General features: G+C 46.7%; 3 protein-coding genes and 1 long non-coding RNA gene across 4 annotated transcripts; 1 reads left to right on the top strand and 3 right to left on the bottom strand.

Annotated features, from left to right (window-relative positions):
* Nucleotides 1-17831: 17831 nt before the first annotated feature.
* Nucleotides 17832-23740, bottom strand: LOC308662984 (uncharacterized protein; the record flags this gene model as incomplete). The annotated part of the gene is made up of 4 exons (XM_081319127.1): nt 17832-21025; nt 21396-21522; nt 22432-22542; nt 23345-23740. 4 exons carry the CDS (start codon nt 23738-23740, stop codon nt 19101-19103), a joined length of 2559 nt encoding a protein of 852 aa, XP_081175253.1. The 3' UTR covers nt 17832-19100.
* A 281-nt stretch (nt 23741-24021) lies between these two features.
* On the top strand, nt 24022-42880 carry LOC308662628. Its single transcript, XR_014025249.1, has 2 exons — nt 24022-24130; nt 42750-42880. It is a non-coding gene; the product is annotated as an uncharacterized lncRNA (long non-coding RNA).
* On the bottom strand, nt 26441-42343 carry LOC308661332 (uncharacterized protein; the record flags this gene model as incomplete). The annotated part of the gene is made up of 6 exons (XM_081316255.1): nt 26441-31617; nt 32985-33111; nt 37567-37704; nt 37791-38032; nt 41256-41397; nt 41948-42343. 6 exons carry the CDS (start codon nt 42341-42343, stop codon nt 29945-29947), a joined length of 2718 nt encoding a protein of 905 aa, XP_081172381.1. The 3' UTR covers nt 26441-29944.
* Nucleotides 42881-46199: 3319 nt separating the features above from the next.
* Nucleotides 46200-53309, bottom strand: LOC308662985 (uncharacterized protein; the record flags this gene model as incomplete). Its single annotated transcript, XM_081319128.1, has 4 exons — nt 46200-50595; nt 51000-51126; nt 52222-52329; nt 52914-53309. 4 exons carry the CDS (start codon nt 53307-53309, stop codon nt 47627-47629), a joined length of 3600 nt encoding a protein of 1199 aa, XP_081175254.1. The 3' UTR covers nt 46200-47626.
* Between the last annotated feature and the right edge of the window lie 2964 nt (nt 53310-56273).

The raw sequence follows: 56273 nt of genomic DNA on the forward strand, positions 1-56273 counted from the left end.
ATTTCTGTGTACATGTTTCAGGGCGCCCAGTTGGTTTGCGGTGGGCCAGGGCTGGGGCAGCGCGGGCCGGTTCCTTGCCATTTCTGGAACAGCGCCTGAGGGCCAAACCTGGGCCCTCCCCGGGCCGGATCCGGCCCGCGGGCCTCGTGTTTGACATGTCTGCGTTAGGGGCCAGAAGAGCCGCTGCTGCGTGTTGTGGCTGGGAGACACTTCGCCAGTGGGGAAGGAACCCTGCAAGGTCTGGAACAGCGCCTGGGGGGCCAAATCTGGGCCCTCCCCGGGCCGGATCCGGCCCGCGGGCCTTGTGTTTGACATGTCTGCGTTAGGGGCCAGAAGAGCCGCTGCTGCGTGTTGTGGCTGGGAGACACTTCGCCAGTGGGGAAGGAACCCTGCCAGGTCATAATTCCGCGGGTTGAGACGCGGCGAAGGAGGAGGGAAGGAGACACCCCTGGGGACGCAGGGCTGCCCTCTCCTGCCTCTCTCGCCCGGTGGAGAAAAGGGGGCAGCGGGAACCTCTGGGTGCCCAAGCCACGTCGGAGGGTCTCCAACCTGTGTGTGTGTGTGTGTGCGTGCGTGTGTGTGTGCGTGTGTGTGTGTGTGGCGGCGGGGGGGGGGAGAAATCAGTTTGGATCTTTTATTGATGTATCGTACTTTTATTCGGTATTAGTTTTTTATGGATCAATTATGAACACCCGGGGTCCTACTGCGACTTACGGGCGGGATATCTAACTTCAGAGCCGTCCTCTCCGGCTGCGGTGGCCCGGGGGAGGGCAGCGCTGGGCTCTAGGTACTCAAGATAGTTGGGGGAGATCCAACCTGCCGCGGGGGGTGGGAGTGGGACTTTAGTCACGGACGGCGAGAGGAACCTTCGGAAGGAGAAGCGGGAACGAAGAGAAGATGAGGGTGGAGCGATCGCTGAGCCGGTAACTCAAGTTCCCCGAGAAGCTTTCAGAACTGGAGAAAATGCAAAATCGCTGGAGACCAAACTGGTGGGACCGAGGCGATCCGTGCGGGGGGGGGCGGGGGGGGAAACGCCGGCGGCAGCGAAGAGATCCGATCACGCGACTAGGGGGAGGAGCTCTGGAAGGCGTGGTTAGCCTTGGTATAAAAGGCAGAGCAGTTTCGATTCCTTTCAAACGGTCCCGTGACAGCCAGTCGGACAAGCAACGCGAAGAGCTGCAGGGATTTATTTTTGCACCGTGGAGCTGCCCAGCTGTTCGCCGGTTCTTCTTCCAGGCTTTCACTTGGGCGAGGCAGCCGTAATGCAGCGCGGTGAGTCCCTGGGCGGGGGGCGGCTGCTGTCTGCCGCGCTCAAACGGGCAGCAGGAGGGCAGGGCGAGGGGGCTCTTGGAGCTCCTCGGAGCGGCCCCTGAGCGGATCCTTCTTTCAGGGCTGCCGTCCACTTTTCTACCGCTTTCACCTTTGATGTTTCAATTCTACCCCGCCGGGGGTCCCCCTGTGACGGAGGAAAACGCCGACATGGAGAGGAAAACTTGCAGCCATCTGCTCCCTTGGATTATAACTATGGTGTTTTGGAAACATAACCGTAGGAGTTTATTGGATTATAAAAGCTGGCCATTTGGCTACCCTGTGGATTACAAACTCCAGAAACAGGGGAGAGGAGGAACAATTCTGCTGGTTTTCAAGGCAAGGATCGCACTAAATCCAAGCAATTCCGGGCTTGATCCCCCCCTTGTCCCAAACCTCCCTTAACCCGTAAGATAAGAGACTGCCTCCTCTTCAATTCAAAAATAAAAATAAAAATAAAAATAAATTGCCCCCATCGCCGGAGGCAGCGAGGGCGAGAGGAGGAAAAGGCCGGAGGGAGCGAGGCGATCCGGTCCCTCGACGAGGGGAGGAGGATGAGGAGCTCTGGAAGGCGTGGTTAGCCTTGCTGTGAAAGGCCGAACAGTTTCGATTCCTTTCTAAAGGCCTTGCAGCAGCCAGTCTGAGTAAAGTGGCAGGAGGGGAGAAATACTTGCAGGATTCTGCATTGCAACCGTCCTTTAAGAGATAGAGCTAATAGTAATTCTCAAATTTGTTGTCTGGACTACTTTGAAGGGCTGACAAATGCTTCTTCCAATCAGGATTCCCGGACCAGAAATGAAAAGCACACACTGTGCCTGAATCCAAGATGGCTTCTGTACCCACCAAACACACACAAACAGACAGGCACACGTACTTGTCCACATACCATTTGGTAAACAGGACGCGTACTAAAGTAATTGTGAAACAAATGTATCCTTGTCCTAAGGACAGACGCTGACCAAAGTAGCCAGTGTTGGAGCATTCACCACTTCTGGAGGCAGGTTGTTCCACTGGTTAGTTGTTCTGCGGTGGCCCGGGGGAGGGCAGCGCGGGGCTCTAGGTACTCAAGATAGTTGGGGGGGATCCAACCTGCCGCGGGGGGTGGGAGTGGGACTTTAGTCACGGACGGTGAGAGGAACCTTCGGAAGGGGAAGCGGGAACGAAGAGAAGATGAGGGTGGAGCGATCGGGGAGCCGGTAACTCGATGGAATCAGCTGCCGGTGGGACCGAGGCGATCCGTGCGGGGGGGGGGGCCGGGGGGGCGAAAGCCGGCGACAGCGAAGAGATCCGATCACACGACCAGGGGGAGGAGCTCTGGAAGGCGTGGTTAGCCTTTGTGTAAAAGGCAGAACAGTTTCGATTCCTTTCAAACGGTCCCGTGACAGCCAGTCGGACAAGCAACGCGAAGACCGGCAGGGATTTAGTTTTGCACCGTGGAGCTCCCCCTCCCCCCAAACCTCCACTCCCTCCCCCTCCCCCCACTTCCTAGAGCTGAATACAGGGTATTAACCGGTAATCGGTAATTAGCCGGTAACTCAAGTTCCCCGAGAGGTTTTCAGCACTGGAGAAAATGCAAAATCCCTCGAGACCAAACTCGATGGAATCAGCTGCCGGTGGGAGCGAGGCGATCCGTGCGGTCCCGTGACAGCCAGTAGGGCAAGCAACGCCAAGAGCGAGAGGGCTTTATTTTTACACCGTGGAGGTCCCCCTCCCCCCCAAACGATCCTCCCTCCCCCTCCCCCCACTTCCCAGAGCTGAATACAGGGTATTAACCGGTTACCGGTAATCGGTCATTAGCCGGTAACTCAAGTTCCCCGAGAGGTTTTCAGCACTGGAGAAAATGCAAAATCGCTGGAGACCAAACTCGATGGAATCAACTGCCGGTGGGAGCGAAGCGATCCGTGCGGTCCCGTGACAGCCAGTGGGGCAAGCAACGCCAAGAGCGGCAGGGCTTTATTTTTGCACCGTGGAGCTCCCCCTCCCCCAAAGCCTCCCCTCCCCCCCACTTCCCAGACCTGAATACAGGGTATTAACCGGTAACCGGTAATTACCGGTAATTACCGGTAATCGGTAATTAGCCGGTAACTCAAGTTCCCCGAGAGGTTTTCAGCACTGGAGAATATGCAAAATCGCTGGAGTCCAAACTCGATGGAATCAGCTGTCGGTGGGAGCGAGGCGATCCGTGCGGTCCCGTGAAAGCCAGTCGAGCAAGCAACGCCAAGAGCGAGAGGGCTTTATTTTTACACCGTGGAGGTCCCCCTCCCCCGAAACGATCCTCCCTCCCCCTCCCCCCCCACTTACCAGAGCTGAATACAGGGTATTAAACGGTTACCGGTAATCGGTCATTAGCCGGTAACTCAAGTTCCCCGAGAGGTTTTCAGGACTGGAGAAAATGCAAAATCGCTCGAGACCAAACTCGAAGCAATCAGCTGCCGGTCGGATCAAGTCGATCCGTGCGGGGGGGGGGAAACACAGGCGGCAGCGAAGACATCCGATCACGCAACTAGGGGGAGGAGCCCTGGAAGGCGTGGTTAGCCTTGGTATAAAAGGCAGAACAGTTTCGATTCCTTTCAAACGGTCCCGTGACAGCCAGTCGGACAAGCAACGCGAAGAGCTGCAGGGATTTATTTTTGCACCGTGGAGCTGCCGAGCTGTTCGCCGGTTCCGGCCAATGGCGCAGGAGCCCCACCGCGTCTTGTGAGCCGACGCCTGAGAACGCCTACAACTTTCCGAAGCTCAGAGCACTTTCGAGCTCTTTGGCACCGGGCAGCCTGGAATCGTTGCAGCCGGCAGCTGCGAGGCGGTTCTCCGGTTCTTCTTCCAGGCTTTCACTCGGGCGAGGCAGCCGTGATGCAGCGCGGTGAGTCCCTGGGCGAGGGGCGGCTGCTGTCTGCCGCGCTCAGACGGGGAGCAGGAGGGCAGGGTGAGGGGGCTCTTGGAGCTCCTCGGAGCGGCCCCTGAGCGGATCCTTCTTTCAGGGCTGCCGTCCACTTTTCTACCGCTTTCACCTTTGATGTTTCAATTCTACTCCGCCGCGGGTCCCCCTGGAACTGAGGAAAACGCCGACGTGGAGAGTAAAACTTGCAGCCATCTGCTCCCTTGGATTATAACTATGGTGTTTTGGAAACATAACCGTAGGAGTTTATTGGATTATAAAAGCTGGCCATTTGGCTACCCTGTGGATTACAATATAAGATATAGAGACAAAGATGAGACATTTTCTATCTAAGACCTTGAAACCTTTCTGAGAAAACATTGCCTTTCCTTTATTTGGCCTCACAAGACAGACTATATTGATAAATCAATGGTTCCTGGAGCCATCTGCTCCCTTGGATTAAAACGGCGGGGGAGGGGGAGAAGCCGGTGGCAGGGAGGCGGTCCGTGCGGGGGGGGGGGCGTGGGAGGGGGGAGGGGAGGAAAACGCCGACATTGGCGGGGAAGCGGGGGGGGGGGGAAGGCAACAGGTACTATAGGTTTCGCCTTCTGCACTTGGAGCAGCCCTGCCAGGCAGTGGAGAAGGGATACCTCTAGGGACTCAACTCACCCTTCTCTGCCCTGTCAAGTCCCGGCTGGCAGAAGGAAGAACAGGCGGAGAAGCCGAGCAATGGTGTTTGGGGCGCCAAACTCCAGAAACAGTATGTATTCTGTGTGCTTATTAGGGCTTTGGGGGGGGGGGGGCAAGCGGCATTATTACAAACTCAGCTTATTGCCCCCAACAATCTGGGTCCTTATTTTACATACCTCGGAAGGATGGAAGGCTGAGTCAACCTTGAGCCTGGTGGGATGGGAACCTGCACTAATTGCAGGCAACTGGTGTTACTTAAGGAGGCATTAGCCCACTGCTCCACCAAGGCTCCTTGCATGTTCAATATGTAAAATGTCTGTGTTTTTCTGAAAAAGGTTCTAGTCCCTTCACCTTTTGTAGAAAACCCTGGGAGTTTGTGAGAATGTTGGGGCCTCTGGCAGGAGCTTTTTACGAAGCCTGTCTAGCAGAGGGAGGAAGGAGAGAGATTGGATTGGGGCAATCTGGTTTCAAGCCCCCCAGGGCTCCTGGGCAAATTGGGGGCATTCGGTCTCCCTCTGGTTTCTTTCAAAAGGTTGCTAGTGATAACCTCCCGGGACAGGTGCCCGGACAACCTGGAGAAAGGGCAAAGGATCTTAATGCCTTAAGCCAGTGATGGCGAACCTTTTAGAGACCAAGTGCCCAAACTGCAATCCCAAACCCACTTATGTATCATTGGGTGCCGGGCAGGAGTGGCCCATTGGGGGGGGTGTGGCCCATTGGGTGGTCCTGGCCAGTTGTGTGTGTGTGTGTGGCTGCGGTGGTAATGGCAGACTAGGTGGGACTAAAAACTTCAATTCCAACTATGGGAGATCTTTTTTCTGCAAGAAGTTGAAATAGATTGATTAATTTTTTTGCACACAGTGGTGGAGGCCTAGTGAAAGGATTTTATAAAACCCAGCTGAAGACCTAGGACTGGGGTGAAGGCGTTTGTGCCCACAGAGAGGGCTCTGCACGCCACAGGTTTGCTACCATGGCCTTAAGCAATAAATAAAGCCACAAATACAGGGAGGGCAGAGGCTGACCTTAGACTAGAGAAAGGCCCAGTTGCATCCTCAGATACAATCCTCTCCGGACTTCGTTTTGATCTGCAAGAGGAGAATTGATCTGAGATGAAAATAAAGGTAAAGGTAAAGGTTCCCCCCCCCCCCGCACACATACTTGCTAGTTGTTTCCACCTCTAGGGGTCGGTGCGTTTCAAAGCCAAAGAGCCAGCACTTGTCTGAAGACGTCTCCGTGGTCATGTGGCCGGCATGACTAGCATTTTTACATGCTTTCGAAATGCTACTTTGGCAGAAGCTGGGACGAGTAACAGGCGCTCACTCTGTTACGTGGCACTCGGGATTCGATCCGCCAAACTGCTGACCTTCTGATCAACAAGCTCAGCGTCGTAACCCACTGAGCCACTGCATCCCTTGTGTGTGTGTGTGGGGGGGGAAGAAATCAAATTGCATCTTTTTATTGATGTATCGTACTTTTATTTGGTATTAGGTTTTTATGGATCAATTATGAACAACCGGGGTCCCACTGCAACTTATGGGCGGGATACCTAACTTCAGAGCCGTCCTCTCTGGCTGTGGTGGCCCGGGGGAGGGCAGCGTGGGGCTCTAGGTACTCAAGATAGTTGGGTATCCAACCTGCCGCGGGGGGTGGGGGGTGGGAGTTGGACTTTAGTCACGAACGGCGAGAGGAAGCTTCGGAAGGGGATGCAGGAACGAAGAGAAGATGAGGGTGGAGCGATTGGGGAGCCGGTAACTCAAGTTCCCCAAGAGGCTCGAGACCAAACTCGATGGAACTATCTCATCCCATTGTCAGTCCAGTTTTCCCTGTTCTTCCTCTCCATCCTTCCCCCCACCCAAAAACCCCCCAACAATCCCGACTGATACTTTTCCAGCTCCTCATCTTTCATTCTGGATGGTTGGGAGGCAGGGCTGCTGAAAAGAAGGGGGCTTCTAATCAAGGAAGGGGTTCCTTCCCCTCCTCCTAATTATGCTGGAGGGTTTGGAGTAGAGGTCTGCCTGGAATAAAATTCCAGCTCAAACCAAAGATCTTTGCGCATTCCATGCATAAATAAGCTTCCTGTGGAGTCTGGATCTTTGGAGGATGAAGAAATTGATTGTTTTGAAGAAAGTTCAATCTATGGTTTCACTTGTTTTTTTCTATTTTATGAGAAATAAGCATCGTACACTCAGAGAAGCTAGACATTTTCAGGCATTTCCATTTTCCTCCTGTGTGGATCCCTCCTGTCAAAATTATTGTAGTCATTAAAGATTGTTTTCGCATTCCAAACATTTATATGTTGTCTCCACAATATGGATCTTTTTATGATTCTCTTCCCTGTGTGGACCCCTTCATGAGAAATAAGATATACTTCCTTTCCACATTCCATTTAGTTATGTGTTCTCTCCCCAGTGTGAATCCTTTTATGAGAATTAAGGTTTCCCCTCCGAAAAAGCTCTTTCCATCTTCCAGGCATTTATACGGTCTCTTCCCAGTGTGGCTCCTTTCGTGAGAATTAAGACTATCTTTTTGAGTAAAGCTTTTTCAGGCATTTATGTGGTTTCTCCTCAGTGTGTAATGTTTTATGTGCATTAAGATGTCCTTTCTCAGTAAAGCTCTTTCCAAACTCAACATGTATTGGTTTCTCCCCAGTGTGTATCCTTTGGTGCTGAGTAAGGCATGTTTTGCTAAAATAAAAAAACCTCTTTCTACATTCCAGGCATTTGTATGGTCTCTTCCCTGTGTGGATCCTTTGATGAAAAATAAAGTTTCGATTGTCAACAAAGCTCTTTCCACACTAAACATCGGAAGGCGTCCGATACACCTTTTCCAACTAACACGTTTCCTTAAAAAAAAAGGTGCTTCGTGAGTGCCTCTTCCTTCGTCAGATGCATTACAGCAGCTAGAATAATGCAAGATTTAAATTGGGGAGGAGGATTGGAGGGGAAGGTTGGTTGGATTGGGGGCTGCAAAGGAGGGAAAGCCAAAGCCTTGCTTTCTTTCTTGCCTTCGAAGTTCGTAGGAGTGGCTGGATCTGAAGCAGGTGCCTCTTTTCTCTCCCCTTCCTGGACACCAGGCTTCCCCTCCGTGCATAAAATTTTCCGCCTCTCTTACTGCTGTTCCCACTTAAAATATCATCCTGGTGGGGTTCATTACTGGATTACAAAAATGAGGGTAGATAACTGAGGGTCTCGGTTTAAGGGAGCTGACCCTGATCCCTATTTTTTTCATGTCTCTATTTAGGTCTTTTAAGAGTCAACATTGATTTGGTGGCACATAATTTAAATAGTGGATCATCAAGATAAAAAAACAGGAACAAGCAAAACAAAAAAAAACCCCTCAAATGCCAAATAATAACTAGATTTCTCAGAGTAGCATGTTTTATACTGAAACTGTGAGGTGTTCTCACAATGAATCGTTAAAGGAGCTTCCAAGCAAAGGCATCACGCAGAGATGCAATCATATTAGTTTTATTCAAGATAGATCAAAGAGAAAGAAATACTTGGCATGAAAGCATTCATGCCTGCATGTGAGAGAGAAATAAAATAAAACAAAACAAGCTAGGATTACATGACTAAAATAGAGGTTAGGAGTAGAGATAGAACTGGAGACTGGAAAATGGAGAACAAAGAGCAGCCCCTCGTGCAGAGGTATTTATGGGGGGTCTTGGCCCCTCCTTGACCATAAAACTCTCTCGCCAATGGGGCTGTGGGTCTGGGACCCTTGGCTCATCAGTGGAAGCAAAGAAACCTCTTTGCCTCCATCTGATGACCCTTTTGGGGAACTGCCAATGGCTGGCACTAATCATCTAACAATTCCCCTTCTTGCCAGCCAATGACAGGGACCAATGAATGTATGTAAGGGGTGAGCAGGTGTCATGGACATGCATGAAAAACATTCAGAAGGCCAAACACAAACGCTTACACAGAAGGTTGTGCCGGTCAACGGGAACAGGCTTGGTAAACAGATCAGCTATCTGGTCAGCTGTATTACAGTGCTCAACATGTATAAAACCCTCTTTCGCAAGGTGCCTGACATTTTTATAGCGTATGTCTATATGGCGAGATCTGGAGCCTACTGCATAAGCCTCCGAGATTGCAATTGCGGCAGTGTTGTCCTCTAGAATTTGGATGGGCAGAGGGGGAGATGCCCAGATGTTTGTTATCAGCTCATTGAACCAAGTCAAATCATTGGCCGTGTCTGACAGACTAGCAAATTCAGCCTCGGCCGTGGAGCAAGAAATAAATTTTTGCTGCCTAACATGCCAATGTATTGGGCAGCCATTTAGCAATATGAGGAAACCAGAAGTGCTCCGTCTACTTTTGGAGTCGCCAGCCCAGTCTGCGTCTGAGTAAGCGGAGAGCTGGGCCGTCTTCCCCTTCTCTGGTTCTAGCATGAGAAGAGCATCAGCTGTGCCCTTTAGGTATCTGAGCACCCTTTTGACAGCAGTCCAGTGGAATTCCTTTGGGTGTTCCACGTGCCTGGACAATAGATTCACAGCTAAAGCTATGTCAGGTCTGCTCCAATTGCTGATGTATAGCAAGGAGCCAATCACAGATCTGTAGAGCGTGTTATCTGTGAACTCAGGACCGTCCTTATGGGTGTGGTTGTAAAAGTCGCTTTGCATTGGGCTATGCGTAGGATTGGATTCTGTCATTTTGCATTTGGCCAGTAATTCCTCTATCTTTTCTTTTTGTGATAGAGCGAACCCCCCTTTAGTGGCCAAAATATGCACACCCAAGTACTTGTCAACCCGCCCCAAAGACTTCAGAGTAAACTTTTCTTCCAGGGCCTTGGCAAATTCATCACACCTTTCCTTGTTAGGCCCTACATATAATAGGTCGTCCACATAAACTAACACCCGTTCTGTGGTTCCCTTGGAATTGCGTGTGAAAACACATTGATCTGCATGAGATTCTGAGAAACCAACTCGTTCTAAACTCTTTCTAAGACAGTCATACCATAATTTCCCTGACTGCTTAAGACCATATAACCCTTTGTGAAGCAACCATGTATTTCCCCCTTCTTGCTGGTAGCCAGGAGGAGCCTTCACGTAGATCTGCCGGTCCAAGTTGGCGTGGAGGTAAGCCGTCTGGATGTCAAATTGGAAGACTTCTTCTCCCAGAGCGGCTGCAGTCACGAGGGCGGCCTTGACGCTCTCTGCCCGGACGGTTGGAGAGTAAGTCTCCGAGTAGTCCTCCATATAACGTTGAGCGAAGCCCTGGGCTACCAAACGGGCCTTGTATAGGTAGAGGCCATTGGCAAGTGGTTTGGCCTTGTAAACCCACCTTGTGCCAATGACTTTCCTCTCCTTTGGAGGTTGCTGGGGGGTGAAGACCTTGAGTTGTTTTAAGCTCTGCATTTCCTTCTCCATCGCGAGCTGCCATCTCTCCTGCTCCTCGATGGGCAGCTCCTGGATGTCAGAGAAGGATTTTGGGGTGACCACAACGCTGTTGACAGACGCGATGTGGCCAATGTCAATTCTCTTTGGCGGGACCCCCTTGTTGGACCGCTTTGACCTCCTTACCTTCTGCCACTCACCGCTCTTTTCTTCCGCGGGTCTCTGAGGTGTCGCTGGGGGTGAAGACGGTGTGTCTTCCTCCATGGGACTGGACGCATCTTCGTCTTGTTCCTCACTTTCGTCGGTGGCAGGGTACGAGGTCGCCTCTGGCGATGTCGCGGTCGGGGTGTCCTTGCTGGGTCGGTTGGCATATGGGCTCAGATCATTTGAGTGGATCTGAGTCCAATTGGAGTCCTCTTCGAAAGAGGCAGATTGGGAAGTCACAGGCCTGCCCCCTTCTCCCAGGAAACGATAGGCCTTGGAGCCAGGAGCATAGCCCAAGAACCTTAGTCTCTGGGAAACAGATCTCCCCTTCTTCCGCAGCTGCTTGGGGATGTGTACCCATGCATAGGAGCCAAACACACGCAAATGTGCCAGATTTGGTTTCCTACCGTGAACCAGGAAATATGGGGTCTGGTTCACGACACTGCTCCAGGTGCGGTTTAAAGTGTAATTGGCATAATGAATTGCCTCCCCCCAGTATGACTCTGCGACACCCGCGTCTGCAATCAGACTACGCATCATGGTTTGCAGGATTCCATTCCTTTTCTCAGCTACACCATTTTGCGACGGGGTGAACGGTGCAGTTAGAAAATGGCGGATGCCCTTACGCCTTACCCAGTCCTGGAACTTCTGAGACATGAACTCAGCCCCGCGATCGCTCTGCAACTGTGCGATCTTGGTCTTGTACTGAGTCTCTACGAAGTTGTACAGCGACTTTATGGCGTCAAAGGCTTCAGATTTCTCTGTGAGAGTATACACGTGACCGTAACGTGAAAAATCATCAACGGCAGTGAGAAAATACCTTTTCTTTCCTAGGGATGGTGTAAAAGGCCCAACCAAATCAACATGTACTAGTTGGTAAGGGTGTTGAGTCTTACGGGATGACACCTTTGATATAGGAGCAGCCTTTCTCTTTGTTTTCTTGCAAATGGCACAGTCCAGAAACACGTCACAGTCCTTGAGCTGGACTCCCTCAGCAAATTCTCCCATCTTTTTAACTACAGGGAAGCTTGCATGACCCAGCCTTCTGTGCAATAAGTGGGCGCACTTATCGTGAATTGGCTTCCCTATTGACACTCTCTTGGCTCTGGTTGCTTTGAGTGGTGCTGCAGGTGCCTGCTGAGATTCAGGCTTCTTGCCCACACTGCCCTTGGAAAGCCTTGGGGCAGGTTGTGGTGCCTTGGGAGAAAAATATGGCAAGCCATTTATTATTGTAATATTTCCAATGACCTTCTGGTCTCGGGTGACATGACCTCCCCCCTTGCGAAATAGGACTTCCACTTTGTCATCGTCACACAATTTGGTGATGCTCAAAAGGTTGTTGGCTATAGAAGGGGCGTGCAAGACACCCTCTACTTTTCCAAGCCCAGGTAGAGAAACAAAACCCTCCCCAACAATTGGAGCAGTGTCACCGTTTGCAACCTTGACAGATGAGTTAATTTTCTTTAACCTTTTAAAACCTTGACTCATATTAGTAATGTGAGAAGAAGCTCCAGAGTCCAGTAACCATAAGTCAGTGGAGCTATCAGCCCTTGTTGTGGGGGTGAGGGAACAAGTATGCAGTGAATTTCCTTTGCCCCTGCCACGCCCCTTTCCTCCCCCTTTGCTTCTTACTTGATTGGGACCACGTTTAGGGGCTTGATGTTGATGGGGGCAGTCTTTCTTGAGGTGCTCCTCAGAGCCACAGATGAAACATTTAAGCAGAGCATTAATTTGCTCTGAGTTGTGGCGCCCCCTTCTGGCTTGCTGAGTGGTGACTCTAGCGTATTCTCCAGCATTTCTCCTTCTCCGATCTTCTTCGATCAGTCTCCCTGTGAGGTAGGACAGATTTATGTCTTCCCTCTTGACCGCTTCGAGTGAAACAATGAAATTGCTCCAACTCCTGTCTAGAGAAGTAAAAATTATGGAGAGCATGCTCACATCAGACACAGGAAAATCTCTGGAAATCAATTCTGCCCTGAGTGCCTTTAATTTTGCAAGATGTTCAGGCATGCTGGCACCAAACTTCAGTTTGGTTGTATAAAGCTCAGTTGTATATCTGGTGATGGAACCAATGGTATTGCTGTTGAATAAATTGTATAACAGTTTCCAGACCTCAGCAGCTCTGAGACCAGCTGGAATGCTTGGGAACAAGTTATTGTCCAGAGAACTGAGTAGAGCAGAATAAGCCTGCAAGTGTCGCAGCTCTTCTTGACGTCCCCATGGGGGAGGGGGGGGGTTCCGAACCATTTGTAGAATCCCATTCTTTAAGAGATGTAGCTGTATATCTTTACTCCAACTGCTATAATTCTCCCCATCCAGCTGTAGTTTTTTAAAATCATTTGGCAAATTTGTTACAGGAATAGAGTCCTTATCAGACCCACTTTCAAAATTTTTTGATATGTCCATTGATGTAAAAGGAAGCGGAAAAATGCTTAAGTCTGAAGTGAGTCCTTCAGTGAAAGGGTTCCCTCTAGTGGTCGAGGAGGGAATCCTTTCTTGAGTACTTATTGACTCCAGGTGGGCGTGCCCGGGAACCATGTGACCCGGGGGAGGGCGTTGTTCAGGGTTTCTCCCTTCTTCCCATGAGGCATTGGGGGGGCGGAGCCCAGATTTGCCGGCCGGCATCCCTTTCTTGTTGCTGCAAGCACATGGATTTTCATCATTGTCTGTTTTTCTTTGCCCTCGCTGGTCATGAAGACCTGAAGAGAAGGTGGGAGGCCTCGGGGGTTGATTGTTGGGAGGCTGCAGGCTGGATTCCCCCCGGCAGTTGGGCCCTGGGGAGAGGATGGGAGGCCTTGGAGGGGGGGTGGGCACCCCCGACGTCTGCTTGGCCGCTGTCTTGCTAGCCTCTAAGGCAGTGGCCAGAGCTTGCATTGCTGTCTGGAGAGCCGTTGTAACAGTTTTGGCTGGGCAGATCTCATTGCTATCATAGCATTTTAGGCTTTGTGGGGGGGAGAAATCAGTAATATACATGCTATCTTGGCTGGAAGCCAGGGATTGCATGTCATTTCTGCTGTACGCCAGGGACTGCAGGCTATTTTGGTTGGAAGACAGGGATTGCTGGCTTTCCAGACTTAAAGAAATCAAGTCTTTGTTAGACCGTGTGGGCTTATAGGGGGCTGCCATCTTGTTTCCTGTTCCAGACCACGTGGGCGGAGCCATCTTGTTTCCGCTTGCCCCAGGAAGCTGTAGCTCACAGCTGGGGGGGCGGGTTCGCGCCAAAAGCCTTGGGGTCCCAGGGTCACTAAGGGAGGCGGGCGCCATATTTGGGGGCCTCGTGGTCTCTAGGGAGGGGCTCACCAGGGGTTCTGAGGCTTTCTGAGCTGTTCCCTGGGCTGCCCCTCCCTCCTCCTGCATTGCAAGGATCTCTTTAAGCAGCTCTTCACGTTCCTGTGCAGTCAGTTTACTCACACGGCGTTTGGCCTCAGCCAGGTCCGTCTCTGCAGCATCTGAGCAGCCTTGGACAGTCTGTAATCCTTCTATGCTCTCCTCTGTGGCGTTCAGTTGTAGAGAGACAAGTGAAGGGGTCCTAGACGCTCTGCTGGATCCTCTGACGGGATGAAGGCCATTTGTGCTTTCATCTGCAGCTGAGGTTGCATCAGGGACTGAAGTCTTGGATGTAGGCAGGGAGGCTGTCTTCGATCGATGACTCCTGGTCACGATAGTAGAAGTCCTGCCATCTGTTATAAATGGATTGGAGCCGGGTCCTCCAGACATCTTATTGGTTAGTTCCTGGCTGGCTTGGAAGCTTTCCTTTAAACCATCCTCTGACTACCAACTTGTGAGGTGTTCTCACAATGAATCGTTAAAGGAGCTTCCAAGCAAAGGCATCACGCAGAGATGCAATCATATTAGTTTTATTCAAGATAGATCAAAGAGAAAGAAATACTTGGCATGAAAGCATTCATGCCTGCATGTGAGAGAGAAATAAAATAAAACAAAACAAGCTAGGATTACATGACTAAAATAGAGGTTAGGAGTAGAGATAGAACTGGAGACTGGAAAATGGAGAACAAAGAGCAGCCCCTCGTGCAGAGGTATTTATGGGGGGTCTTGGCCCCTCCTTGACCATAAAACTCTCTCGCCAATGGGGCTGTGGGTCTGGGACCCTTGGCTCATCAGTGGAAGCAAAGAAACCTCTTTGCCTCCATCTGATGACCCTTTTGGGGAACTGCCAATGGCTGGCACTAATCATCTAACAGAAACTTTATTATGTTTTGAATTTACAGTATCTACCATTTATTATTGTAAGGTTTTCCACTTAGCCTCACAATTGTCCCAGCATTACTCAGGAGTTTAAAAGAGCCAAAGAAACTCCTGAGCAGAGGTTTCAGCAAGCAAACAACTTTTATTCTGATCAAAATAGAGTTGGGCAACCACATCTCTCTTCGTGGCTGGTAGAGATGAAGGCAACAACCAGGAAAGATGTCTTCCACCTTTTATACATCTCCAGAACAAAAAGATCAGGTCTTTGTATCAGGAAGGAAAAGATACAGAAGGCAGGAGAGCCTTGCAAAACGAGAGACTGTTTGTTATTGGAAACTAACCCTTTTACATGACTGTATTCACAATGATCTACCACCCAAGTTGCTTCATAGAAGACCTGTGGTGGATTCGATAGAAGGCCAGGCGGTAGTCTGGCAGTTCCAACACCGGACAATATACACCTTAATCAACAACCACCACAGACGTATTGGAGCCTGGGCAATAGAGATTCAGAGACACTGAGAGTTCTGCCAGTCTACGCTGTTGCGTCAACATTTTGACATCCTTAACTGCCATATAGACCAAGCTGTACAGAGAGCATGCCAATGCAAGACCGAGGTACTCCATCGAAAATTGGATTCCTTGAGATGGGTGAATAACCACAATAATGCCAACAGACTGATCCATAATATATTGTCGAGGACCCTGACCAATGAACAAGTCAGGCTGCTACAACGGGACACGGGCCTCAACCTTATGGATGCATGGCCCATTGACTTCGTGGCAGCCTTAGAGCATATTACGACTAGCAAAGAGGTTAAGAAATCTATTAGGCAGCTGGTCACAGGACTACTTATGGGCCATAGGCCACGCCATATTCTATTGGCAATGGAGAGGGAGGCCCTAGAAGAGCTACAGAAGGACAACTCCATTGTCATTGTACCAGCAGATAAGGGCAGGGCCATTGTCATCATGGATAAATCCGAGTATGGTCATAAAGCTCGGTCTTTACATGACGACAGTAATGCATACAAAGTAGTCACAAAGGACCAGATGACATCAATTAAAAATCAGCTTAATAAGGTATTAGAGAGTCTTAGGGGACAGGGCAGGATCATTGAGGATTTGAGGGCTATGGGGCCAAAGGATGCGGCGATGGCGAGATTCTATGGGCTGCGGAAGATACATAAGGAAGGGATCCCATTAAGACCTATTGTAGCATTTACCCCAACATTTGGCTTGGCTAAATGGTTGAGTAGACGGATGCAATACCTGGTAGAGGGGAGTGCAACCACAGTAGAGTCAGCACAGGAGTTCCTGCAAAGACTGAAGCTAATAAAGATAGAGGATGATGAAATGAAGATATCATTCAATGTGACGTCTTTGTTCACATCGATACCGCAAGACCTAGCCATTTTGACAATAAAGGAACGATTACAACAGGAGGAGTCACTACATCATGATCACTTAGGATAGAAGACATCATCCTCTTACTACACTTATGTCTTAGAACGCAGTTTAAATTCCAGGGACTAATATATGAACAAAAGGGCACGCAGATGGGGTCTCCCATTTCAGGGGTCATCACAGAGGCGGTTATGCAGCAACTGGAATCTAGAGTGATGTCCAACTATTGACCCAAATTTTGGGCCTAATATGTTGATGACACGTTCGCCATCATCAAACAGAAGGACAAGATTGGTTTCATGAGGCAACTGAATTCGATATTCCCAGATATTCAGTTTATGGCAGAGGAGGCGGCTGATAGCACTTTGGCCTTCCTCAATGTGTTGGTCAGTCGCCAAACCAATGGCACCCTCCACACGTCCGTTTACCGGAAAGGGACACATACAGATAAGATGCTACATTTTAAGAGTAATCACCCGACAGCCCATAAGATCACCTGCATCCGAACATTGTTTAAATGTATACACACACACTGTAGCACGAGGGGAGCCAAGGACAAGAACGTGCTCATCTGTATCGAGTATGCAGGTGTAATGGCTATCCAGCTAACTTTATTTGGTGATATAGTAGGCACCAGAAGCCCCGCAGGACACAGAATGGCTTGGCGAATGGAACTTGGATACGATTGCATGCCAATGGAGTGTCAGAAGCAATGGTCAGAATATTGGCGCCACACAATATTAACGTGGCACACCAGCCCAATCAGACACTCCATGCCAAGTTGATGCACCCCAAAGAGCAGCTACCTGAAGAAGTCATCAGTGGTCTATAGAGTGAGGTGCAAGGACTGCCAATGTAGTTACATTGGAGAGATAGCCAAACGATTAAAGACCAGAATCCACGAACACAGGTTGGCTGTCAAAAGGCAGGAGCAATACTCACAGGCATGGACACACATGATCAATAATGACCACTCCTTTGACTTTGCAGGGGTGCAGACCATTGCCCAAGACACCTCCAAAGGAGGCTGGCTGCTCAAGAAGGCCTGGTTGTCGGATAAATTTGCAATTAATCACCATATAGAATTGCTACCTGCCTACCAAGCATTAAGGGCGCATCAACAGCAATAAAAAAGTCTGCCCAGGTTAAGAAGGAGAGAAGCCAAAAGAGATCAAAATTGGGTGGCCCAGATGATGGAAGAAAGATCTGAGACACAACGCCCCACTGAGGTTGGAAGGCAAGAACAGGTGAGAAATAATCCTGTAACAACTCCTGAGGATTGGAGTTGGACAGAGCAAGGGGAGAGAAGATGGCATCTCATGCATGCATGAACAGATGGTGGGCACCCAGGGGATGCGGGCTGAACCAGGACAGGTAGACGGGTCAGCACCATGGACCAACAGGGACAACCAGCCCAGGATCCAGGAGGGAACAGGCAGTCACGTGGCCTATCGAAAGAAGGACAACAGGCAGAAAATGGTGCAACTCGTAGAGACCAGATATGCAGCAACTGGCCGGGAAGGTGAGGAATGATCCAATGGCAACCCCAGATGAGCGGATGCAGACGAGGTGAGGAGGGAGAACGCCGTGACCTGAGGACACACCAGCACATGAAGAATGGCTGAGGACGGCAAAATTGACTAGATCAGATAGCGGAAAGCAGGGGCAGCATAAAGATAGGCCAGGTGCATTTGGATGGCTAGCCCAGGGATCGGAGGAAGATCAGTGGATAGACACTGGAGGAAAGGCATACATGCCAGGATCGGGGCAGGTGGCTAATTGCAGAGATCATGGAAGGGAGAGAGTCGAAGGGAAGCCTGGATATGGTACTGGATAGCCAAGCGCGAGTAAGGAAAGTGGGGAAGGGGGGCCACAAAGGAGTCCCAGGGCAGACAGCTATGGAAGTGGATGAGGCACAGCGAAAGACAGGGTCGATCAAGGTGGTCAAACCTAAGCAGGCAGGGATGAGAGCAATGGGAGGAAAAGGGATGGTAGGACCGGATTACAAGAAAGGGGATGCAAGGCAGTAAGAACAGTTATGGTTGGTTAGAGCAGGGCCCATCACGCGCTCCATGAACAGAACGCACAGCCGAACAGGCTTATAAGCGGACTCTCCAACCTTCAATGCTCACTCTGATGACACCGACAGAGGATCGGTGAAAGCTTAGACAGTAGCTTTTACGGGTTTTATGGTTTTTAACAATAAATGATCCATCCCAGTGTTCAAAGATTTTAGTTTTACATACGTACATACATACACACACACACACACATAATGATTGCAAAGTATCACTGCTAATATCAACATCGCTAATATCAAGCTTAAGCATAATAAAATCCCTTCATTATTTAACATCCAAAACTCTTGGAAAATCAGATCATTGTTTTCAATTTATGTCCTTTGATGAAAACAAGAAATGACTTCAGAATAAAAATAGCTAGGTTGGTTCTTAAACCCTCCTCCAAATTTAAACATTTGCTGTAGGAGCCTTTTAGGTTTCTGATCAAGGGTCACAAGTAGTTTGTAAATAGGGGAAAGGAACTACTTACTTCCAATCCCAGCTTAACTCTAGCTATTCCAATAGACTTTGGGTGAGGAATTGATGTGTAAAGAATAGCCCACTGTTAAATTATGCATTTGTAGTTTGATTATACCTCTGGCCCAAATTTTTACGTGTTTTTGTTATTTTAGAGGTATTGTTTTTAATTATCTTATTGGAGAATAGTTTGTGAGTAGTGTTTACGCATAAGTTCCTGAATAGATAAGAATAGAGAAGAGGATCTTGGAGGTCTTCTAGTCCAGCCCGCTAATCAAGCAGGAGAACCTATACCATTTCAGACAAGTGTCTATCTAGTCTCTTCTTAAAAACCTCCAGGTATGGAGCGCCCACGATTTCGATTTCTGAAGGCAAGCTGTTCCAGCCTCTTTGACAAATAAACTTGTTATAATCATTTTTTTCCACACTCCATAGACATATATGTTCTCTCCCCAGTGTTGATCCTTTTATGAGAATTGAGATGTCCCTTCCGAGAAAAGGTCTTTCCACATTCCAGGCATTTATATGGTCTCTCTCATGTGTGGCTCCTTTCGTGAGAATTAAGATTTTCCTTTCGAGTAAAGCTCTTTCCACACTTCAGACATTTATGTGGTTTCTCCCCAGTGTGTAACATTTTATGAGCATTAAGATTTCCTTTCTGAGTGAAGCTCTTTCCACATTTCAGACATTTATGTGGTTTCTCCCCAGTGTGGATACTTTGGTGGACGCTAAGCTTACTCTTGCTATTGAAATTCTTTCCACACTGCAAGCATTTATATGGATTATCCAGTGTGTGGATCCTTTGGTGGCGATTAAGACTACTTTTGTCACTGAAGTTCTTTCCACATTCCAAACATTTATGTGGTTTCTCCCCAGTGTGGATCCTTTGGTGGATACTAAGCTTACTCTTGCTACTGAAATTCTTTCCACATTCCACGCATCTATATGGTCTCTCTCCGGTGTGGATCTTTTCATGAGAATTAAGATGTCCTTTCTGGGTAAATCCCTTTCCACACACCAGGCATTTATGTGGTTTCTCCCCAGTGTGGATCCTTTGGTGGAGGCTAAGCTTATTCTTCATATTGAAACACTTTCCACACTCCAAGCATTTATATGGATTATCCACTGTGTGGATCCTTTGGTGGCGATTAAGAGTACTTTTGTCACTGAAGTTCTTTCCACACTCCAAGCATTTATATGGTTCCTCCCCAGTGTGGATCCTTTGGTGGACGCTAAGCTTACTCTTGCTATTGAAATGCTTTTCACATTCCAGGCATTTATATGGGTTATCCACTATGTGGATCCTTTGATGGCGATTAAGTCTACTTTTGTCACTGAAATTCTTTCCACATTCCAGGCATCTACATGGTCTCTCTCCTGTGTGGATCTTTTCATGAGAATTAAGATGTCCTTTCTGGGTAAAGCTCTTTCCACACTCCAAGCATTTGTGTGGTTTCTCCCCAGTGTGATTCCTTTCATGAGAATTAAGACTTTCTTTTCGAGTAAAGCTCTTTTCACACTTCAGGCATTTATATGGTTTCTCTCCACTGTGTAATGTTTTATGAGCATTAAGATGTCCTTTCTGAGTAAAGCTCTTTCCACACTCCAGACATTTATGTGGTTTCTCCCCAGTGTGTATCCTTTGGTGCCGAATAAGGTGTGTTTTGCTAAGAAACCTCTTCCCACATTCCAGGCATTTGTATGGTCTCTTCCCTGTGTGGATCCTTTGATGAAAAATAAAGTTTCTGTTGTAAAGAAAGCCCTTTCCACACACTGTGCATTTATATGGTCTCTCTCCTGTGTGGGCCTTTTCATGAGAATTAAGATCTCCTTTCTGAGTAAAGCTCTTCCCACACTCCAGGCATTTATAAGGTCTATCACCTGTGTGGACCCTCTTATGGTAGTTCAAATATCCTTTCCAAGTAAAGCTTTTTCCGCACTCTAGACATTTGTGTGGTCTCTCCCCAGTAGGAATCCTCTGATGGAGATTAAGTTTACTCTTGCTACCAATACTCTTTCCACACTTCAAGCTCAGTATCATCTCTCTGCTCTGACTGGAACCCCTGCCAGATGTTATAGAGGTCTGTGGTTTGTGTTTCTTATAGACAGTCTTAGATAAAGTAAGGGAAAAGGAATTTTTGACATATTTTCCATACTGTTGGGACTCAGAGACTTTTGCTTTAGTCTGGTTTCTGCCATAGTCATATGTATCAAATGGATTTTTCTCTTTTTTTCCATATTGTGCTTTTCTCTTTACTTTCTCAACTTGCTGGGACAGGAAGCCATGGATTCCAATAGGAAGGAAAGTGGATGACCACACCCCTCCTTCTCTGTGTTTTCTCTCTTGCCTTTTTATGTCCCCTTGACGGCCAAACATTACTTCCTGTATATCACGCTTCTCTGTTTCAAGTGGTTTCAACCTAGCTTTCTTGTCATTCTCTTTCTCCAGCCCATCATCGGCTTGGAAAAAAGAAAATAAATATTTGGGTTAGAATACAGAATGGCGAAGGATATATTGTCTTCCCTCACTAACAAACATGCCAACCTGCATTCCAGATTTGGCACCACCAACATTTAGCTAGGATGGGATAGCTGCAAATTGTTATTTAGGAGACTCTGATGGTATACAAATAATTTTTCAACTGAGAAACATATTAAAGCTTGGTGTTGATCCATCAGTCTGCCCAACCCTTTCCACAAAGCATCTAAACATTTCCCAAATCGATGGTGAGTATTTCTGCACTATGCAGATGCAACTATGTGCAAAAAACTTCCCTGCTCTCTTTCCACTGAAAAAGTGAAGGGAACCCAGAGCAACGCTTGGCCTTACCCAGAGCAGCAATATCTGTAGATATCTCCTCAATGACTTCCTTACATAAGGCCTTCTGGCCAGAATCCAGCAGACTCCACTCCTCCTCTGTGAAGTTCACAGCCACCTCCTCAAAGGGACTGGATCCCTAGAAAAAGAATAAAATTTTATTTAGCAAGTAATACCAGGAAAGACTTCTAAGTTTTTTCTGTTATTACAGAAAACAGGTTTGCGATGGAGCAATGGGCATTTTCTAGCAGGACACATTTATGTCTGCATGTCAACAGAGTCCTTAGGGCTGGGAAGCTATAGCTGCACAAATCATGGCTTACGTGCATCCAGGTTGTAGAATGCTAAAAACAGACACCATTGGGAACCCAGCAAGGACATTTTGGGGAGAAGAATCCCCTAGGCTCAGATGCCTTGCTAAGTTCCTGAGAAAGCAGGACAATGACAATGAACCTGGAAATCCCAATTCACCTTACCAACAGTCTTATTATTGCAGCAACTTAGCACTGATTTAGAGGTTTTTTCTGTAATGCATTTTTATATATCATATTTGGAAACCTCCAATCTCCTCATAAATCGCTTCTATCCTTTTTTATCCTATTCCTGTGTGAAATCATGGCTTTCATTTTTGAACTAGTTTTCAACAGTCTTCAAAAAGCTTTAACATGTATTATTGTTGCACACCACTTAGTGTTGCATTAGGGGAATGTTCATATGAATCATTTTTAAGTGTATGTGCTAGCATATTTTTGAACCATTTCATAATCCTATTCTCATTGTTTCAATTTGCTGATTTCATTTCTAACTAGATTTCAGCACTCTTCTGAAAAGTATTAAACTCTTTCAACATATAAATTACAATTGTTAACACAACTTTCTCAGCATCTGCATCTACAGAAGAATTTTTAAAGCCGAATGTGTGAATTAGCAGGACCTCCTTGGGGGATACTCTGTTCAGATGCACACAGATTCAACATTTGGTGGTAAAGGCAGCTTGTGAATGGATGGAGCTGGAACTCTACTGCTCTCGGAAGAAACCTGCACTTACCTGGCAAGGTGGCCCAAATTGAATCCTTCTGAAAAACAGCCCCTGAGAAAGGCTGGATCGATCTCTTCCTTGGAGCTCTTCTGAGATCTTCCTCATGATTGGCTCCTGTACCTGTCAGAACAGCCTGGTTTATGATCCACTTTGGAAGGACCATACCCATGTTAGTTCACTTACCTTTCCTTTTGCTTCTCTAACTATACTTCCCCAATCCATCAAAACAAGAGAACTCAGGGACTTTGCTCTGAACTGGCTTTCTCTTTCTCTTACCTTCTCCTTCAAACACTAAGGATAACTACCAGTAATCTGTGTATCTAATCTTAAAAATGGGTTTCCTTCAGGCTCTCTCCTGCCATCTGCTGGAAGGGAGCCTAGTGATCACTGTATTCTCTCTGCAGCTTAATTTTTTTTCTATCGTAAATATTTTTCATACAGGACTATCCTATTCACAACGGGTGCTCTGCTTAGAATAAAAAGCAGAAGACTTCTGATATTGCCTAATGAGGAGCAGGGTGCCGCACCCTTTAAAAAGCCCCTTTTCCAAAAACCTCTGCTGGACCCTAGCTTTCTGCAATTTTTTTGGTCAATTCTCTCCTTTGCAGTATTGAGATCTATTGCAAGAAGAGAGAGAGGCTGAACAAAGAATTGTGGCCACTTCCTCAAATTCAGCGGCCTCTTACATCCCTCAGGAGCATGGATGGATGAAATAGTGTTGAATTAGTCTTTTCTCCCACAGAATTATCTCCAAGAGGACACAGAAGCGTTTGCCTCAAAAAGAAATCAGGTCTCCAAATATGAGGAATTCCTGAAAAGGCTGCAGACACAGGTTCTATTGCAAGATCCCTGATCAACCTCCACACCCACCCACCCCGCTCCCATGGAGCTCCCAGGATGAAGCGGGGCCCCCCCTCCTCACCTGCCCCTTTCCCGGCTTTTCCCGCTGGGCTTGGCTGAGGAGGAAGCCTTCGGCCAGAGCCACCGCCTGCGAACAGCTCTCGGCTCCGCACTCCCTCACCCAGCTCGCCATCTCCGCGGGCAGCAGGGCCAGCAGCTGCTCCAGCACCACCAGGTCCAGCATCTCCCCTTTGCTGCTCCTCTCCGGCCGCAGCCACTGGCGGCACAGGCGGTGCAGGCGGCTGCAAAGCTCCCGGGGCGTCTCGGCCTCCTGGCGGCAGCCGTCGAGACCGCGGAAGCGCCGGCGGTGGATCTCTGGGCTGAGGGCGGCCTCGGGTAGACCTTCCGGGCGGCTTCTTCTCCCCGAGCCCCCTCCGCTCCCCTCCTGAAGGGCGGCGAGGACTTCGGCTGCTCCCATCCCCGGAGTCCTCTTGGTCTCCGTGGGGTTTTCTGACAAAAGAAGCCCAAGAGACAAGCCGAGTTGTCCCCTCAAATCACATGTCCTATTTCCCGGTTCCCAGGAGGGGAGAAACGGGGCTCGGGGCCTCTTCGGGGCTGCTGCGCCTGAGGGGAGCAGCTGCGAAATACTCTCGCAGTAATTTCCCGCGCGCTCCTGAGCCTTGGCACCTCGCCAAGGAGCCTAGACGATAGATAGCGGCTGGCTAGACCGGACTTTCTTTTTCCGGCCAGCCGAGGGAGCTTGGATGCTGCTCTAATTGCCAGACCTGGAGCTGCGGCTGAAAGGCGCTCGGCAGGAGCCGGGGCTGCGGCGGCGATGCGTCCAAAGTGCGGGGAAGGTCCTTCCTTCGTCAGATGCATTAGAGCGGCTACTAGAATAATGCAAGATTTGGATCGGGGAGGGGGATTGGAGGGGAAGGTGGGTTGGATTGGGGGGGTGTCCTTTTTCTCGCCTTCGAAGATGGCAGGAGTGACTGGATCCGAAGCAGGTGCCTCTTTTCTCTCCCCTTCCTGGACACCAGGCTTCCCCTCCGTGCATAAAGTTTTCCGCCTCTCTTACTGCTTTTCCCGCTTAAAATATCCTCCCGGTGGGGTTCATTGCCGGATTGCAAGAGCAAAAGTGAGGGTAGATAAATGAGGGTCTCGGTTTAAGGGAGCTGGCCCTGATCTCTAATTTTTTTCATGTCTCTATTTAGGTCTTTAAAAGTCAACATTGATTGGGTGGCACATAATTTAAATAGTGGATCATCAAGATAGAAAACCAGGAACAAAAAAAACTAATGCCAAATGTTAACTAGACTTCTCAGAGTAGCAATTTGTATGTTTTATACTGAAATTTTATTAGATTTTGAATTTACAGTATAAAAGTACCATTTATTATTTAACATCCAAAACTCTTGGAAAATCAGATCATTGTTTTCAATTTATGTCCTCTGATAAAAGACAAGAAGTGAATTCAGAATAAAAGTAGCAAGGTTGGTTCTTAAGCCCTCCTCCAAATTTAAACATTTGCTGTAGGAGCCTTTTATGTTTCTGATCAAGGGTCACAAGTAGTTTGTAAATAGGGAAAAGGAACTGCTTACTTCCAATCCCACCTTATCTCTGGCTGTCCCAATGGACGTTAGGGGAAGAATTGCTGTGTAAAGAATAGCCCACTGCTAAATTATGCATTTGGAGTTTGATTATTCCTCTTGCCCAAATTTCTACTTGTTTTTGTTATTTTAGAGGTATTCTTTTAAATTATCTTATTGGAGAATGGTTTGTGATAGTGTTTATGCATAGGTTCCTGAAGCAAACTGTCTGGAGTTGGGAAGGTTCTGGTGATCTAAAAATAAAGGTCTGTAAAAGTGATAAATATGGGAATACATGGCAGCAGTAATACTGTGTGGATTTTGGTTCATCTGTTTAAATTGTGCTTCACCAACTATAGAGTCCTAGGCCTTTTATTCAGCTGTGATGCTTATGGGGTGATCAACTCCCAACATTATTTGTTGGCTAAGATGTTATGTCACAAGCCTGGAATTGCTTGGGGCTTCGGTCGGTCCTTGCCTAACGACCAGCAAATTTGTAGTTCCTTGTATGCCTTTTCTGTGCCAAATGCTTCGGGTCAGGAGACTACCAGGAGACCACTGTAGACCTGGTACTATGTGTGGCTTTCTCCACCAGCACTTTCTTCATCAGCAGGGATGGCTGAGCGAGCGGAGCCCCCGCAGGTGTTCCTCCTCCACCACCTTGCAGGGCTGCTCCAAACATAGAAGCAACAGGAATACATGAGATGAGATGCTGAGGGCAAGACAGGGAAAAGAGGGTCCGTTGCCCAGCCACTTTCATCTTGAACAGCCAGGAGGGACCTTGCAGATCTCAATCCTGAGAGCTGCAGCTCTTTGTAGCTGAACCTCTGGAGTTTCCCAGCATCCCTTTCGCTACCTGAGCTGTCCTGGCCAGGTGCTCCCTGTTTTTCATAGCCCTTCTTACTCTCCTTTGGTCTCCTTCCCAACCTCCATTCTGCCCTTGCCCTGGAAATCGGCAACCTTGGTTCCCCCTCCCACCTTCAGTAATAATGGTTTGGTCATTAGGTTATATCAGAATACCAAATATAAAACGCAAAATAATAAAACCGTGTGTAACAAAGCAGAATTTAAAAGGCAAAGCTAAAGGCAAATGCCTCTCAGGATACTGAGTGAACCTTACAAGGTGCTCCAATTAGATCCACATACACAGTTCTTAATTCTTTTGTTCTCATGGAGGCTCTTTTTCCAGCTCGCCTACTCCTTGGTTGAGTATAGACAGATGCCCATTTAGAGTCAAAGAGTTGGGGTCTTCACCCTTGATGTGGAATCCTAACTAGAGGAGTCAGTCCTTTGATATAGACCAGACAAGAATTGAGAATTAACACTTATTGTGAGGCCACAATACAAAAACTTTCCCTTTTAAAAGTATTTCTCCTCCCACCTCTCCTTTCACTCTCAGGAAAACTAGGGGGACTTTCTTCTGATATTTTTCCAATGCCCCCCACCCTCCCAGTGGGGACTTTTACATGACATTTACATTCTGCAGTTCTTCCCTGTCTCCAAGGTCATTACTGCATTCCAACACATATTCTTTAGCTCTTTTCTCAGTGACAATTTATAAAGAGAAACTAGCATTAAGACTTCAAAAATAAGGTTTATTGTACTGTCAATGAACATGAGTAGTTTGAATAATAGTAGCTGAAATGGGAAAAGTGCCTCAATTCCTGCACTAGAGGAAAGAAGAAAAGGAAAGTAGAAAATAACAGAGTTGAAAGGGACCAACTCAATATCCGAAGCATTTTGCTGGTCCACTAATTTTGTCACTTTGTCAAAGGGTGCAATAAGATTTTCCTTATTTGTTTCTGACAAATCCATGTTGGCTTGTGGTTATAACTTTTGTTTCCCTTTAGGTCAGACATGTCAGATTCGCGACGTCACGTGACGTTGCACAACCTATCGGAGCTTTTTCTCCATTGCCGGCAATGGGATGGGCACGGTTTTGGGATGATGCATTCAGCCCACGGGCCAGCAGTTTGACACCTCTGCTCTAGGTGTTCACAGATTCGTTACTTAATTTTTCCAGAATCTTTCCAGGTATTGATGTCAAGCTACTGTAATATGTCTGTAGTTTCCCGGTTCCATTTTTTCCCCACCTTTTTTGAAGATGGGAACTACACTAGCCTCTTTCTAGTCATCTGGTAGTTCCCCATTGCTCCTTGATATAGTTGAGGTTCTGAGATTTCATCTGCCAATTCTTCCAGAAACCTTCTGGTGGATTGAACTCTAGACTAGATAGGTATTCTCTTTAACATTTTCTTGCTTATTTTGACTTGCATTCCTAATCTGCATTTTAGGTTTTTTTTGTAGGTTGTTTTTTTTTCTTTTGTGTAAAGACAGATGCAGAGAAGGAGTCCTGGACGTTCTCTCAAAACCTGGAGCCTTTTACATGCCTCAGCAGGCTAGAATAGAATAGAATAGAATAGAATAGAATAGAATAGAATAGAATAGAATAGAATAGAATAGAATAGAATAGAATAGGAACAGAATAGGAACAGAATAGAATAGAATAGAATAGAATAGAATAATAGAATAGAATAGAATAGAATAGAATAGAATAGAATAGAGAAAGAAAATAGAATAGAGAAGAGGATCTTGGAGGTCTTCCTAGTCCATCCCCCTACTCAAGCAGGAGAACCTATACCATTTCAGACAAATGACTGTAGTCCAGGGATTGGCAACCTTAAATACTCAAAGAGCCGCTTGGACCCGTTTCTCACAGAGAAGAAAACATTGGGAGCCACAAAACCCTTTTGATATCTAAAATGAAGATAACACTGCATCTATCCTTTTTTAACCTTTATGCTATGTATAAAAAAACAATAGTGTGTTGCATTTATGAAATCAATGAACTGCTACAAAAACAAATTTTTATGCCGGAGAAAGAAGGGGGAAAAAACCTTCATTGCAACAGGTGAAAACAATTTTAGTAGCTTATCCACCATCTTTAAATACAGCATAATTATCCCCGTACCTCATCTCTTAATTAAAAAAAATCAAAATATTTCATTAAGCGTTTACTAAAAGTCCAGTAAAGACAGCCACATATATACATATTTTCTCTCTCTCCTCTCCCTTTCTTTTTCTCCCTCCATTTCCTCTCCCTCTTTCCACTTCCTCTCTCTCTCTTCTCCTTCCTCTTCCTCTTTTTCTCTCCCTTTCTCTTCCTTCTCCTTCTCTCTCCCTCTTTCTTTCCTTCCACCCCCTCTCTGATCTTCTGCTCACCTGGCCAACTGGCCTCACGCCACATTCTTATTGGGCTGGCTCTCTCCTGCCTTTGGTCTGCCAGTCCTCTTCCCTAAGTAAGTAAAATTGTTTGTATGTGTGTGAGAGAGAAAGAGAGAAAGTGCAAGTGCCTCTCTCTGTCTCTGCCTCTCTCTCTGCAAATGGCGGAGGACTGAGAGCCGCAGTAGAAGGCTGCAGGTGGCCGACTCTTGGTCTAGTCTCTTCTTAAAAACCTACAAGGATGGAACGCCCACAATTTCTGAAGGCAAGCTGTTCCAATGGTTAATTGTCCTCACTGTTAGAAAGTTTCTCCTTAATTCCAGGTTGCTTCTCTCCTTGATCAGTTTCCATCTATTGTTTCTTGTCCTGCCTCTGGTGCTTTGGAGAATAATTTGACCCCCTCTTCTTTGTGACAACCCCTCAAATACTGGAATACTGCTATCATGTCGCCCGCTTCTTCCTTTTCTTTAGACTAGCCCAGGGGTCAGCAACCTGAAACAGTGAAAGAGCCACTCCGATTCCCTCACAAAAGAAAAAACTGCGAGGGGGGAAAAACGCTGCACTGCCAGCTGCCTCTTCCCTCCTTTCCCGCAGGTCTGACAAACGTACGATGGGGGAAAAAACGCCGAACTGCCGGCTGCCTCTTCCAACCATTCCCACGGGGGACACACACACACACACTCACACACATGAGGGGGGAAACAACGCTGGACCGCTGCCTCCCTAGCAGACCTCCCTTGCAGGATATGCTGCCAGGAAGCCGGGCAGCCCGATGAGCAGACCATACGGACTGCTGCCCATCGGCCAAGGCCGGGCCAGCTCTGGGGTGCCACCAGAATCAACGAGGGGCTCGGCATGGTTCTGACATGGTCGTCACAGCCACTACCCCCACTTGACCAAGCCACTCACCTTTCCAGCAGTCCTCCCGTCTTCCTCTGCTGCCACCACGTGCAATCTGAAGAAGAGGTTTGTGGGCAGTCCCAAAAACCAAAGAACTTCAAGCAATCAATTTAAACTTCACAAGTTTTTTTTTTCCATGAGAAGTTTGAATTGATTGAACTTTTTTAGTCCCACTTTTTTTTTCTGGACTGCCCATGGTGGCGGAGGAGGACTAGAAGCAGGTTGCCAACCCATGGACTAGCCAAACCAAAGTCCTGCAGCTGTTCTTCATATATTTTAGTCTCCAGGGCAGCCTTTGATCATTTTAGTTGCTCTTCTCTGAATGTTTTTGTAGTATGGTGACCAAAATTGGTTGCAGTATTCCATGTGTGGTCTTACTAGGATTTTATAGGGTGGTACTAATACTTTGTGTGATCTTGATTCTATGCCTCTCTTTATTAAATCCAGGATGAAATAGGGTTGAATTTATTTTCCTCTCCTGAATTATGTCTCAGAAGAAACAGAAGCATTTCCCTCAAGAAATAATAAGATCATTGATCCACCATCAGCAATTCTGATATTCAATTGCTTTTCTCCTGTATGGCTGCTTGATATTAAATAAGATTCCAGCAGAAGATTTTTGCACTCTCCATGCATTAATAACCACCCTGCCATGTCTAGATTCTCGTATGATGAAAAAGTTGACAGTTGCAAATAAAGCTCAAGGCATGGACTCACTTGGTTTTTCCTATGCGGATTGTTTTATGAAAAGTAAGCAAACTATTTTCAGTGAAAGTTGTTCCACTTTTCGTGCATTTCCATTGTTCTCCTCTGTGGATGCCTCTTTGAAAAATAAACTTGTTATAATCATTATTTTTTTCACACTCCATAGACATATATGTTCTCTTCCCAGTGTTGATCCTTTTATGAGAATTAAGATGTCACTTCCGAGAAAAGGTCTTTCCACATTCCAGGCATTTATATGGTCTCTTTCATGTGTGGCTCCTTTTGTGAGAATTAAGATTTTCCTTTCGAGTAAAGCTCTTTCCACACTTCAGACATTTATGTGGTTTCTCCCCAGTGTGTAACATTTCATGAGCATTAAGATTTCCTTTCTGAGTAAAGCTCTTTCCACACTTCAGACATTTATGTGGTTTCTCCCCAGTGTGGATCCTTTGGTGGACGCTAAGCTTACTCTTGCTATTGAAATTCTTTCCACATTCCAGGCATTTATGTGGTTTCTCCCCAGTGTGGATCCTTTGGTGGAGGCTAAGCTTATTCTTCATATTGAAACACTTTCCACACTCCAAGCATTTATATGGATTATCCACTGTGTGGATCCTTTGGTGGCGATTAAGAGTACTTTTGTCACTGAAGTTCTTTCCACACTCCAAGCATTTATATGGTTCCTCCCCAGTGTAAATCCTTTGGTGGACGCTAAGCTTACTCTTGCTATTGAAATGCTTTTCACATTCCAGGCATTTATATGGGTTATCCACTATGTGGATACTTTGATGGCGATTAAGTCTACTTTTGTCACTGAAATTCTTTCCACATTCCAGGCATCTACATGGTCTCTCTCCTGTGTGGATCTTTTCATGAGAATTAAGATGTCCTTTCTGGGTAAAGCTCTTTCCACACTCCAAGCATTTGTGTGGTTTCTCCCCAGTGTGATTCCTTTCATGAGAATTAAGACTTTCTTTTCGAGTAAAGCTCTTTTCACACTTCAGGCATTTATATGGTTTCTCTCCACTGTGTAATGTTTTATGAGCATTAAGATGTCCTTTCTGAGTAAAGCTCTTTCCACACTCCAGACATTTATGTGGTTTCTCCCCAGTGTGTATCCTTTGGTGCCGAATAAGGTGTGTTTTGCTAAGAAACCTCTTCCCACATTCCAGGCATTTGTATGGTCTCTTCCCTGTGTGGATCCTTTGATGAAAAATAAAGTTTCTGTTGTAAAGAAAGCCCTTTCCACACACTGTGCATTTATATGGTCTCTCTCCTGTGTGGGCCTTTTCATGAGAATTAAGATCTCCTTTCTGAGTAAAGCTCTTCCCACACTCCAGGCATTTATAAGGTCTATCACCTGTGTGGACCCTCTTATGGTAGTTCAAATATCCTTTCCAAGTAAAGCTTTTTCCGCACTCTAGACATTTATGTGGTCTCTCCCCAGTAGGGATCCTCTGATGGAGATTAAGTTTACTCTTGCTACCAATACTCTTTCCACACTTCAAGCTCAGTATCATCTCTCTGCTCTGACTGGAACCTCTGCCAGATGTTATAGAGGTCTGTGGTTTGTGTTTCTTATAGACAGTCTTAGATAAAGTAAGGGAAAAGGAATTTTTGACATATTTTCCATACTGTTGGGACTCAGAGAGTTTTGCTTTAGTCTGGTTTCTGCCATAGTCATATGTATCAAATGGATTTTTCTCTTTTTTCCCATATTGTCCTTTTCCCTTTACTTTCTCAACTTGCTGGGACAGGAAGCCATGGATTCCAATAGGAAGGAAAGTGGATGACCTCACCCCTCCTTCTCTGTGGTTTCTCTCTTGCCTTTTTATGTCCCCTTGACGGCCAAACATTACTTCCTGTATGTCATGCTTCTCTGTTTCAAGTGGTTTCAACCTACCTTTCTTGTCGTTCTCTTTCTCCAGCCCATCATTGGCTTGGAAAAAAGAAAATAAATATTTGGGTTAGAATACAGAATGGCGAAGGATATACTGTCTTCCCTCACTAAGAAACATGCCAACCTGCATTCCAGATTTGGCACTACCCACATTTAGCTAGGACAGGGGTCGGCAACCTAAAAAAGGAAAAGAGCCACTGGGAACCGGTTCCATCACAAATTAAAAAAAGTGGGAGCCGCGTGCGTGTGTCCATGCACGTGCATGCACAAAAAATGTTTTGCGCATGCGCAAAACGGGCTTTTGCGCATGTGCGGACGCACGCGGTTGCCATTTTTTTAAAAGTGAGATGGAACCGGTTCCCGGTTGCCCGACGGCGACGGCCCTTCTGCAAAGCTGCCGCTTTCGGCAGCTTTGCAGATGGGCCGCGGCAGCTTTCTCGAAGAGCGGCGCCCCTGCCCATTCCGAGAGGTGCGCGCGCACCTCTCCGAATGACCGGAGGTGCGCACGCACCTCCCCAAACCTTTGGAGAGGTGCGCGCGTACCTCTGCGCGAACGGGCAGCGGTGCCGCTCTTTGAGGAAGCTGCCGCGGCCCGTCTGCGAAGCTGCCGCTTTCGGCAGCTTTGCAGACAGGCCGCAGCAGCTTCCTCAAAGAGCGGCACCGCTGCCCGTTCGCGCAGAGGTACGCGAGCACCTCTCCAAAGGTTTGGGGAGGTGCGCGCGCACCTCTCCGAACGACCGGAGGTGCGCGCGCACCTCTCCGAATGACTGGAGGTGCGCGCGCACCTCTCGGAATGGGCAGGGGCGCCGCTCTTTGAGGAAGCTGCTGCAGCCCGTCTGCAAAGCTGCCAAAAGCGGCAGCTTCGCAGACGGCCGCGGCAGCTTCCTCAAAGAGCGGCGCCGCTGCCCCTTCGTGCGGAGGTACGGGCGCACCTCTCCAAAAGGTTGGGGAGGTGCGCGCGCACCTCCGCCCATTCGGGAAGGTGCACGCGCACCTCTCCAAACGGGCGGTGCCACTCTCCATTTGGAGAGGTGCGCGCGCACCACTGCCCGTTCGAAGAGGTGCGCGCGCACCACGCGGCTGGGAGCCGCAGGAGACGGCTCAAAGAGCCGCATGCGGCTCCGGAGCCGTGGGTTGCCGACCCGTGAGCTAGGATGTGATAGCTGCAAATTGTTATTTAGGAGACTCTGATGGTATACAAATAATTTTTCAACTGAGAAACATATTAAAGCTTGGCGTTGATCCATCAGTCTGCCCAACCCTTTCCACAAAGCATCTAAACATTTCCCAAATCGATGGTGAATATTTCTACACTGCCTTATAAAGATGCAACTATGTGCAAACAACTTCCCTGCTTTCTTTCCACTGAAAAAGTGAAGGGAACCCAGAGCAACGCTTGGCCTTACCCAGAGCAGCAATATCTGTAGATATCTCCTCAATGACTTCCTTACATAAGGCCTTCTGGCCAGAATCCAGCAGACTCCACTCCTCCTCTGTGAAGTTCACAGCCACCTCCTCAAAGGGACTGGATCCCTAGAAAGAGAATAAAATTTTCTTTAGCAATTAATACCAGGAAAGACTTCTAAGTTTTTTCTCTTATTACAGAAAACAGGTTTGCGATGGAGCAATGGGCATTTTCTAGCAGGACACATTTATGTCTGCATGTCAACAGAGTCCTTAGGGCTGGGAAGCTATAGCTGCACAAATCATGGCTTACGTGCATCCAGGTTGTAGAAGAATCCCCTAGGCTCACATGCTCGCTGAGAAAACACGACACATTCACTGGGAATTTCTTTCCTAACCTATTTCAAAATGTTGACAATGAGCCTGGAAATACCAAGTCACTTGACCAACAATCTTGTTATTGCAGAAAGTTAGCACCAATTTATCGGTTTCTCCTTTCACTAATGCATTTTTATATATCATATTTAGAAATCTCCAATCTCCTCATTATTCCCTTCTATGCTTTTTTTATCCTATTCCTGTTGCTTAAAATCATGGCTTTCATTTTTGAACTAGTTTTCAACACTCTTCAAAAAGCTTTAACATGTATTATTGTTGCAGCCACTTAGTGTTGAATTAGGGGTTCTTCTTATGAAGAGGGTTGTCAGAATCCATTTATATTTCATTTCTAACTCTCTTTTCTGTGCAAACTCTAATCTCTCCCCCCCCCTTTGGATTCTGCCATTCCCAAGGAGAGGGAATAAACATGGGAGTTTATTGCTTTCACTTCCTTTCCTTAGATGTAACTTTTTGTTTATTTCACCTGCCTGTTATCCATCACAATAAGATCAATGAGAGGCATTTTCCCTTTTATCTTAGGGGCAACTAAGAAAGGGGGTGGGGAAAAAACCACCCTCCAGAACCTGGTTTGTTTCTCCACATGGAATGTGAAGGGGTGGGATTGATTCTGCCATGAATGGACTGATGTTTCTCCTTTTCCCACAAGGGGCTTACCACCTAGAACTTGGCTGATCCGGAACTGACCGAATGAACTGTGGGGTGGGGCTTGTTTGGGGACATTTAAAAATATTGATCTGTGAAGGGATTTCTCAGGTCCTACTATACCTTCTATCATCTATATCTTAATAAAAGTTCCTGCTTGGATAATCTTGTCCCCAAGAATCTTTCTTTAAGATGGGGATTGAAGTGGGTTCTGACATTAGACAGGATCTGTATTAAGAGTCAACCTGGAAGGAAGAACCTTACCGGGGGACTTTGCAAAAAATACAATGTCCAACGATGAGGCAGGGAAGGAGGGAACCTCTATGGAAAGGGAACTCCCCCCCCCACTGACCGGAGGCTGAAGTGGCATATTCCTCCGGAGAAGAGGTGGTAGAGATGCGTGACCGCAAACTGCGGTGATCAATGGGTATTGGAAGGAAAAGCTAGTGGGAAAAGGCATCGCTGAAAGTGAACCTGAGATGAGACAGCACCAACTCGAATGGAAGCAAGAGATGGAGAGCTCCCTGCACGTCAGCAAAGAGGACGGGAGTTATGCACCACATGCAGACTGGATCCTAGAGAAATCTATTGACCTGATGAAAAAAATCCTTGGCTCACTAAGGGAGGAGAAACCTGAGTCCTGCACCGCGCCTGGAGCTGCAACTGGAGAGACGGGGGGGGGGGGGATCCAGAACCTGTAGCACTGGTGGCGTCCGCTGAACCCGGAGCTACCACCTCAGCAGCACCCCCCCCCACCGACCCACAGATGGGGATCAGGATGGGGGGCAATACTGCCAGCGGCGTAGGCACCAATCCATTCAAAGACTCCCACCTCTGGAAGCAAAATTCAAGGGGGAGCCGCCACACTTGGGGTTTTTCCTAACTCAAGTCCTCAGTTATATGGAAGAATATGGACAGGACATCCCCAGCGACAAAGCCTGCATCCACATCGTGCAATCCGCCTTGGATGGACCAGCTGCAGACTGGGTGGTGAATCTGCATGACTTCAACACCCCAGAACTCAATGACTTCAACAGGTTCATGTCATCCTTAAGGAGGCGATTTGAGGACCTTTTGGCTGATGGTAAGGCCCGGGAGAGAATCAAAATGGTGAGGCAGGGCAGACAGCCGGTGGCTGAATATATACAAGAATTCTGGACCATTGCCAATAAGCTGAACTGGCTGGAAGACATCCTCCTTAGCCATTTCAAAGATGTGCTAACCTACGATCTGTATGACACTTGTCTGCCTCAAGGAAACCCACACCACCTCATGACTGGTACGTCCTGGCAGAGGAGACGGAGATAGACCTACTGAGAGGCACTGCCAAGGGAAACCATGGGCCCGCCTCCCGAGCAAATAAGTGAGCCAGCGAAACTACTGGCTACGGCTAAGAAATCAACGGGCTGTTTCAATTGTGGGAGAGAGGGCCACTGCGCCACAGAATGCTGGACAAAAGCCCCCCCCAGCAGAAATCAGATCCATCACCAGCCAGGAGCTCAGGAAAGTCCCCAGCCAAACCAAAAGAACCCATCATGTGGGGGATAGAGGTTGCAGAATCCCAAACCCCTGCAAAGGAATGGGAGAGAACTCCAGCCTACACTGCAGGGGCGGTGGACAGCTCGGAGGGCGAAACCCTGGTAAATGGATCCATTCCACCCATCCTCAATACAGTGACTATGTTAGCCCCCTCTATTATTTTATTTATTTATTATTATTTAAATTTATATACAGCCCTATTCCCGTAGGACTCAGGGTGGTTTACAGGGAAGAATTAAAATACATAACATACAAAGTTAAAATCGATTAAAACTATAAGTCCCTGAATTTAAACTAAAACCCCATTAAATAAATAATTAAAACCCCTCAGTCTGGGCCAGACAGCTCGAAAAACCAAGTTTTCAAGTCCCTGTGAAATGAGGGAAGGTCGGGGGCAGTCCTAAGCTCCGTGGGAAGTTGGTTCCAAAGGGCCGGCACGCCCACAGAGAACGCCCTTCCCCTGGGAATAACCCGCCGGCATTCCTTAACTGGCGGTACCCTAAGAAGGCCCTCCCTGTGGGAGCGCACAGGACGATGGGAAGTTGATGCCGGCAGCAGGTGTTCCCTTAGATAATCCGGACCCAAGCCATTTAGAGCTTTATAGGTCATTACCAGCACCTTGAATCTCACCCGGAGGGCAACCGGAAGCCAATGCAGCTCACGGAGAAGAGGTGTTACATGGGAGTATCGGGAGACTCCCACAACAACTCGCGCAGCTGCATTCTCCACCAGTTGAAGCCTCCGAGTGGTCCTCAAGGGCAGCCCCATGTAGAGAGCGTTGCAGTAGTCTATGCCCAAAGCTGTCAAAGTGAAAGCCTTAGACTCTGGCTGCACCCGCTGCCTCATTAGCCCAATGCTAATGGGGAACGTGGGAATTCTGGTGAGGAGACTAAAGCAACCTATCTCCTTTGGCTAGTTAGATGGGTCCATAGCGGGGGGGTACCAGCTACCCTAGCCACCTTACCAGTTCACCTGTCCCTGGTGACACATGAGGAAGATATAATGTTTGTAGTGACCCCAGGCGTGGAATGCCCAATGATTTTAGGGCTGGAATGGTTAAAGAAATGGAACAGCTGGGTAAATTGGAAGACAGCAGAACTCAACTTCCCAGAGGGGGAGCGTGTGAACTCAGAAGCCCAAAAGCCCCCCAAACCCGAGGAATGGAGACAGCATCAATGGAAGAAGAGAAGGGGTTACCAGAAATATCAGAAGAATACCGGGACCTTGCTGAAGTTTTCAGAGAGGAATGGGCGGATGCGGTCCCTCCTCACTGACCCACAGACTATGCTATAGAAATCAAACCCGGGGCAAAACTCCCAAAGCCCAGACTATACTCCATGAGCCCTAAAGGGACGGAGGAGATGGAAAGATTCATAAATAAAAATTTCGAAAGGGGATTTATTGAACCTGCCAAACCCAAAGTGGCCGCTCCGGTCCTAGAGAGAAGGATGGCACTATGCGCTTGTGCGAAGATTACCATGTCCTAAACGCAATTAGTGAAAATAATCTGTATCCCCTACCCCTCATGAAGGATATGCTATCCCACCTATCAAAAGGAAGGATTTTTACCAAACTAGACCTAAGAGAAGCATACTACTGCGTTAGGATCAAGGTATCAGCCCCACGTCCAACGAGGCAAAAGAATGCAACCGGAACGAGAGCTGGTTCTTCTGAGCAACGTTTATTCTGCACCATAAACAATCACCCAAAGACAAACGAAGTCAGCATTGGTTGCCCAGCACAACCAACGCTGCTAAATAGCCGGGAAGGCCCACACCCACCACCACGCCCAAACAAGCTAACAACCCACACCCCCCTACTTAGGCACCACCCTCCCTGGCCACCACCCTTTGGTTCCTGCTCTCCGCGTGGACCACCGTTCCGTTCCGCAGGTGCGTACCCCCCCTGACCCCGACCCACCACTACTGCAGATGGCAAGCCACCCCCCACCCAGGGCGACCCCCCTCGCAGGCCCAGGACCCTACATTCCCACCACCCCCCCACAGGTCCCTGAACCGCCACGGCCTGCACAGCCTGGGCCGCATTCCATCGCCACCTGTCCTGCAGCTCCTCAGCAAGGCCGGCAGTAGGTGGCTTCCGTGCCGGCATCGCAGGCGGGCCCACCAGGCCCGGTTGCAGACCCTGGGGAAAAGCAAACAAGGCCTCGAAGCGAGGTGTCTTCAGGGGGGCCTCCACGGAGACACTGTGCAAGCGTGCCCTCCCCCGACCCACCGGAGGTCCCCAGCGGCCTCCGGGACAAGCTGGCAGATGGACGCTGAGACGGCCTGGCGGGCGCACTTCCCCGGCCCGCCGGAAGGCCCCGGTGGATGCTGGGACGGCCTGGCGTGTGCGTTCTTTCCCGGCCCACCGGGAGGTCTCGGTGAGTGCAAGGCCTCGTTGCGAGGCCGGTTGCGGGCATCTGCTGGCCCGCCGGTGAGTTGTCCCGGGGCCTCACCGAGTGTCGGGCCTCCTGGGCCCGACACAAGGAAGGGGACGAATGGAAGACCGCATTTAATTGTCCAATGGGTTGCTACCAGTTCAAAGTTCTGCCGTTTGGACTGCAAGGGCAGTTTTTATGCAATTAATCAATGAACTGCTAAGAGAGCACCTATTTAAGGGGGTCCTGGTTTACTTAGATGACATCCTTATCTTCACTGAGACCAAGGAGGAGCATATTAATCTAGTCAGAGCAATTCTAAAAAAGTTGCGAGCCGCCCACCTGTATGCAAAATTATCAAAATGTGAATTCCACCAGGAAAGAATAGACTACCTGGGGTATCGCATATTCCCGCAAGGCATCGAAATGGACCCCGAGAAAGTCAAGGCAGTATTAGAATGGGCACCACCCCGCACAAGGAAGCAACTGCAAAGTTATCTGGGTTTTGCAAATTTCTACCGCCAATTCATCCCTTCATTCACCCAAATAGACCTGCCCCTCACAAACTTGTTGATAGGGGCGGGCAGTGAAACCGAGCCAGCCCCTGAAATGGACAATGGAATGTCAAGCAGCATTTGAGAGGCTTAAGAGGCTTTTCTCTGCCGAGCCCGTACTAAGACACCCAGATACTGATAAACCTTTCATAATACAGGCAGACACAAGCGATGTGGCAGTGGGAGCTGTATTATTACAGGAAAATGACGGGGATACTGCAACCGTGTGCATATACGTCCAAGAAACTCACGAAGACAGAACAACGTTGGCCCATCTGGGAGAAGGAGGCTTACGCTGTGAGATGGTTATTACTTACATGGCGTCATTTCCTTGAAGGAAATAAAATCTCCTTCCAGGTTTGGACAGACCACAAAAATTTGGAAGTGCTTAAAACACTCATGAAACTCACTCCTAAGCAAGCCCATTGGTCTCAGCATTTTCACTGAATCCATTTCACACTTAAAACACTTACCGGGGGGAAAGAATTTCCTGGCGGATGCACTGTCTTACATGCCCCAATATAACAGCACACGGGCCTCTGACTCTAAACTACTTATGCCCAGACAACTGGCAGCGGCAGTAACCACCAGGGCCCAAGCTAAAATGAAGCCACAGCTGGATAGCCGAACTGGGATTGAATTCTGGAAGTCCTTGGAAACAGATGAATGGTTCCAGAAAAATAGACATGTGTGCACAATCAAAAATGGATTACCGTGGGTGGGGGAGAATGTATACATACCGGCCACCCAGAGGATCAATTTCATGCAGTTGTGCCATGATACAAAATCAGCAGGATATTTTGGGTTTGTAAAAACCTTACATTTAACTAAAGGGAAATTTTAGTGGCCATCTATGAAAAAGGACATAAAAAGCTACGTGGCCAGCTAGCTGCCAAACGTGCATGACGGCTAAGAGGCTGCAAGGAAAGTCGCCTGGACTGTTACAACCAGCCCTCAGCCCCCTGGAAAGAAATAGCCATAGACTTTATAGTGGAATTACCAGAAAGCAACAGGAACAGTGTCATCTGGGGGGTTATGGATCTGTTTTCTAAACAGGTACACTTTATCCCTTGCCAAAAAATTCCCACCTCAAAAACCTTAGCGAAACTATTCGTGCAGCATATTTACAGACTGCATGGGGCACCTCAACGCATCATATCTGATAGGGGAGTACAATGTATGTCCAAGTTTTGTAAGGAATTTTTATCCCTCTTAGGAACTACTCAGCGATTAACATCTAGTCATCATCCTCAGGGGAATGGTCAATTGGAACACGGGAACTCTGTACTTAAGCAATATTTAAGATGCTTTATTATTTTTCAACAATCAAATTGGATGGACCTACTCCCTTTCGCAGAAGTTGCTTACAATAACGCAGTCCACTCCAGCACAGGCTACAATCCTTTTGAAATAGCCACCGGTCAAAGTTTCAACCCTATGCTAGAACTAATCCCAACTGAACCGGAAATCCCATCGCTGAAAGAATGGATGGCAGAATTGCAAAGCACCTGGCCAATCGTTAGAAAAGCTTTAGACGAAGCTAGGCAAGCATACAAAGCACAGGCAGACAAGAAGAGAGTCAATCCCACACAATTCAGGGTAGGAGAGATGGTATATCCATCTAGAAAAAACCTAAAATCTCTACAGCCCTGCAAAAAACCTGGACCGAAATGTATAGGACCTTTTCCAATTAAAAGAATCATAAACCCACTAATGGTAGAATTAGAACTACCCAAAAACCTTAGGCAAAAACATCCAATCTTCCACTGCAATTTGCTAAAAAGGGAAACACAGTCACCCTTACAGCCAAAAACCCCACCACCACCATCACCACCACCTCCAATCATGGTTGAAGAAGAACAACACTTCAAAGTAAAAGAAATCCTAGATTCTAGAAAGTATCATGGGTGGATTCAATATTTAGTAGCTTGGAAACACCTTCCCTCATCACAAAATGAGTGGGTCAACAAACATCACATCAGAGCACCGAAGCTGCTAAGCAAGTTTCATACAGAATACCCCAACAGGCCTGGCTAACAATTATAATTTGGTCTCCTCTACAGGTGGATCACTCCCATCTTTAAGGAGAACGGGTTGTCAGAATCCATTTATATTTCATTTCTAACTCTCTTTTCTGTGCAAACCCAAATCTCTTCCCCCACCCCCTTGGATTCTGCCATTCCCAAGGAGGAGAGGGAATAAACATGGGATTTTATTGCTTTCACTTCCTTTCCTTAGATGTAACTTTATTTCGCCTGTCTGTTATCCATCACAATAAGATCAATGAGAGGTATTTTCCCTCTCATTTTATGGGCAACTAAAAAAGAGGGTGGGGGAAAAAAACCCATCCGGAATCTGGTTTGTTTCTCTGCATGGAATGTGAAGGGGTGGGATTGATTCTGCCATGAAAGGACTGATGTTTCTCCTTTTTAAGTGTATCTGCTAGCATATTTTTGAACCATTTCATAATCCTATTCTCATTGTTTCAATTTGCTGATTTCATTTCTAACTAGATTTCAGCACACTTCTGAAAAGTATTAAGAAGTATTCAACTCTTTCAACATATAAATTACATTTGCTAACACAACTTTCTCAGCATTTGCATCTCCTGAACAATTTCAAAAGCCGAATGTGTGACTCAGCAGGACCTTCTTGGGGGATACTCTGTTCAGATGCACACATACTCAGCATTTGGTGGTAAAGGCAGCTTGTGAATGGAGGGAGCTGGAACTCTACTGCTCTCGGAAGAAACTTGCACTTACCTGGCAAGGTGGCCCAAGTTGAATCCTTCTGAAAAGCAGCTCCTGAGAAAGGCTGGATCGATCTCCTCTTCCCAGGAGCTCTGCTGAGATCTTCCTCATGACTGGCTCCTGTACGTGTCAGAACAGCCTGGTTGAGGATCCACTTTGGAAGGACCATAACCATGTTAGTTCACTTACCTTTCCTTTTGCTTCTCTAACTATACTTCCCCAATCCATCAAAATGGGAGAACTCGGGGACTCTGCTCTGAACTGGCTAATCTTTTGGGGTAAATGAGGAACAGATGGACTCTGTACTAGAGGCAGTTCACATAGTACAAATGTTTGTCCTTATTTGGCTAGAAGATCAGAATGTAAAGATTGAAGTACACTACATGTGGACAACATTAGGGAAGTGTGTAAAGAGGAGAGAAAGCTCTTTAATAGTTGAGCAAACCCTTTTAGAGGAAAAGGTGTGTGTAATTGCAATCCCTTTGGTGGATGAAATAGGATTGATTTAGTCTTTTCTCCCACAGAATTATCTCCAAGAGGAGATTTGCTTCAATAAGAAATCAGGTCTCCAAATATGAGGAATTCCTGAAAAGGCTGCAGACAGGTTCTGAATCTCTTTGACTTGTTGCAAACATGGCTAGATTCTTGATCTCCCACCCCCACCTCCTATGAAGCTCCCAGGATGAAGCCCCCCTCCTCCTCACCTGCCCCTTTCCCGGCTCTTCCCGCTGGGCTTGGCTGAGGAGGAAGCCTTCGGCCAGGGCCACCGCCTGCGAACAGCTCTCGGCTCCGCACTCCCTCACCCAGCTCGCCATCTCCGCGGGCAGCAGGGCCAGCAGCTGCTCCAGCACCACCAGGTCCAGCATCTCCCCTTTGCTGCTCCTCTCCGGCCGCAGCCACTGGCGGCACAGGCGGTGAAGGCGGCTGCAAAGCTCCCGGGGCGTCTCGGCCTCCTGGCGGCAGCCGTCGAGACCGCGGAAGCGCCGGCGGTGGATCTCTGGGCTGAGGGCGGCCTCGGGTAGACCTTCCGGGCGGCTTCTTCCCTCGGAGCCCCCTCCGCTCCCCTCCTGAAGGGCGGCGGGGACTTCGGCTGTTCCCATCCCCGGAGTCCTCTCGGTCTCCGTGGGGTTTTCTGACAAAAGAAGCCCAAGAGACAAGCCGAGTTGTCCCCTCAACCTGCCCTATTTCCCGGTTCCCAGGAGGGGAGAAACGGGGCTCGGGGCCTCTTCGGGGCTGCTGCGCCTGAGGGGAACAGCTGCGAATTGCTCTGGCTATAATTTCCCGCGCGCTCCTGAGCCTTGGCACCTCGCCAAGGAGCCTAGACGATAGATAGCGGCTGGCTAGACCGGACTTTCCTTTTCCGGCCAGCCGAGGGAGCTCGGATGCTGCTCTAATTGCCAGACCTGGAGCTGCGGCTGAAAGGCGCTCGGCAGGAGCCGGGGCTGCGGCGGCGATGCGTGCAAAGTGCGGGGAAGGTCCTGTGGCCTTGCAGGCCAATTAGGGGAGCCTCCGCTAAAAGATGGGGACTTTCTTCGTCTCTGAGTCCGGTTCGGGATGAATAGATCCGAGGCTAAACATCGGAAGGCGTCCGATACACCTTTTCCAACTAACACGCTTCCTTAAAAAACAAAACAAGTGCTTCGTGAGTGCCTCTTCTTTCGTCAGAGCGGCTACCAGAATAACGCAAGATTTAGATCGGGGAGGGGGATTAGAGGGGAAGGTGGGTTGGATTGGGGGCTGCAAAGGAGGGAAAGCCAAAGCCTTGCCCGGTTTCTCGCCTTCGAAGATCGCAGGAGTGACTGGATCCGAAGCAGGTGCCTCTTTTCTCTCTCCTGGACACCAGGCTTCCCCTCCGTGCATAAAGTTTTCCGCCTCTCCTACTGCTCTTCCCGCTTAAAATATCCTCCCGGTGGGGTTCATTGCCAGATTGCAAGAGCAAAAGTGAGGGTAGATAGCTGAGGGTCTCGTTTAAGGGAGCTGACCCTGGTCCCTAAATTTTGGTGGCACATAATTTAAATACTGGCTCATCAAGATAGAAAACCAGGAACAAGCAAAAATAATAATGCCAAATGATAACTAGATTTCTCAGATTAGCAATTTGTATGTTTTATATTGAAATTTTATTAGGTTTTGAATTTACAGTATAAAAGAATCTGCCATTTATTATTGTAAGGTTTTCCACTTAGCCTCACAATTTTCCCAGCATTATTCAAGAATTTAAAAGAGCCAAAGAAGCTCCTGAGCCGAGGTTTCAGCAAGCAAACAACTTTTATTTTGATCAAAATAGAGTTGGGTGACCCCATCTCTCTTTGTGGCTGGTAGAGAGATGAAGGCAACAACCAGGAAAGATGTCTTCCACCATTTATACCTTTCCAGAACAAAAAGATACAGAAAAATAATTCCAAGATGACTTATACACAGCAACCCAGGCTCCATCCCAAACTCCTTTTCCCCCTCCCCTTACCATGCTCTTTTCATGTAAGCAATCCCCTGTACCTAATGCATGAAAGATTTACTTTTATATAACTAATTTCCCAATATAAAGCACCTACAAAGCTGCTTACACATAAACAAAGATGATTACAAAGTATCACTACTAATATCAATATTACTAACATCAAGCTTAAGCATAATAAAATCCCTTCATTATTTAACATCCAAAACTCTTGGAAAATCAGATCATTGTTTTCAAATGATGTCCTTTGATAAAAGACAAGAAATGAATTCAGAATAAAAGTAGCAAGGTTGGTTCTTAAACTCTCCTCCAAATTTAAACATTTGTAGGAGCATTTTGTTTCTGATCAAGGGTCACAGGTAGTTTGTAAATAGGGAAAAGAAACTGCTTACTTCCAATCCTAGCTTAACTCTGGCTGTTCCAATGGATTTTAGGTGAGGAACTGCTATGTAAAGAATAGCCCACTGCTAAATTATGCATTTGTAGTTTGATTATTCCTCTGGCCCAAATTTTTACTTGTTTTTGTTATTTTAGAGGTATTCTTTTTAATTATCTTATTGGAGAATGGTTTGTGATAGTGTTTATGCATAAGTTCCTGAAGCAAATGGTCTGGAGTTGGGAAGGGTCTGGTGATCTAAAAATAAAGGTCTATAAAAGTGATAAATATGGGAATACATGGCAGCAGTAATACTGTGTGGATTTTTGTTCATCTGTTTAAATTGTGCTTCAACTATAGAGTTCTAGGCCTTTTATCCAGCTGTGATGCTTATGGTGTGATCATCTCCCAACATTATGTGTTGACTAAGATGTTATGTCACAAGCCTGGGATTCCTTGGGGCTTCGGTCAGTCCTTGCCTAACAACCAGCAGAATTGTGGTTCCTCATTTGCCCTGTCTCTGCCAAACGCTTTGGGTCAGGAGACCACTGTGGACCTGGTTCTGCGGTGCGGCTTTGTCCACCAGCACTTCCTTCATCAGCGGGGATGGCTGAATGAGCGGAGCCCCCGCAGGTGTCCCTCCTCCACCACCTTGCAGGGCTGCTCCAAACATAGAAGGCGAGACCAATGGCAACAGGAATACATGAGATGCTGAGGGCAAGGCAGGGAAAAGGGTCCGCTGCCCAGCCGCTTTCATCTTGAACAGCCAGGAGGGACCTTACAGATCTCAATCCTGAGGGCTGCAGCTCTTCGTAGCTGAACCTCTGGAGTTTCTCAGCATCCCTTTTGCTACCTGAGCTCTCCTGGCCAGGTGCTCCCTGTTTGTCGTAGCCCTTCTTACTCTTCTTTGGTCCCCTTCCTGACGGCCATTCTGCCCTTGCCCTGGAAATCATCAGCCTTGGTTCCCCCTCCCACCTTCAGTAATACAAATACTTCATGGATTAGTCATTAGGTCTTATCAGAATACTGAATATAAAATGCAAAATAATAAAACCATGTGTAACAAAGCAGAATTTAAAAGGCAAGAGTAATTATTTTGACCGCATAAGGGCTCTTTTTGCAGCTGGGTTACTCCATGGTTGAGTATAGACAGAGATGCCACTTGGAGTCAAAGGGATGGGGTCTTCACCCTTGATGTGGAATCCTGATTGGAGGAGTCATTTGTCAGTCCTTTGATATAGACTAGACAAGGAACATTGAGAATTAACACTAGCGTTATCTATATTGTGAGGCCACAATACAAAAACCTTACATCTTTTAAAAGTATTTCTCCCCCCATCTCTCCTTTCACTCTGGAAAACTAGGGAGTGTTTCTTCTGATATTTTTCCAATGCCCCCCACCCTCCCAATGGGGACTTTTACATGACATTTACATTCTGAAGTTCTTCCCTGTCTCCAAGGTCACTACTCCATTCCAACACGTATTCTTTAGCTGTCTTTTCTCAGTGACAATTTGTAAAGAAGAGAAACAGAGGGATTAAGATTTCAAAATAAGGTTTATTGTATTGTCAATGAACATGAGTAGTTTGAATAATATTAGCTGAACTGGAAAAAGTGCCTCAATTAATTCCTGCACTAGAGGAAAGAAGAAAAGAAGGATATAAAATAACAGAGTAACAGAGTTGGAAGGGACCAACTCAACATCCACAGCATTTTGTTGGTCCACTAATTTTGTCACTTTGTCAAAGGGTGCAATAAGATTTGCCTTATTCATGTTGGCTTGTGGTTATAACTTTGTTTCCCTCTAGGTCACAGGTCTGCAACCCGTGGCTCTGGAGCCGCATGCGGCTCTTTCAGCCGTCTCCTGCGGCTCCCAGTCCTCTGCCATGTGCAGTCCAAAAAAAAAAAAAAGGTGGAACTAAAAAAGTTCAACCAATCAATTCAAATATGCAGGGTAGGTGCATATCTCGCCTTGGCTCCACTCTTCAGTCAAACCCTGTTCTGGTGCATGCCTGCATGTACGCACATGCGCACACATTTTTTGCGGCTCCCAGTTTTTCCTTTTGTGAGGGAACCGGTTCCGAGTGGCTCTTTCACTGTTTCAGGTTGCTGACCCCTGCTCTAGGTGTTCACAGATTCGTTACTTAATTTTTCCACAATCTTTCCAGGTATTGATGACAGGCTAATATATCTGTAGTTTCCCGGTTCCATTTTTCTCTCCTTTTCTGAACATGGAAACTACACCACCCTCTTTATAGTCATTTGGATGTTTCCCAGTGCTCCTTGATATAGTTCAGAGGTTCTGAGATTTCATCTGCCAAGTCTTTCAGAACCTTCTGATGGTTTGAACTCGTCTAGAGTAGATAGGTGTTCTCTTACCATTGTCATGTTTATGTTGACTTGCATTCCTAATCTGCATTTTACAGTATTTTTTTAATAAATTGGTCTGGGTTTTTTTTCTGTTGTGTAAACATAGATGCAGAGAAGAATAGAATAGAATAGAATAGAATAGAATAGAATAGAATAGAATAGAATAGAATAGAATAGAATAGAATAGAATAGAATAGAATAGAATAGAATAGAATAGAATAGAATAGAATAGAATAGAATAGGACCTTGGAGGTTTTCTATCTAATCCACCCCCCCCCCTGCTCAAGCAGAACCCATACCATTTCAGACAAGTGACTGTCTAGTAGTCTCTCCTTCAAAACCTACAGCAATGGAGCACCCACAATTTCTGAAGGCAAGTTGTTTCACTGGTTGATTGTCCTATTAGGAAGTTTCTCCTTAATTCCAGGTTGCTTCTCTCTTTGGTCAGTTTCCAACCATTGTTTCTTGTCCTGCCTCTGATGGTTTGGAGAATAATTTGACCCCCTTCTACTTTGTGGCAGCCCCTCAAATACTGGAATATTGCTATCATGTCACCTGTTTCCTTTTTTCTTTAGATTAATGAAACCTAAGTCCTGCAGCTGTTCTTCATATATTTTAATCTTCAGTCCTTTGGTCATTTTAGTTGCTCTTCTCTGAACTTTTTCCAAAGTCTTAACATCTTTTTTGTACTATGGTGACCAAAACTGGTTGCAGTATGCCATGTGCGGTCTTACTAGGATTTTATAAGGCAGTACTAATACTTTGCATGATCTTGTTTCTGTGCCTCTCTTTATACAACCCAAGATGAAATAGGGTTCAATTTATTTTCCCATCCTGAATTATCTCTCAGAAGAAACAGAAGCATTTGCCTCAAGAAATAAAAAGATCACTGATCCACCGTCAGCATTTCTGATATTCAGTTGCTTATAGCTCTTCTCCTGTATGTTAAATAAGATTCCAGCAGAAGATCTTTGCACACTCAATGCATTAATAAGCATCCTGCCATATCTAAATCCTGGCATCATGAAAAAGTTGACAGCTGCAAACAAAGCTCAAGGCATGGATTCATTTGGCTTTTCCTATGCAGATTGTTTTATGAAAAGTAAGCAAACTATTTTCAGTGAAGGTTGTTCCATTTTTCATGCATTTCCATTGTTTTCCACTGTGGGTGCCTCTATGTAATCATTTTTTCCCACACTCCATAGACATAAATGTTCTCTCCCCAGTGTTGATCCTTTTATGAGAATTAAGATGTCCCTTCTGAGAAAATGTCTTTCCACATTCCAGGCATTTATATGGTCTCTCTCCTGTGTGGCTCCTTTTGTGAGAATTAAGACTTTCTTTTTGAGTAAAGCTCTTTCCACACTTCAGGCACTTATGTGGTTTCTCCCCAGTGTGTAACATTTTATGAACATTAAGATGTCCTTTCTGTGTAAAGCTCTTTCCACACTTCAGACATTTATGTGGTTTCTCCCCAGTGTGGATCCTTTGGTGGATACTAAGCTTACTCTTGCTAATGAAATTCTTTCCACATTCCAGGCATCTATATGGTCTCTCTCCTGTGTCGATCCTTTGGTGACAATTAAGAGTACTTTTGTCACTGAAGTTCTTTCCACACTCCAAGCATTTATATGGTTTCTCCCCAGTGTGGATCCTTTGGTGGAAGCTAAGCCTACTCTTGGCATTGAAATTCTTTCCACATTCCAGGCATCTATATGGTCTCTCTCCTGTGTGGATCCTTTGGTGACGATTAAGACTACTTTTGTCACTGACGTTCTTTCCACACTCCAAGCATTTATATGGTTTCTCCCTAGTGTGGATCCTTTGATGGATGCTAAGGTAACTCTTGCTACTGAAATTTTTTCCACATTCCAGGCACCTATATGGTCTCTCTCCTGTGTGGATCCTTTGGTGATGATTAAGAGTACTTTTGTAACTGAAGTTCTTTCCACACTCCAAGCATTTATATGGTTTCTCCCCAGTGTGAATCCTTTGATGGATGCTAAGGTAACTCTTGCTATTGAAATTCTTTCCACATTCCAGGCATTTATGTGGTTTCTCCCCAGTGTGGATCCTTTTATGGATGCTAAGGTAACTCTTGCTATTGAAATTCTTTCCACATTCCAGGCATTTATGTGGTTTCTCCCCAGTGTGGATCCTTTGGTGGAGGCTAAGCTTATTCTTCATATTGAAACACTTTCCACACTCCAAGCATTTATATGGATTATCCACTGTGTGGATCCTTTGGTGGCGATTAAGAGTACTTTTGTCACTGAAGTTCTTTCCACACTCCAAGCATTTATATGGTTTCTCCCCAGTGTGGATCCTTTGATGGATGCTAAGGTAACTCTTGCTATTGAAATTCTTTCCACATTCCAGGCATTTATGTGGTTTCTCCCCAGTGTGGATCCTTTGGTGGAGGCTAAGATTATTCTTCATATTGAAACACTTTCCACACTCCAAGCATTTATATGGTTTCTCCCCAGTGTGGATCCTTTGATGGATGCTAAGGTTACTCTTGCTACTGAAATTTTTTCCACATTCCAGGCATTTATATGGGTTATCCACTGTGTGGATCCTTTCGTGGCGATTAAGAGTACTTTTGTCAATGAAGCACTTTCCACACTCCAAGCATTTATGTGGTTTCTCCCCAGTGTGGATCCTTTGGTGGGCGTTAAGCTTACTCTTGCTATTGAAATTCTTTTCACATTCCAGGCATTTATATGGATTATCCAGTATGTGGATCCTTTGGTGGCGATTAAGAGTACTTTTGTCACTGAAGTTCTTTCCACACTCCAAGCATTTATATGGTTTCTCCCCAGTGTGGATCCTTTGATGGATGCTGAGGTTACTCTTGCTATTGAAATTCTTTCCACATTCCAAGCATCTATATGGTCTCTCTCCTGTGTGGATCCTTTGGTGACGATTAAGAGTACTTTTGTAACTGAAGTTCTTTCCACACTCCAAGCATTTATATGGTTTCTCCCCAGTGTGGATCCTTTGATGGATGCTAAGGTTACTCTTGCTACTGAATTTTTTTCCACATTCCAGGCATTTATATGGGTTATCCATTGTGTGGATCCCTTTGTGCCGATTAAGAGTACTTTTGTCACTGAAGCACTTTCCACATTCCTGGCATCTAAATGGTCTCTCTCCTGTGTGGATCTTTTCGTGAGAATTAAGATGTCCTTTCTTGGTAAAGCTCTTTCCACACTCCAAGCATTTGTCTGATTTATCCCCAGTGTGATTCCTTTCGTGAGTACTAAGACTTTCTTTTCGAGTAAAGCTCTTTTCACACTTCAGGCATTTATGTGGTTTCTCCCCAGTGTGTATCCTTTGGTGCTGTGTAAGGTGTGTTTTGGTCAGAAACCTCTTCCCACATTCCAGGCATTTGTATGGTCTCTTCCCTGTGTGGATCCTTTGATGAAAAATAAAGTTTCTGTTGTAAACAAAGTCCTTTCCACACACTGTGCATTTATATATTCTCTCTCCTGTGTGGGCCTTTTCATGAGAATTAAGATCTCCTTCCTGAGTAAAGCTCTCCCCACACTCCAGGCATTTATAAGGTCTATCACCTGTGTGGACCCTCTTATGGTAGTTCAAATATCCTTTCCAAGTAAAGCTTTTTCCACACTCTAGACATTTGTGTGGTCTCTCCCCAGTAGGGATCCTCTTATTGAGATTAAGTTTACTCTTGCTACCAATACTCTTTCCACACTTCAAGCTCAGTATCGTCTGTCTGCTCCAACTGGAACCCCTGCCAGATGTTATAGAGGTCTGTGGTTTGTGTTTCTTATAGACTGTCTTAGATAAAGTAAGGGCAAAGGAATTCTTGACATATTTTCCATAGTGTTGAGACTTAGAGAGATTTCCTTTAGCCTGGTTTCTACCATAGTCATATGTATCGAATGGATTTTTCTCTTTTTTCCCATATTGTGCTTTTCTCTTTACTTTCTCAACTTGCTGGGACAGGAAGCCATGGATTCCAATAGGAAGGAAAGTGAATGACCTCACCCCTCCTATGTGGTTTCTCTCTTGCCTTTTTATGTCCCCTTGACGGCCAAACATTACTTCCTGTATATCATGCTTCTCTGTTTCAAGTGGTTTCAATCTAGCTTTCTTGTCGTTCTCTTTCTCCAGCCCATCATCGGCTTGGAAAAAAGAAAATAAATATTTGGGTTAGAATACAGAATGGCAAAGGATATGTTGTCTTCCCTCACTAACAAACATGCCAATCTGCATTCCAGATTTGGCACCACCCACATTTAGTTACGATGCGATAGCTGCAAATTGTTATTTAGGAGACTCTGATGGTATACAAATAACTTTTCAACTGAGATATGTATTAAAGCTTTGGTGTTGATCCACCAGTCTGCCCAACTCTTTCCACAAAGCAAGTAAACATTTCCCAAATCGATGATATTTCTGCACTGCCTTATTTATTTATTTATTTTTTATTAATTTAATTTCTATAAAGATGCAACTATGTGCAAACAACATCCCTGTTCTCTTTCCACTGAAAAAATGCAGAACCCAGAGCAAAGCTTGGTCTTACCCAGAGCAGCCATATCCGTAGAAATCTCCTCAATGACTTCCCTACATAAGGCCTTCTGGCCAGAATCTAGCAGACTCCACTCCTCCTCTGTGAAGTTCACAGCCATCTCCTCAGAGGGACTGGATCCCTAGAAAAAGAATAAAATTTTCTTTAGTGGGCAATACCAGGAAAGACTTCTAAGTTTTTTCTGTTATTACAGAAAACAGGTTTGCGATGGACCAATGGGAATTTTGTATACATTTCTGTATACATTCCTTCCTCTGTACACCGCCCCGAGTCCCTCGGGAGAAGGGCGGTTTATAAAAACTAATAAATAAATAAATAAATAAATAAATAAATAAATAAATAAATAAATTTTCTAGCAGGACAGATTTATGTATGCATGTCAACAGAATCCTTAGGGCTAGGAAGCTGTAGCTGCACAAATCATGGCTTAAGTGCATCCAGGTTGTAGAATGCTAAAACAGACACCATTGGGGAGCTTTCCACTGGACCCAAAAAACCCAGCAAATATGTTTTGGGAGAAGAATCCCCTAGGCTCACATGCTTGCTGAGAAAACAGGACACATCCACTGGGAATTTCTTTCCTAATCTATTTCAAAATGTTGACAATGAGCCTGGAAATAACCAAGTCATTTGACTAACAATCTTATTATTGCAGAAACCTAGCACCGATTTAGGGGTTTCTGCTTTCTGTGATGCATTTTTATATATCATATTTAGAAACCTCCAATCTCCTCATTATTCGCTTCTATGCTTTTTTTATTCTATTCCTATTCTTTGAAATCATGGCTTTCATTTTTGAACTAGTTTTCAACAGTCTTCAAAAAGCTGTAACATGTATTATTGTTGCAGCCACTTAGTGTTGAATTAGGGGTTGTTCTTCATATGAATCACTTTTAAGTGTATCTGCTAGCATATTTTTGAACCATTTCATAATCCTATTCTCATTGTTTCAATTTGCTGATTTCATTTCTAACTAGATTTCAGCACTCTTCTGAAAAGTATTAAACTCTTTCAACATATAAATTACAATTCTTAACACAAGTTTCTCAGCATTTGCATCTCCTGAACAATTTCAAAAGCCGAATGTGTGACTCAGCAGGACCTCCTTGGGGGATACTCTGTTCAGATGCACACATACTCAGCATTTGGTGGTAAAGGCAGCTTGTGAATGGAGGGAGCTGGAACTCTACTGCTCTCGGAAGAAACTTGCACTTACCTGGCAAGGTGGCCCAAGTTGAATCCTTCTGAAAAGCAGCTCCTGAGAAAGGCTGGATCGATCTCCTCTTCCCAGGAGCTCTGCTGAGATCTTCCTCATGACTGGCTCCTGTACGTGTCAGAACAGCCTGGTTGAGGATCCACTTTGGAAGGACCATAACCATGTTAGTTCACTGACCTTTCCTTTTGCTTCTCTAACTATACTTCCCCAATCCATCAAAATGGGAGAACTCGGGGACTCTGCTCTGAACTGGCTAATGTTTTGGGGTAAATGATGAACAGATGGACTCTGTACTAGAGGCAGTTCACATAGTACAAATGTTTGTCCTTATTTGGCTAGAAGATCAGAATGTAAAGATTGAAGTACACTACATGTGGACAACATTAGGGAAGTGTGTAAAGAGAAGAGAAAGCTCTTTAATAGTTGAGCAAACCCTTTTAGAGGAAAAGGTGTGTGTAATTGCAATCCCTTTGGTGGATGAAATAGGATTGATTTAGTCTTTTCTCCCACAGAATTATCTCCAAGAGGAGATTTGCTTCAATAAGAAATCAGGTCTCCAAATATGAGGAATTCCTGAAAAGGCTGCAGACAGGTTCTGAATCTCTTTGACTTGTTGCAAACATGGCTAGATTCTTGATCTCCCACCCCCACCTCCTATGGAGCTCCCAGGATGAAGCCCCCCGCCTCCTCACCTGCCCCTTTCCCGCCTCTTCCCGCTGGGATTGGCTGAGGAGGAAGCCTTCGGCCAGGGCCACCGCCTGCGAACAGCTCTCGGCTCCGCACTCCCTCACCCAGCACGCCATCTCCGCGGGCAGCAGGGCCAGCAGCTGCTCCAGCACCACCAGGTCCAGCATCTCCCCTTTGCTGCTCCTCTCCGGCCGCAGCCACTGGCGGCACAGGCGGTGAAGGCGGCTGCAAAGCTCCCGGGGCGTCTCGGCCTCCTGGCGGCAGCCGTCGAGACCGCGGAAGCGCCGGCGGTGGATCTCTGGGCTGAGGGCGGCCTCGGGTAGACCTTCCGGGCGGCTTCTTCCCTCGGAGCCCCCTCCGCTCCCCTCCTGAAGGGCGGCGGGGACTTCGGCTGTTCCCATCCCCGGAGTCCTCTCGGTCTCCGTGGGGTTTTCTGACAAAAGAAGCCCAAGAGACAAGCCGAGTTGTCCCCTCAACCTGCCCTATTTCCCGGTTCCCAGGAGGGGAGAAACGGGGCTCGGGGCCTCTTCGGGGCTGCTGCGCCTGAGGGGAACAGCTGCGAATTGCTCTGGCTATAATTTCCCGCGCGCTCCTGAGCCTTGGCACCTCGCCAAGGAGCCTAGACGATAGATAGCGGCTGGCTAGACCGGACTCTCCTTTTCCGGCCAGCCGAGGGAGCTCGGATGCTGCTCTAATTGCCGGACCTGGAGCTGCGGCTGAAAGGCGCTCGGCAGGAGCCGGGGCTGCGGCGGCGATGCGTGCAAAGTGCGGGGAAGGTCCTGTGGCCTTGCAGGCCAATTAGGGGAGCCTCCGCTAAAAGATGGGGACTTTCTTCGTCTCTGAGTCCGGTTCGGGATGAATAGATCCGAGGCTAAACATCGGAAGGCGTCCGATACACCTTTTCCAACTAACACGCTTCCTTAAAAAACAAGTGCTTCGTGAGTGCCTCTTCTTTCGTCAGAGCGGCTACCAGAATAACGCAAGATTTAGATCGGGGAGGGGGATTAGAGGGGAAGGTGGGTTGGATTGGGGGCTGCAAAGGAGGGAAAGCCAAAGCCTTGCCCGGTTTCTCGCCTTCGAAGATCGCAGGAGTGACTGGATCCGAAGCAGGTGCCTCTTTTCTCTCTCCTGGACACCAGGCTTCCCCTCCGTGCATAAAGTTTTCCGCCTCTCCTACTGCTCTTCCCGCTTAAAATATCCTCCCGGTGGGGTTCATTGCCAGATTGCAAGAGCAAAAGTGAGGGTAGATAGCTGAGGGTCTCGTTTAAGGGAGCTGACCCTGGTCCCTAAATTTTGGTGGCACATAATTTAAATACTGGCTCATCAAGATAGAAAACCAGGAACAAGCAAAAATAATAATGCCAAATGATAACTAGATTTCTCAGATTAGCAATTTGTATGTTTTATATTGAAATTTTATTAGGTTTTGAATTTACAGTATAAAAGAATCTGCCATTTATTATTGTAAGGTTTTCCACTTAGCCTCACAATTTTCCCAGCATTATTCAAGAATTTAAAAGAGCCAAAGAAACTCCTGAGCCGAGGTTTCAGCAACCAAACAACTTTTATTTTGATCAAAATAGAGTTGGGTGACCCCATCTCTCTTTGTGGCTGGTAGAGAGATGAAGGCAACAACCAGGAAAGATGTCTTCCACCATTTATACCTTTCCAGAACAAAAAGATACAGAAAAATAATTCCAAGATGACTTATACACAGCAACCCAGGCTCCATCCCAAACTCCTTTTCCCCCTCCCCTTACCATGCTCTTTTCATGTAAGCAATCCCCTGTACCTAATGCATGAAAGATTTACTTTTATATAACTAATTTCCCAATATAAAGCACCTACAAAGCTGCTTACACATAAACAAAGATGATTACAAAGTATCACTACTAATATCAATATTACTAACATCAAGCTTAAGCATAATAAAATCCCTTCATTATTTAACATCCAAAACTCTTGGAAAATCAGATCATTGTTTTCAAATGATGTCCTTTGATAAAAGACAAGAAATGAATTCAGAATAAAAGTAGCAAGGTTGGTTCTTAAACTCTCCTCCAAATTTAAACATTTGTAGGAGCATTTTGTTTCTGATCAAGGGTCACAGGTAGTTTGTAAATAGGGAAAAGAAACTGCTTACTTCCAATCCTAGCTTAACTCTGGCTGTTCCAATGGATTTTAGGTGAGGAACTGCTGTGTAAAGAATAGCCCACTGCTAAATTATGCATTTGTAGTTTGATTATTCCTCTGGCCCAAATTTTTACTTGTTTTTGTTATTTTAGAGGTATTCTTTTTAATTATCTTATTGGAGAATGGTTTGTGATAGTGTTTATGCATAAGTTCCTGAAGCAAATGGTCTGGAGTTGGGAAGGGTCTGGTGATCTAAAAATAAAGGTCTATAAAAGTGATAAATATGGGAATACATGGCAGCAGTAATACTGTGTGGATTTTTGTTCATCTGTTTAAATTGTGCTTCAACTATAGAGTTCTAGGCCTTTTATCCAGCTGTGATGCTTATGGTGTGATCATCTCCCAACATTATGTGTTGACTAAGATGTTATGTCACAAGCCTGGGATTGCTTGGGGCTTCGGTCAGTCCTTGCCTAACAACCAGCAGAATTGTGGTTCCTCATTTGCCCTGTCTCTGCCAAACGCTTTGGGTCAGGAGACCACTGTGGACCTGGTTCTGCGGTGCGGCTTTGTCCACCAGCACTTCCTTCATCAGCGGGGATGGCTGAACGAGCGGAGCCCCCGCAGGTGTCCCTCCTCCACCACCTTGCAGGGCTGCTCCAAACATAGAAGGCGAGACCAATGGCAACAGGAATACATGAGATGCTGAGGGCAAGGCAGGGAAAAGGGTCCGCTGCCCAGCTGCTTTCAACAGCCAGGAGGGACCTTGCAGATCTCAATCCTGAGGGCTGCAGCTCTTCGTAGCTGAACCTCTGGAGTTTCTCAGCATCCCTTTTGCTACCTGAGCTCTCCTGGCCAGGTGCTCCCTGTTTTTCGTAGCCCTTCTTACTCTTCTTTGGTCCCCTTCCTGACCGCCATTCTGCCCTTGCCCTGGAAATCATCAGCCTTGGTTCCCCCTCCCACCTTCAGTAATACAAATACTTCATGGATTAGTCATTAGGTCTTATCAGAATACTGAATATAAAATGCAAAATAATAAAAACCATGTGTAACAAAGCAGAATTTAAAAGGCATGACTAATTCTTTTGATCGCATAAGGGCTCTTTTTGCAGCTGGGTTACTCCATGGTTGAGTATAGACAGAGATGCCACTTGGAGTCAAAGGGTTGGGGTCTTCACCCTTGATGTGGAATCCTGATTGGAGGAGTCATTTGTCAGTCCTTTGATATAGAC

This window comes from Vipera berus, assembly GCF_964194415.1.
Source record: "Vipera berus genome assembly, chromosome: 2".
In the NCBI taxonomy this organism is placed as follows: domain Eukaryota; kingdom Metazoa; phylum Chordata; class Lepidosauria; order Squamata; family Viperidae; genus Vipera; species Vipera berus.